A 60,948-nucleotide genomic window follows, 5' to 3' on the forward strand; every position below is an offset into this window, starting at 1 on the left:
CTGCGTTTCCTTTCCTTCATGTATAACATAACGTCTTTTCTTCTCACTTTCTTTCCATTACTGTTGTCGCTCTTTCACGTTTCATTCGCACACTCACGCCCTCCATTTTTCTCTCCTGTTTCAAATTTGTATCCCACAATGCCTTGCGTGAACGGGGAAAGCCCACCATGAGATGTGATGCAGGACGTAGTATCTTGTATTGGGTCATGGTGAAGCAGGAAAAAATAGCAGAGAATTTAGGGCCACGTGGAGATAAATTCATTAACTGTTCTATTTTAAACAAACTAATAAAATTGGAAGTCTGTGATTCAAATTCAGTAGCTTTCAGTCACTAAACAGAAATAATTGGGTGTCGGGAAAATTCTTTTTATGACCCACACTTGAAAAATCTGAAAGGCAGGATAGCTTTAATTTTTCGTGAATTGAAAATAACCTGCAGAACAAATCCACAGTTTCTTCTGCAGTCACCTTCTTCTGTATTCACGCTCACATCACAAGGTGTAAACAAACAAACAAACAAAAAAATCCCCCACAGCACTAGAACAGAAAATACGCTTCTTAGTTGATGATTTTTTGCTGGATATCGACATCAGACGAAGTTTGAGTTTCACAGTCATTAAGTCTTCATTTAGTTTTCGTTGCGTCAGGAGGACAGGTTAAAATAGCAGCACAGCATGCGCGCACGCACACACACACACACACACACACAGAGTAAATGCGTCATCTGGTTCCTCCTGGAGGAGAAATGGCTCATGAGAACCTGAAATTAATGCAGGCCTGATTTAATTACTCTGCTGCACAGGAAGCTCATTTTGTTCTCTCTGCTGTGCTCTGCTCATGTCCTCCTCTGAATCTAATTTCAAAATGTTCTGAACATGAAGCTCTTCATCACTGTTTCCGATGCTGGATTTAAAAAAAAAATCTCCTGGAGTAATCTTCTCAACTCCTCCAAATTTGTCCGAAAGAACAAAACCAGGATGGTTTCCATGCGGAACGAAAGGAACAGGCTTGATGTCAGATGTCTGGAGAGCAAATGCCACCGAAAACGCTGTGTATCTTAGACCCCGTCCACACGTAGCCGGGTATCTGCTAAATCGAAGATATTTTTCTACGTTTTGGCCTGTCATCCACATGAAAACACATCAAAAACGAATATTTAAAAAAACTCCGGGCAAAGTGAAGATTTTTGAAAATGCCGTGTATGCCTTTTCGTGTGGACAGAGATAACCGGAGGTTTGCGTTTTAGAACGTCACAATCTGCGCCAAAAAAAAATGACAACAAATCTGCCCTGACGTCAAACGTGCGACCTTTGTTTACTGCAGAAGCCAGATTAAGCATGGACTTAAGCTAGCCGCACACTACGGCGATCCACGCGGTACCGAACCGACCCATTTCAGAGCCGACTCCCGACTGTTGACGAGTGCAGTCGCGATTGAAGTGACACGTGACAACTTAATAGCTTTATGATTGGCTATTGGATATAGTTACTGTTAAATCCAACACTTGAAGATGCTACAGGCTGAATTACAAATGACACAACATGGAATATGTAGCGCACTATCTAGGCTGCACGAGCTATTATTACCAACCTTAAATAGTGCACTTATATAGGGGAGTTAAAGCGATTTGGAATTCAGCCACACAACTTGAGCAGAGTGGCTTTCCAGCCCACTGTGTCTATGGATAAAGCTTCAGTCTATGGAATTACAGTATATACCTGCATTAGGTGCTACCAACACGTATTTCTCGCGCTAGAAATTGTGTTTAATGATGTCACGTGTTATATGCGAAAGATATGATTGGTTATTGCTAGCGACTCTCGCCGATCAGTCTGGCTCCCGATTTAGTTTTTCGAATCGGCTGTGAGATGAGTCGGTACCATCGAAAACTAGTCTTTACGCCTGACTCGCGACTTCAGTTGGCTCGGTACGCTGAAAATCGGCGTAGTATGCGGCTAGCTAAAGAGTAATGGATCGGAGTAGTGCCTTGAAAGCGTTAATTATTGTGCCGGTGCTATTTACATGTTTAATTTTAGAAGCCCAACTACTGCTCCAAGAGCACAGGCGATGTGATTAGGGGGTAGGATTTGGGGAAATAATGCCATTTACAGGTTTGGAACGCTTATGAATGTGATTGAAAACGCAGATGTTCGGTTATGTGTGGAAGGGATTTTTTTCGAAGACGAGGTGGTGTGGATAAAACATTTTTATAAACGGAGGGGGGGAAAATGTTCGGTTTTAAAAATACCTGGCTACGTGTGTACATGGCATTAGAAAAGAAAGGGTTCCTCAAGGGTTCCCTGATGATTCAGGGCTCTTGGGTTTATGAAGGGTTCTGGGAACCTTTTCCAAATGCGAACCTTCCGTTCTTCCTCGAGAAGGACAAACTAAAGAAGCTGTTGTGTTCCTTCGTTTCCGAAGTGTCGCTTTTATTGTCGAAATGGAAAAAGTGGAATTCGAGTGAAAACATCAGCTCCACATGAATTTGAAGAGTCGTGAGATGAGATGACGGATGTGTTTGTGCTGCTCCTATGTGACTCGGAGATAAAAGAACAACGATCGAGTCTTGTCTTCCGACTCCTCGAAAGGGCTCCTGAAGAGATGTTCTCCCGGGAACCTTTTCTGAACGGGAACCTGATGTTTGTTGAATTGGAAGGACGGATTCCGATTGAACGTGTCTACGTGTTGAGGATCTGAGTGACGTGTGTAGACCCTCGTGAAGGTTCTCCTTCTCTGAAATGGGAACCCATAAGGACCACTGCATGTGAAGGAGCACGAGGCGAGATTCCAGAGTAGGAATTTATGAGGTTGCTCATGAGTGCCTTCCACATCCTGCTTTTCTTTTGGAATGAAAAACCACTGTGTAAGTTTTATTGAGAAAGCAGTGTCACCGATTCTGATTCCACACCCAGCTTCAGCTCCTTCACCAGGAATAAACCTCATGGGAGAATTATCTGGCTGCGCTGGGCGGTTCCCGATTTCATTGCTGTTGGTCGAGTGTCTATAAAATGACTGACAGGAGGCCCATACAAATACAAACGTGCACTCTGGATCAGAACTTTCTGGATTTTCATCACAGCATCATCATACTCATGACTGAAACTATTATTTTTGATCATGTTCTACGTTTTTTAAGGTTATTTGTCCAAGTAAGAAGAAAACAACAACATTGCACTGTTAAAGCAAAAAGCCACTCAAGGATGATTTTCGGAGTAAAACCGTGACCTTAGCCGTGATAAAATCACTGTAATTCACGCCCTCGGGTCTGTTATCACTTTTATGAAACGATATGATAAAATCCATGGTTCATGAAACGATGTATTTATTTGTCAAAATATTCACAGGAAACCGTTACATCACTGCGTAATGAGTCTCTGAACAGTCAGCTCTGGTTGCTAAGCAACAGAACTGGCAAAAATAATGCAACTTTAAGGACAGAACAATGGCTGCTGCTTAAAACCTGGTGCATGAGACCGATTTTAGTGAGAGTGATGTTTTCCTCTTGTGCGTTTTACAAATGATTAGATCTTTAGACTCAAAACTGTCTGTTTTGAGTTTACGATCCACACAGGATGAGCGTGTGTGAGGAACAGAACGTAATCCGAACATCTTTCTGACCTGGATCCCATTTCATCACCTTCTGAAGTGCTGATTCAAATCCGGGGCTGTTTTTAAAGGGAAAAATCCCAAAGTGCTGACTTCGGACCCAAGGTTCTGTTTCCGGACGCGAGAATTATCACTGTAGCGTAAGACAACAACATTTCTTCAAGTGAAGTTTGTGATATGAGGAATTTAGTTCATATCAGAATCCGTAAAGCTGAAATTTCCCAGAAGGCATTGCGATCTTGCGGTGATCTGACGTCTCGTTGTTCTCCGCCGGCTCCTCGGTGAGTTAAAGTGGTGGTGTTGCGGCATTTGTGTTCAGGTTTTTCTTCTTGTTGTGTGCCAGATGTGAAGATGGCGTCGTGCCCGGAGTTGTGCGGCTCAGAGTACGGTGACGGAGGGCCGCAGCGCTATGGCGTTCGCTCCTATCTGCACCAGTTCTACGAGGACTGCACCTCCTCCATCTGGGAGCGCCACCGCGATGAGTTGCAGACACAGAGATTGGCCAGCAGGTGGAGCTCCGTCCTCTGGAAGGTCAGACAAACAGCGTGGTTCAACTTTTCAGCCTTTTGTTGATTTGGTTTGTGTTTGGTTTCGATCTTGAAGTCCGAATCCTGGGCTTAAATTAGTTGATAATTTTAAAAGATTGTGCCTCGAGTCAACTTTTTAATCTTTCAGAGTGTTAGAATATCTTTTCAGTTTTCATTTTAATCCTTGAGCTTGGATAGACCTTTCACATTCAGATGTTTTAGGTTTGAATTTTGGATCCTGGGTTCTGGAGTTCTGTAGCATTTAATACTCGCTCTTTACAAACTGCTTTAGTTCTTTAACTTCAAGATTTCAGTCTCTGGGTTTTAATCTTGAGCAAGTCGGCGCTCATGTGGCTTTTTTTTTATCTTCGAACTTTGGGTATCAAAGTTTCTTCAACATCTTTAGAGCTTCAGGTTTTAATTTTGTGTACTTTGGTTTGAAGATTGTGCCTCTCGGAGCAACTTCAGCCTTCAGATTCTTTATAGATAGATAGATAGATAGATAGATAGATAGATAGATAGATAGATAGATAGATAGATAGATATTGGATGTTTACAAATTTAAAAAAAAATTTAAATACTGACTTCACTCAGTTACTGGCTTCAGTGTCATTGAATGAATCTGTGTTTTTGTAACTTCTTGAGGTCTTGAGTTTGTTTCATTTCCCAGACCTGGGCCCTGTACTACGAAGCGGGTTTTCTGGCTTACCAGGGTAACTTCAAGAGTAACTTGATCACGTGCAGCGTAACTTCCCGATTAACCCATACTATGAAAGTTGGCTATGTTCAAACCGAGGTATGCTGCCATGGCAACTTACGCTGCATCTCAAACCTGCTCGTCTCAGGTTATGTTCTTGGTTAACCCGAGGTTTCCGATTAACCACACCCTTTTTAAACACCACCTCTCCACCGACATTTCCTCTAGAGACAATGCCAGCGTACCTGGATGACCCGTGCGATATCGGAGCGCAGATTAGAGATGGGATTTATGGCTCTTTGATGGGATCCGCATCTTTGTGATCCGTTCTTTGAAAAGAGCCGTTCAAAAGACTGGCTCATTTGGCTCTTTTTAAATATTTATTCAGTTTTAAGAAGACGGCGTCTAAAGAAGCCAGATCCCTCTGCTTAGACAGTGACATCAATATTTCTGGACATACATAAAGCAACCTAGACTTACATTATTGTAACCCCTAAACGCTCATAAATAACCATTAAAAAACAATGAGGGCTTCAATGAATGTCCATGCAGAACGGCTTTTCTGTAAAAAAAAAAAAAAAGAACCCACTCAAAAACATAGTTACCAAGAACGCAAGAATATTTTATAGAAAAACACTTGTTTTACAAAAATATTTAAGTCTGAGATACAAAATAGATACAACTACAATAAATATAAACACAAGAACTAGTTATCACACAAGAACATTTTAATAGAAAAAAAACAAACTTTCTATATTAAAAATATTGAAATTGTAACAAAAATAGATACAACTAAACAGTCAGATAAATAGATAAAGTTATAACAAGAACACAAGATTATTTTAATCGGAAAAACAAACTATTAATGCAAAAAATATATTATTATTAGAAAAATAGATACAACTAGACAAACAGATAAATAAATAAAATACACAAAAATAGAACAAACAAAATGACGATAGAATAAATTAAATGAACGTCCGTGCAAAGTAGTTTTCCCACAATATTATCATTAATATCACACAATAACATTATAAACTATATACAAAACAATTTGAACTATTAGGCAAACAGATAAAACTTGAATAAATAAAAGGCAAATGAATGCTTGCTTGCACGCGCACACACCCCCCATTATGAATCATGTTGTTATATTTCACCTGTTGCCAGGTGCGTTTGGCACTGCTGTTGCCTCTGAAATGTTCACAGGACCGACACCAACTGAGTCAAAGGGACTGAACAGCCAGTCATCCTAATTCATGTGACTCTGTGCACAGATCAGCTTAAGTAGGCGACTCCATGAATTTACCATACCAAATTTTATTCAGGATTTTTCGGACATTAAACAAGCTATATATGACTGGGGCCACGTCGAAGGACCATTTTCTGTGACTTGTGATTGATCATGAAGCTTCTCTCATCCTATACTTCTGTTCTGGAACATGTAGAAGGGAGAATGTACTTGCGCATTTACCCGATCGGCAATTCGTTGCCAACATGCTTGCCGCTCCTTATTGGCAGCCGCTGTGTTAGATTTTGCTCTTAATGTTGTTTTGAACTCCTCGTAGCTTTGCATTATGACAGCGCATTCTTCCTCCGTGAAGTACGGCGACCGTGCCATTGTGAACAGTGGGGATTTGCGCTGATAACCTCCCCTTTAACGTGAACGCGCATTAACCCTGATTAGGTTAAACCAGGTTCAACAAATCAACTTCATAACTGGCGTCGTAGTACCGTTTAACCCCAAACAAGATAACCAGGTTTTGTCAACCCCGGTTTAGCGGGGGAACCCTGGGTTACTTCTGGGTAGGTTAACCTCCGTTCGTAGTCCAGGGCCCTGGAGAAGCTCACTGATGTTTTTACCTTGGTAACGTCTACAGACCTCCAAAGGTGGTGTTTTCCTTTTGTTTGTTTGTTTAATTTTTTTTCGATGTGTGGATTTTATGATTATTATTATAGTTTGAGGTTTTTAGTTTTTACATTTGGACCTTCCGTGGCTGTCGCTCTTCATACTCGGGCTTTACTAATTTCATGAAAACCTCATAAGTCTAATTTTATAAGTTTCTCCGTTTTCATCCTGGGCTTTTAGTTCTTTAACGGAGCTTTTTTTGATTCAAATATTCAATCTTAGGGTTTTATTTTAAGGCTTAATTATCATTCTCAGGTTTTACTGTACAGTTTATTATTATTATTATTATTATTATTATACTACTTGGTGGATTTTAAGCTTGATTTAAATTGTAGGCTTGTACCTTAATGTTTTTTTTTTGGAGACCATTTTTGATTCTTGAGTAGATTTTTTTGACCTCATGTTTTTAAATGTCAGCCTTTTAATAGCTCATAAATATAAATTTTTTAAAACTTTTTTATTTGTTTTATTTGATTATTTTAATACTTTTATTGCACTTTTTTTTTTTTGTTTATTCCTGACTCTTTCTATCTGTGAGCTGCTGGAACGTAAATTTCATGTTCAGAATTTCCGAGGGATGAATAAAGTTTATCTTATCTTGTCTTAATGAAGCTTTTTTTTTTTTTTTAAAGATTTTTGGTTTAAATTCTGCTTTTAGGAGCATCATTAGATCTTTAGTTTTGACTTTTGGAACTTGAGTCGAATCTGTAAATTTTTTGTGTAAATGTTTAATATTTAACTGATGGAAATGTGTCGCTACTCATTAAATCCTGTTGTAATCCTGTGACTGGTCGCTCGGGGAGAAACCTGGGGGAATCTGTTTGATTTGAGTCTCTGTGTTTGGTGTTTCAGGTGTGTGTGGCGGTCGGAGCGGTGATCTTGATCTCGGGTCTGTCGGTGCTGCTCGTCGGTTATGCCACGCCCCCACGCCTGGAGGCATTTGGACAGGATGAGTTGCTGTTCGTGGACGGCCGAGCCATGCGCTTTAACCGCGCCCTGGATGCTTGCAAACTGGGCGGAGCCGTGCTCTTCTGTGTGGGCGGAGCCGGCATGGCAGCCGGCCTCCTCTTGTTAGCAGCCTGCGGGCAGGGCGGAGCCAAAGACGAGCTCCACCTCCAGCGACGCTTCAAAGAGCGACTTGCAGAGATCCAGGCGTCTGTTCCGAACCCCGGGGACGCCAAAGTTCCCGTCACGCTGTCCAAAGTCCAGAACGTCCAGCCTGGCACTGAACCCTGACCTCCACAGCAGTACACCTTCTTCAATACGTTTGATAATTCTAGAAAACATCAATATGTTTAATTTGTCGAGCAGCACACTTTAAGCCCAAGAGTGCTTCACTCACGACTCACAGTTCAGGACACAAATACACACGGTGATGCGTACACTTTTACTTCCTGGTTTTCCTGGGAACGACACGCTGCATTGAATTTCTTGAAATAAAATGTAAATTTGAATTTGAAATTACCTTAAATAATGGAACAAATTGAGTTCATTAAGTATGCGTGTTGAATATTGCACCAGTGAAACCAGTGATCAGCTCAGACCAGCCTTACTGGGATGGAGATTAAAGCTCAGCGCTTTTGCCCAATTCATGAAAAGAACAAATTAATTTAGCATAAGAATTTATTTGGAGCTGCTAATCTTAACTGGAACACACACACACGGGTCATGTTTTTTTTCTAGAAAATGCAAAACTCAAGCCTTTTCATGACAGTAATGTAATATTTCTACTGAGAAAAGCCGACAGGGCTTTCTTTTTTTTTTCAGAATTAAATCTCAATAGTTATTAAAATTTGTTTTGTAGAAAAAAAAGGCTGAAGCCAAATAGTAATTTTAATCTAAAATTTTTAGAGAAAAGTCCATCATCATGTCTCAAAGTAGAATTTTAATTCCAACATGAATTTCATGAGGCCGTAAAGTGAAAGTAGTTTCCATGTGCGATGTTCATGCTCACAAAGCAACATTTTTTTTACGTCCGAAACGAGCATTTAGTTTTCCTGAACAGGAAGCTAGTATGAAGCTGAGCGTGTAACGGAAAAGAAACAAAGAATATACATTTAAAGTGTTAATTTGCTGGACAGGCCACGCCCACAAGAAACAACCTACAAGTGAAATGTCTCCTGCAAGTGTGAACTTTTGGTCTCTGCAGCTAGCAATGATAATCATGTCTACTCCGTTGCTTTTTTTTTTCAGGGATGACTTTTCGTTTTTAAGTCTCATCATTATCATATCTGTGCAACAGTTAACGAAATAACTATTTCTGCTTTCCAAACAACACATCATGAACACGTCGTCAGCCGTCTGATTTGAGCCGATTTCTCCAAACATGCGAATCAGAACCCGCAATGTTTCCATAAAACAATGAAAAAATGAATGTAAGAAGTGTATAAGTTGTATAAATGTAGCCCATTTTAACCCATGTTAGGTTCTGTGGATGCAGGAAGCTGAAAGGAGAGTCGAATATTTCCACGAGTTATGAGACCCAAGGAGTTCGCTTTTGTCCCAATTGGCTTTCCATAACCCACATATTAATAATTTTTTCTGTATTTTCTGCGCGCAAAACAAAGTTTTTCTTTCAGAGCTGCAAAAAACATTCGCAATCCATTCGTTAGCTGTTCTGCTGAATCGGCAGGATTTTATCGTATCGAACCTTTTTTATTGGTCCAACCCAAAATACGGCACATCTGGGTCTGGAGGTCACATTTCTTTTTGTCTGACGATGAAGTCTGTCTGTCTGTCTGCTTTGATATTGAACTTTGTGTTTTACACTTGTGTTTTTGGAAAGATAAATTTTTGTTTTGTGTCGTATTGAGTGCTGAAGCACATGTTGGTGCAGGAGCTACACGGACGACAATAGCGGGGTTTTTGTTTTGTTTTGTTTTTTGTCAGCTATTTTCCAATTTTTTTCCAGTTTACTGAAAATATGGTATCTGCAATTTTTTTTTTTTTATACTTCACTTTTTGGTTCATTGTCGACACACTGCGAAAAATTTGGAACTGATTTGTTGTGACAAACTGCTCCAGAGCCACAAGAAGTCCAGGGCTGTGTCCAAAATCACTCACTCATTCACTACTCCCTACTCACTATCTAGGGAATTCTATATAGATGACTTGCAACCACGTGATCAAAATGTGCTACGTCATGACCGTCTGCCATGATGGTGGACCTACAAAGCAACTCGGACAGCAGCCGCTGAAAGTGTGTCTGTAAATAATGCTGAATTTTCTCAGTATCACCACGATTTGAACGCTCAAACGAAGATTTGATACAAAGAGAAGATAGACTTGTGTAGTTTTGACCCATATTGTTTAAAAAAGTCAGACTTTTCTGAAGATAAGACACTTCTACCGACCATCGAGTACCTAGATATCGCGTTCTATCTGGTTCGGCTGCCGAAGAATCGAGTCCGACCTCGGATGAAACGTAGCCCATGTTCAGTCTGGATTATTTCTATCGTATAAATTTGCTGGCGCTCCTGGAGGTGAAATGGTAATACACGTGTTAAAATTATAACAACGACCGAGTGAACCACAACAAGAGAGAACGCTCATTTTATTGCAAAGTTCTAGCAACACGAAATAAAATTCTTCCATGAGATCATCGAGAAAGCTTTTGAATCTCACCTGAGATAAAACGATCACTGCAAACACGAGCTGTTTTGGTTTGAGTCTGTTAGATCAGCCCTGCCGATGCTGTTCAGCCGTGCTCGTGTCCTCTCCGTACTGAGCCTCAGAGTTTCCTCGCCCTCTTTCCGAATCACGGACGGAATTCTAAAAAATCAGAACGCCACGGTCACGAGTCCTGTTGTGACCACGACCATATACAGCACAAAGATGCAGTATGGCAGAGCTAAAAGAACGCTTAAAGCAGCAGAAAAACAAAAAGTTGTGCACATGTGATTGTTTTGTCTGGAATGTCGCTTGACCCTGCATTTGTATTTATATCCACCAACATGGCCGACATCCGGGTTTCTATTTTGCTTTGACGTCACTTGCAAGTCAAGGATGGAGGACTGTATAGTGAGCTCGTTTGTAAAATGAAAAAAAAAAAACACTTTGGGACACTACTCCGCTGCGCTGTTATTTACGTCATGACTGTCGCACAATTAAAACGTGCCAAATCAGTCGGCTGGTGGGTTTTCAAAATAACAAATACACGCATGTGATTAAAATTTTTGTGATAAATCCATATTATACTGAGCGTATTTCCCACATTAATAAATACAAAGTACTTTGTGTCTGCTGCATCTTTCAGTTCTTTTAAATCGAGGCTGAATCCTTTCTTTCTTCTTTGCCACTGCGTTTTATTCAGTCAAATTTGAGGCTTTTGATTAATTCCTCGCTCTGCACTCAAACTTTTATTCTTGTATTTTATCTCATTCAATTTTAGCTTATTTTCTATTCTCTTACTATTTTTCATTAAATATTCTCTCGTTGCTGCACGGGTGCTCTGCCATTTTTCTTTCACCGCGACGGCAATGCACGATGGGATATATTGCTTGTTTAGTGCCTGTCGGTTGTTCACTACTTTTCACGATGCATTGTGGGATACTTTGAGTGCACTCTATAGGGTGTAATAATTCTCACTATCCATCCGGACAGCACTACAAAATGGCGACCTCACACTATCGTGAGTAGTGAGAGATTTTGGACACAGGGCAGATATTCATACGAACCGGGAAATAAAATGCTTCTTTGTGTGAAATTCACTTTCAGTATTGTTTGTTTTTGCGTTCTCATGTACAACAGCGTCACAGCTTGAAAAGGAAAAGCCGAGTCTGTTGGATGGTTGATGTTCTGAATGTACCATATTGGTAAAAACAATAAAAGCCGCATCTCCAGGTCTGCGTTTGTGTTCCTTTCTTCTTCCACGACTCAGCTCTGCACTTGAAACAGTTCTGTATCATGAGATAGATCTCATGTCATCTTCGTTTTGTGTTATCCGATTACAATTTTTGTGGGAGTTTGCTCTGCTGCTTCCCACCTGGACACCTTACCCAGTAGTTTTTTCAAATCTGTCCTTCATCTCATAACAGCAGATGTGCTTCAGATTATAAATACATCACTACAAACTGGCATTTTTCCTCATCTCATCTCATCTCATTATCTGTAGCCGCTTTATCCTGTTCTACAGGGTCGCAGGCAAGCTGGAGCCTATCCCAGCTGACTACGGGCTAAAGGCGGGGTTCACCCTGGACAAGTCGCCAGGTCATCACAGGGCTGACACATAGACACAGACAACCATTCACACTCACATTCACACCTATGCTCAATTTCAGTGGCGGCTGGTAGTCTTTCAAACAGGGGAGGCTGGTCGGTTACGATATTTCCAGATTTTAAAAGAAAAAACACATCAATTTTGCCCATACTCTTGCCTCTGATCTGGCTGATTGTTGGCAGGGTCACAAACTGTGCAATAACAGGTTCTTTTGGCCCATTAGCCTACTGTCCAATATACATGATGGTGGTGTTGGGGGGGGGATATTTTAACATTTTATATTTTAAAATTGTGGCATGTTGTTTAAAAATTGATCATTATTGAAAGCAGCTCTTTGTCAGGAACCTCAGCAGTAACAGCAGAGTGTTCTGGAATAGGCACAAGCACTGACCTTGGGGAGCCAAACATAGAGCTGGGTGCCACACATTTCATATTTTATATTTTACTTATTTTGACTGAGAAATGTTTTATTGACAATTTTGATAACCCTTCACTTTTAATCCAGGTCTGTAGTGTGAAATGTTCTCGGCTGTGTTTTTGTTTAAAAATGTTTTCCAAATTGTAGCTGTGTTTAATTCATATCCAGAGAAATATATATTCCAATATAATATACTCAGCATAAACATTTTAAATAGATTCTATATTTTTGGTCCATCCATGACATATTACTAAAGTAGCCTATTTACTGTTGTTGATGTGGGTCACTTGCTGTTAGCCAATTCACTTTCTCGTACCAGGAGAGCTGAAAGGAACGAGTATTATTCCCTACCTTTTTCACCAAGTCAATTTGAGGCGTTGGTCTACCCTGCTCTTTAATTTTAATTTTTTCCTCGAAAGGAAGACTGGCAAATGGCTTCGCCAAAATTAAATCAGCAATGCTTGGCATCCATGCGCAGCTTTCTTGCTAGCTGACTAGCCCCCTCAAGTTCAAGTTCAGTCACTCAAATAAACAACATTTCTGGAACTAAGATAGCAAACTTGACAACACTATATTTACACTTTATTTACAATGAAAATATATACAAACTAAAAAAGCTGGTAGAAACCGTATGTAATGAATGAAAACGAAATGTAAGCTGATCTCTTACAATACACCACAGCACTTGCGAATCCGCATGGGACTGAACTGAGATTCACCGCTGCCTGTCTATATTTGAAACGAGCTGTCAATCAAAGAAAATATCCGGACGCTTTCACCAATCACCACTCTCCTCACGGAAACTGCCATGTCCCTCCCACTGTGAGGCTGGGAGTCCGTGGGCAGGTGTTTTTGTAGTATTTGTCCAATAACCGTCTTGCATTTTGAGATTGAAAAGCGCAGAGCTCCCAAATGCCATTGAAGTCCACTGAGGCTGGGAGTCCGTGGGAGTCCGTAGGCGGGCGTTTTCGTAGTATTTGTCCAATAATCGTCTTGCATTTTGATATTGAAAGCGCATAGCTCCCAAATGCCATTGAAGTGCACTGAGGCTGGGCTGCATTGCGCTGTCACGAGGGGGAAAAACTCACGCACACATTAGGCGAACTGGGGAAAGTTATAACGGAATGATTTCGCACTGTAGTTGGGTTGAGCACATATATTTCTATGATTCTGGATCTGAAATAGCAATGTTATAAGGTCGGCTATAACATAAGCCTAGCGCAATTCATCCTACACGATGTTCGTCATTTTTAGAGGAGGCTGAGCCTCCCTCGTTGTCTTAGAGCAATCGCCCGTGGTCAATTTAGAGTCACCAGTTAACCTAACCTGCATGTCTTTGGACTGTGGGGGAAACCGGAGCACCCGGAGGAAACCCACGCGGACACGGGGAGAACATGCAAACTCCGCACAGAAAGGCCCTCACCAGCCACGGGGCTTGAACCCGGACCTTCTTGCTGTGAGGCGACAGCGCTAACCACTACACCACCGTGCCGCCCCTGGCATTTTTCCTAAGTCCCTAAAAACAGCAATTGTAAAACCCATACTCAAAAAGAATAACTTGGATCCTTCGGTACTGAGCAACTATAGACCAATATCTAATCTACCTTTTATTGGAAAGATCATTGAAAAAGCTGTTTTTAACCAATTAACTGTTTTTTTATCGTCACATAACTATTTTGATGATTATCAATCTGGCTTTTGTGCTAATCATAGCACCGAAACAGCCCTTGTTAAGGTGAGAAATGACATTTGTCTAAACACCGATGCTGGCAAAGCATCTGTTGTGGTACTACTGGACCTAAGTGTAGCATTTGATACAGCTGACCACCATATACACTGGGTTGGATTTTCAGGTGTCATAAAGTGGTTACAATCTTACCTGCAAGACAGGAGCTACTTTGTTGCTATAGGAAATTGCACCTCAACACCAGCATCCCTGACCTGTGGTGTTCCTCAGGGATCGATCCTAGGCCCCTTACTGTTTAATCTCTACACTCCCACTCGGCCAGATCATCAGGGAAAACTCAATGTGTTATCATAGCTATGCAGATGACACTCAAATATACCTTGCTCTGTCTCCCAATGATTATGCACCCCTTGACTCTCTCTTTCAGTGTCTCGACCAAGTAAACGCCTGGATGTCACAAAACTTTCTTCAGCTGAACACAGATAAAACTGAGGTCATTATATTTGGAAACAAAGAGTTAGGATTACTGCCCTGCTTCACACAAAAGGACTCAAGGCAAAGGATGCCATGAGAAATCTTGGCATCATCATTGACAGTAATTTGAACTTCAACAACCATGTGAAATCAGTCACTAAATCAGCATTTTTTTTCACCTGAAGTATCTACAAACCATACAAAATGCAGCTGCAAGGGTGTTAACCAGAACAAAAAGGAATGAACACATTACTCCAATCCTAAGGTTTATAAACACTGGCTTCCTGTTAGTTACAGAATTGATTTTAAAGCACTACTTCTTGTTTTGAAAGCACTAAATGGCATTGGACCAAACTACATATATGACCTGTTTAGACAGCACGCCCCTACCAGATCAATGAGATCTCAAAATAAAAATCTTCTGGTTCAACCTGCTGCCAATACTAAGTGTGGTGACTGAGTCAGCCTTTAGTGTTTATAGGGCTAGACTTTGGAATAAACTCCCAGATGAAATTAAAAAAATGCTCCCACAATTGCTATTTTTAAGTCCAAACTGAAGACTAAGCTTTTTAGTGAAGCCTTCAATTAAATGATTAGACATTAATTTTTTGTTCTTATCCCTTACTTAAGGGCGGCACGGTGGTGTAGTGGTTAGCGCTGTCGCCTCACAGCAAGAAGGTCCTGGGTTCGAGCCCCGGGGTCGGCGAGGGCCTTTCTGTGTGGAGTTTGCATGTTCTCCCCGTGTCCGCGTGGGTTTCCTCCGGGTGCTCCGGTTTCCCCCACAGTCCAAAGACATGCAGGTTAGGTTAACTGGTGACTCTAAATTGAGCGTAGGTGTGAATGTGAGTGTGAATGGTTGTCTGTGTCTATGTGTCAGCCCTGTGATGACCTGGCGACTTGTCCAGGGTGTACCCCGCCTTTCACCCGTAGTCAGCTGGGATAGGCTCCAGCTCGCCTGCGACCCTGTAGAACAGGATAAAGCGGCTACAGATAATGAGATGAGAAGCACATTGAAATGCCTCGATGTAAGAAATGCGCTGTACAAATAAAACTGCCTTGCCTTGCCTTGCCCTCTGCAGGAAATAGCTGTGATAGAATTGGGCGTTTAAAATAGCGTTCAATTCTGAAATTTTTTCGAACTGTGCCATTTTTACAGCCATCTTGATTTTATAACGTGATGTCACACAAGGCAGGGCTTTCAGAAATTTCCAGCCGATGATTACATTTTCAACAAAAATGTTGAAAAAACGTAATTACCGTCGTTGCTATACGGGGTGCATGGCAGTGTCGTTGAGTTTCCATGGAAACAGCCATCTATTTTCCAACCTAAAATGGCTTCCTGTTACTACTGTGGATTGATGCTGTAGCTCCATTGTTACTGTTCCACAGAATACAAATAAGAAATTTCACAAATAAAGCACACATTCACCTCCAAATACCCAACTAAATAACTTTATTTATTTATTTTCATTCATTCATGCTTTTTATTATTTTAATTCATACATCGACACACAATAATGAAGCACTTTCCCAAAATATACCTCTGCAAATATTAGATTTTTTTTTATGTGTATAAAATAAAGCAGCGTTTGTTCCATCATTCGCTCACCGTAACGTGACTAAACCCCCCCCCCACACACATGGCGGCTCAGAGTGACGTGATTACACCACACGTTCATACACGGCCCCAGTTCCATCTTCCAATTCTCATTTCCTTAAATGGAGACAGACACGCCCACTATCATCTGCAGTAAGTTTGAGTTAGTTGTATATTCTTTGTTCTAATGTCATATGCTAATATGTTTTCACTTTACCTTATATGGACTTCCCCCATTGTCACCAACTAAAAATAAATAAATATAATGTACTATTCGATCCTTTGCTGTTTCGAAATGGATCTGTATTTTCTTATCGGTTCGCCGTCACGAGTTTCTTCTCTTCGTTTTCTTCTCCTCCTCCTTCCCTTGCTGCCGTGTCCTTTCCCGCCCCCTCTCTGTTTCCTGTTTCTTCTGCAGGTTCCTTGGGTTGCCCTGGATTGTCTTCTCCTGCTGCCTCGTTTTCCACTGCTGCCTCCAATTCTGCTACTGCCTCTGCATCTGCTTCCTCCTTTGCTGCTGCCTCTTCCTTGACTGCTGCCTTTTCCTTTTCTCCTGCTGCCTCATCCTCTGCCTCTTCCTTGACTGCTGCCTCTTCCTTTTCTGCTGCTGCCATGTCTTCTGCTGCTTCCTTTTCCTTTCCTGATGCTGCCTCTTCCTTTTCTGCTGCTGCCTCTTCCTTTTCTGCCGCTGCCTCTTCCTTTTCTCCTACTGTCTCTTCCTTTTCTGCCACTTCCTTTTCTGGTGCTGTCTTTTCCTTTCCTGCCGCTGCCTCTTCCTTTTCTGCTGCTGCCGCTTCCTTTTCTCCTGCTGCCGCTTCCTTTTCTCCTGCTGCCGCTTCCTTTTCTACTGCTGCCTCTTCCTTTTCTGCTGCTGCCGCTTCCTTTTCTCCTGCTGCCTCTTCCTTTTCTGCCGCTGCCTTTTCCTTTCCTGCTACTGCCTCTTCCTTTCCTGGTGCTGCCTCTTCCTTTTCTCCTGCTGCCTCTTCCTTTCCTGGTGCTGCCTCTTCCTCTTGTGCTGATGCCAGCTCCTCTCCAGCTGCTGCCTCTTCCCCTCCCACTGCTTTGTCCTCACTGTTGTCCGCCTGTGAGCAAGTGAATGTCATTGATCACACCTCAAACTTTACGAGGATTCACCAGTTGATCAGTGTGAAAAGTTTTCTCGTCATGTTTCTTGATGAAAGTTTAATGCTGCTGGAGAAGTATGTTCGTGTAGTACTGTATGTTCCAATGTTCTAGTGTCCTAATCAGGTCATTAGTACGGAAGTGCACTAATGTACCGTATTGTGGGACTGCATTAATGTAGCATGGAAGTATACTGGTGTAGTATGGAAGTGTACTGGTGTAGTATGGAAGTGTACTGGTGTAGTATGGAAGTGTGCTGGTGTAGTATGGAAGTGTGCTGGTATAGTATAGAAGTGTACTGGTGTAGTATGGAAGTGTACTTCCAAACAAAACACTTTTGGATCCTTTAATATATAAGTGTGGAAGTGTACTGGTGTAGTATGGAAGTGTGCTGGTATAGTATGGAAGTGTGCTGGTATAGTATAGAAGTGTACTGGTGTAGTATGGAAGTGTACTTCCAAACAAAACACTTTTGGATCCTTTAATATATAAGTGTGGAAGTGTACTGGTGTAGTATGGAAGTGTGCTGGTATAGTATGGAAGTGTACTGGTGTAGTATGGAAGTGTGCTGGTATAGTATAGAAGTGTACTGGTGTAGTATGGAAGTGTACTTCCAAACAAACACTTTTGGATCCTTTAATATATAAGTGTGGAAGTGTACTGGTGTAGTATGGAAGTGTGCTGGTATAGTATGGAAGTGTACTGGTGTAGTATGGAAGTGTACTTCCAAACAAAACACTTTTAGATCCTTTAATATATAAGTGTGGAAGTGTACTGGTGTAGTATGGAAGTGTGCTTCCAAACAAAACACTTTTAGATCCTTTAATGAGTGTGGAAGTGTACTGGTGCAGTATGGAAGTGCACTGGTGCAGTATGGAAGTGTACTGGTGTAGTATGGAAGTGTGCTGGTATAGTATGGAAGTGTACTGGTGTAGTACGGAAGTGTACTGGTATAGTACAGAAGTGTACTGGTGTAGTATGGAAGTGCACTGGTGTAGTATGGAAGTGTACTGGTGTAGTATGGGAGTGTGCTTCCAAACAAAACACTTTTAAACCCTTTAATATATAAGTGTGGAAGTGTACTGGTGTAGTATGGAAGTGTGCTGGTATAGTATGGAAGTGTACTGGTGTAGTATGGAAGTGTACTGGTATAGTACAGAAGTGTACTGGTGTAGTATGGAAGTGTACTGGTGCAGTATGGAAGTGTACTGGTATAGTGTGGAAGTGTACTGGTGTAGTATGGAAGTGTACTGGTGTAGTATGGAAGTGTGCTGGTATAGTATAGAAGTGTACTGGTGAAGTATGGAAGTGTACTGGTGTAGTATGGAAGTGTGCTTGTGTGGTATGGAAGTGTACTGGTGTAGTATGGAAGTGTGCTTCCAAACAAAACACTTTTAGATCCTTTAATATATAAGTGTGGAAGTGTACTGGTGTAGTATGGAAGTGTGCTGTTATAGTATGGAAGTGTACTGGTGTAGTATGGAAGTGTACTGGTATAGTACAGAAGTGTACTGGTGTAGTATGGAAGTGTACTGGTGCAGTATGGAAGTGTACTGGTGCAGTATGGAAGTGTACTGGTGTAGTGTGGAAGTGTACTGGTGTAGTGTGGAAGTGTACTGGTGTAGTATGGAAGTGTACTGGTGTAGTATGGAAGTGTGCTGGTATAGTATAGAAGTGTACTGGTGAAGTATGGAAGTGTATTGGTGTAGCGTGGAAGTGTACTGGTGCAGCATGCAAGTGTAAAGGTGTAGTGTGGAAGTGTACTGGTGTAGCATGGAAGTGTACTGGTGTAGCATGGAAGTGTACTGGTACAGAATAGAAGTGTACTGGTGCAGCATGGAAGTGTATTGGTGTAGCATGGAAGTGTACTGGTGCAGCATGTAAGTGTAAAGGTGTAGTGTGGAAGTGTACTGGTGTAGCATGGAAGTGTACTGGTGTAGCATGGAATTGTACTGGTGCAGTGAGGAAGTGTACTGGTGCAGTATGGAAGTGTACTGGTGCAGTATGGAAGTGTACTGGCATAGTATTGAAGTGTACTGGTGTAATATTGAAGTGTACTGGTGCAGTATGGAAGTGTACTGGCATAGTATTGAAGTGTACTGGTGTAATATTGAAGTGTACTGTTGCTACATGGAAGTGTACTGGTGCAGTACGGAAGTGTACTGGTGTAGCATGGAACTGTATTGGTGAAGTGCAGAAGTGTACTGGTGTAGCATGGAATTGTACTGGTGCAGTGAGGAAGTGTACTGGTGTAGTGTGGAAGTGTACTGGTGTAGTATGGAAGTGTACTGGTGTAGTATGGAAGTGTGCTGGTATAGTATGGAAGTGTGCTTCCAAACAAAACGCTTTTAGATCCTTTAATATATAAGTGTGGAAGTGTACTGGTGTAGTATGGAAATGTACTGGTGTAGTATGGAAGTATGCTTCCAGACAAAACACTTTTAGATCCTTTAATATATAAGTGTGGAAGTGTACTGGTGTAGTATGGAAATGTACTGGTGCAGTATGGAAGTGTACTGGTGCAGTATGGAAGTGTACTGGTGTAGTATGGAAGTGTACTGGTGTGGTATGGAAGTGTACTGGTGTAGTATGGAAGTGTGCTGGTGTAGTATAAAAGTGTACTGGTGTAGTATGGAAGTGTGCATGTATAGTATAGAAGTGTACTGGTGTACTATGGAAGTGTACTGGTGTAGTATGGAAGTGTACTGGTGCAGTATGGAAGTGTACTGGTGTAGTATGGAAGTGTGCTGGTATAGTATAGAAGTGTACTGGTGTAGTATGGAAGTGTACTGGTGTAGTATGGAAGTGTACTGGTGCAGTATGGAAGTGTACTGGTGTAGCATGGAAGTGTGCTGGTATAGTATAGAAGTGTACTGGTGTAGTATGGAAGTGTGCTGGTATAGTATAGAAGTGTACTGGTGTAGTATGGAAGTGTACTGGTGTAGTATGGAAGTGTACTGGTGTAGCATGGAAGTGTGCTGGTATAGTATAGAAGTGTACTGGTGCAGCATGGAAGTGTACTGGTGTAGTGTGGAAGTGTACTGGTGTAGCGTGGAAGTGTACTGGTGTAGTATTGAAGTGTACTGGTGCAGCATGTAAGTGTACTGGTGTACTGTGGAAGTGTACTGGTGTAGCGTGGAAGTGTACTGGTGTAGTATTGAAGTGTACTGGTGCAGCATGTAAGTGTACTGGTGTACTGTGGAAGTGTACTGGTGTAGCGTGGAAGTGTACTGGTACAGAATAGAAGTGTACTGGTGCAGCATGGAAGTGTATTGGTGTAGCGTGGAAGTGTACTGGTGCAGCATGTAAGTGTAAAGGTGTAGTGTGGAAGTGTACTGGTGTAGCATGGAAGTGTACTGGTGTAGCATGGAATTGTACTGGTGCAGTGAGGAAGTGTACTGGTGCAGTATGGAAGTGTACTGGTGCAGTATGGAAGTGTACTGGTGCAGTATGGAAGTGTACTGGCATAGTATTGAAGTGTACTGGTGTAATATTGAAGTGTACTGGTGCAGTATGGAAGTGTACTGGCATAGTATTGAAGTGTACTGGTGTCATATTGAAGTGTACTGTTGCTACATGGAAGTGTACTGGTGCAGTACGGAAGTGTACTGGTGTAGCATGGAACTGTATTGGTGAAGTGCAGAAGTGTACTGGTGTAGCATGGAATTGTACTGGTGCAGTGAGGAAGTGTACTGGTGTAGCATGGAATTGTACTGGTGCAGTGAGGAAGTGTACTGGTGCAGTATGGAAGTGTACTGCTGCTACATGGAAGTGTACTGGTGCAGTATGGAAGTATACTGGTGTAGCATGGAACTGTACTGGTGTAGTGTGGAAGTGTACTGGTGTTGCATGGAAGTGTACTGGTGCAGCATGTAAGTGTACCAGTGTAGTGTGGAAGTGTACTGGTGTAGCATGGAAGTGTACTGGTATAGAGATCTTGCAGTCACGTGACCGGAAAGTACACAACCGTCATCTTGTCGGTTAAAAACACCACTGAATACTGCTGCACTCGTGTACAGAATGGACCAATTTCAACCGACGGACTACACGGCTCATTTTTCTAATGAACAGATAACTAGATATATGTCTAAAATAAACCATCTACAGATTTGTGACCCTTATGGCTTACCGGACGGAGTTTTCACGACCGGATTTTGAACTGTCAGCGGAATACCCGGACGTGGAAATTACCTCATTAACTTTCCCTTGCTGTTCAGTGGTGAAGCACTGCGTGCCTATAAATCTCTGGACAGTTTTCTTTACAGAAATTCAGGATTTGTCAGCGACTCAGATGTGGCATCTTGTAAACAAGAATCCTCATTGGATGGGTATGTCACTTAAGTATTGAGTATAGCACTGACCAGCCGATAATAGAATAGAATAAGGTAATTCCAAATCGTCCGTGTTGTTTACATGGATCTGGCGTTGGAGAGGTAGAGGCTTGGCAGCGGAGATTTGAGTAGCTGTTTTCTGAGCTTAGTCAACAGGCCGGCTCTGCAGCCTCGCTTTTGCTTCCGCTCCCGGCACCGCCTCCTTCGCTTTGCTTCCGATAACAATCCACGGAGACCCCGCTGGTCTCGCTATCTCGTCCGGAATGTTTTTTTTTCTCGTCGGGAATGTTGTGCATGCGATGGAAATCGCTACAAACCGTCATTTTCTGCTGGAAACCAATGTCCAGTAAGTCCATACGGTTGTAGTGGATATTGAAGTCCGGTACAGACGAACAACACACAAAAATACACACAAAAAACATAAAAAACGTGCACAGGTAGGGAGAGCTTGTAGCCGCAGCCGTTGTAGTAGAATTGTATATAGTAGGGTTTTCCAGAAGAAAAGGTAGAAGCAGAAGTAGAAGTAGAAGGCGGAATATGGCGTTTGACCGACAAGATGGCGTCTGTCACAATCTGGATCGGCTGTGACGTCACATGCAAGTGCTCCATAGCATGGAAGTGTACTGTTGTAGTGTGGAACTGTACTGGTGCAGTGTGGAAGTGTACTGGTGTAGCATGGAAGTGTACTGGTGTAGCATGGAAGTGTACTGGTGTAGTGTGGAAGTGTACTGGTGTAGTGTGGAAGTGTACTGGTGTAGCATTGAAGTGTACTGGCATAGTATGGAAGTGTACTGGTGCTACATGGAAGTGTACTAGTGTAGTACTGAAGTGTGCTTCAGTACTAGTGTAGTGTAGTACTAGTGTAGTACTGAAGTGTGCTTCAGTGCTAGTGTAGTGTAGTACTAGTGTAGTACTGAAGTGTGCTTCAGTACTAGTGTAGTGTAGTACTAGTGTAGTGTAGCACTAGTGTAGTACTGAAGTGTGTAGTCTGGAAGAGTAATAGTGTATTGTGGAAAAGCACTCGTGTAGTGTGGAAATATACTGGTGTAGTGTGGAAGGACACTGGTGGACTGTGGAAGGGTGAATGGTGTACTGTGGAAGTATACTGGAGTAGTGTGTAAGGGTGAATGGTGTAGTGTGTAAGGGTGAATGGTGTCATGTGGAAGTGTGCTGGAGTAGTTTGGAAGGGTGATGAAGTAGTATGGAAGGGTGAATGGTGTAGTGTGGAAGTGTGCTGGAAGAGTGTGGAAGGGTGAATGGTGGAGTGTGGAAGAGTGCTAGAGTAGTGTGGAAGGGTGAATGGTGTAGTGTGGAAGGGTGAATGGTGTAGTGTGGAAGAATGGATGTTGTGTAGTGTGGAAGGGTGAATGGTGTAGTGTGGAAGGGTGAATGGTGTGTAGTGTGGAAGGGTGAATGGTGTGTGGTGTGGAAGCGTGAATGGTGTGCAGTGTGGAAGGTTGAATGGTGTGTGGTGTGGAAGGGTGAATGGTGTAGTGTTGAAGGGTGAATGGTGTGTAGTGTGGAAGGGTGAAGGGCGTGTAGTGTGGAAGGGTGAATGGTATGTAGTGTGGAAGGGTGAATGGTGTGTAGTGTGGAAGGGTGAATGGTGTGTAGTGTGGAAGGGTGAATGGTGTGTAGTGTGGAAGGGTGAATGGTGTAGTGTGGAAGGGTGAATGGTGTAGTGTGGAAGGATGAATGGTGTGCAGTGTGGAAGGGTGAATGGTGTAGTGTTGAAGGGTGAATGGTGTGTAGTGTGGAAGGGTGAATGGTGTAGTGTGGAAGGGTGAATGGTGTGTAGTGTGGAAGGGTGAATGGTGTGTAGTGTGGAAGGGTGAATGGTGTAGTGTGGAAGGGTGAATGGTGTGTAGTGTGGAAGGGTGAATGGTGTAGTGTGGAAGGGTGAATGGTGTGTAGTGTGGAAGGGTGAATGGTGTGTAGTGTGGAAGGGTGAATGGTGTAGTGTGGAAGGGTGAATGGTGTGTAGTGTGGAAGGGTGAATGGTGTAGTGTGGAAGGGTGAATGGTGTAGTGTGGAAGGATGAATGGTGTGCAGTGTGGAAGGGTGAATGGTGTAGTGTTGAAGGGTGAATGGTGTGCAGTGTGGAAGGATGAATGGTGTGCAGTGTGGAAGGGTGAATGGTGTGTAGTGTGGAAGGATGAATGGTGTGTGGTGTGGAAGGGTGAATGGTGTAGTGTTGAAGGGTGAATGGTGTGTAGTGTGGAAGGGTGAAGGGCGTGTAGTGTGGAAGGGTGAATGGTGTAGTGTGGAAGGGTGAATGGTGTGTAGTGTGGAAGGGTGAATGGTGTAGTGTTGAAGGGTGAATGGTGTGTAGTGTGGAAGGGTGAAGGGCGTGTAGTGTGGAAGGGTGAATGGTATGTAGTGTGGAAGGGTGAATGGTGTGTAGTGTGGAAGGGTGAATGGTGTGTAGTGTGGAAGGGTGAATGGTGTAGTGTGGAAGGGTGAATGGTGTGTAGTGTGGAAGGGTGAATGGTGTGTAGTGTGGAAGGGTGAATGGTGTGTAGTGTGGAAGGGTGAATGGTGTAGTGTGGAAGGGTGAATGGTGTGTAGTGTGGAAGGGTGAATGGTATGTAGTGTGGAAGGGTGAATGGTGTGTAGTGTGGAAGGGTGAATGGTGTGTAGTGTGGAAGGGTGAATGGTGTGTAGTGTGGAAGGGTGAATGGTGTAGTGTGGAAGGGTGAATGGTGTGTAGTGTGGAAGGGTGAATGGTGTGTAGTGTTGAAGGGTGAATGGTGTGTAGTGTGGAAGGGTGAATGGTGTGTAGTGTGGAAGGGTGAATGGTGTGTAGTGTTGAAGGGTGAATGGTGTGTAGTGTGGAAGGGTGAATGGCGTGTAGTGTGGAAGGGTGAATGGTATGTAGTGTGGAAGGGTGAATGGTGTGTAGTGTGGAAGGGTGAATGGTGTGTAGTGTGGAAGGGTGAATAGTGTGTAGTGTGGAAGGGTGAATGGTGTGTAGTGTGGAAGGGTGAATGGTGTAGTGTGGAAGGGTGAATGTTGTAGTGTGGAAGGGTGAATGGTGTGTAGTGTGGAAGGGTGAATGGTGTGTAGTGTGGAAGGGTGAAGTGTGTAGTGTGGAAGGGTGAATGGTGTAGTGTGGAAGGGTGAATGGTGTAGTGTGGAAGGGTGAATGGTGTGTAGTGTGGAAGGGTGAATGGTGTGTAGTGTGGAAGGGTGAATGGTGTAGTGTGGAAGGGTGAATGGTGTGTAGTGTGGAAGGGTGAATGGTGTGTAGTGTGGAAGGGTGAATGGTGTAGTGTGGAAGTGTGCTGGAAGAGTGTGGAAGGGTGAATGGTGTAGTGTGGAAGGGTGAATGGTGTAGTGTGGAAGGGTGAATGGTGTGTAGTGTGGAAGGGTGAATGGTGTGTAGTGTGGAAGGGTGAAGTGTGTAGTGTGGAAGGGTGAAGTGTGTAGTGTGGAAGGGTGAATGGTGTAGTGTGGAAGGGTGAATGGTGTAGTGTGGAAGGGTGAATGGTGTGTAGTGTGGAAGGGTGAATGGTGTGTAGTGTGGAAGGGTGAATGGTGTAGTGTGGAAGGGTGAATGGTGTGTAGTGTGGAAGCGTAAATGGTATAGTGTGGAAGGGTGAATGGTGTGTAGTGTGGAAGGGTGAATGGTGTAGTGTGGAAGGGTTAAGTGTGTAGTGTGGAAGGGTGAATGGTGTGTAGTGTGGAAGGGTTAAGTGTGTAGTGTGGAAGGGTGAATGGTGTGTAGTGTGGAAGGGTGAATGGTGTAGTGTGGAAAGGTGAATGGTGTGTAGTGTGGAAGGGTGAATGGTGTGTAGTGTGGAAAGGTGAATGGTATAGTGTGGAAGGGTGAATGGTGTAGTGTGGAAGGGTGAATGGTGTGTAGTGTGGAAGGGTGAATGGTGTGTAGTGTGGAAGGGTGAATGGTGTAGTGTGGAAGGGTGAATGGTGTGTAGTGTGGAAGGATGAATGGTGTGTAGTGTGGAAGGGTGAATGGTGTGTAGTGTGGAAGGATGAATGGTGTGTAGTGTGGAAGGGTGAATGGTGTGTAGTGTGGAAGGGTGAAGTGTGTAGTGTGGAAGGGTGAAGTGTGTAGTGTGGAAGGGTGAATGGTGTAGTGTGGAAGGGTGAATGGTGTAGTGTGGAAGGGTGAATGGTGTGTAGTGTGGAAGGGTGAATGGTGTGTAGTGTGGAAGGGTGAATGGTGTAGTGTGGAAGGGTGAATGGTGTGTAGTGTGGAAGCGTAAATGGTATAGTGTGGAAGGGTGAATGGTGTGTAGTGTGGAAGGGTGAATGGTGTAGTGTGGAAGGGTTAAGTGTGTAGTGTGGAAGGGTGAATGGTGTGTAGTGTGGAAGGGTTAAGTGTGTAGTGTGGAAGGGTGAATGGTGTGTAGTGTGGAAGGGTGAATGGTGTAGTGTGGAAAGGTGAATGGTGTGTAGTGTGGAAGGGTGAATGGTGTGTAGTGTGGAAGGGTGAAGTGTGTAGTGTGGAAGGGTGAATGGTGTAGTGTGGAAGGGTGAATGGTGTGTAGTGTGGAAGGGTGAATGGTGTGTAGTGTGGAAGGGTGAATGGTGTAGTGTGGAAGGGTGAATGGTGTGTAGTGTGGAAGGATGAATGGTGTGTAGTGTGGAAGGGTGAATGGTGTGTAGTGTGGAAGGATGAATGGTGTGTAGTGTGGAAGGGTGAATGGTGTGTAGTGTGGAAGGGTGAATGTTGTGTAGTGTGGAAGGGTGAATGGTGTGTAGTGTGGAAGGGTGAATGGTGTGTAGTGTGGAAGGGTGAATGGTGTAGTGTGGAAGGATGAATGGTGTGTAGTGTGGAAGGGTGAATGGTGTGTAGTGTGGAAGGGTGAATGGTGTGTAGTGTGGAAGGGTGAATGGTGTGTAGTGTGGAAGGGTGAAGTGTGTAGTGTGGAAGGGTGAATGGTGTGTAGTGTGGAAGGGTTAAGTGTGTAGTGTGGAAGGGTGAATGGTGTGTAGTGTGGAAGGGTGAATGGTGTGTAGTGTGGAAGGGTGAAGTGTGTAGTGTGGAAGGGTGAATGGTGTGTAGTGTGGAAGGGTGAATGGTGTGTAGTGTGGAAGGGTGAATGGTGTGTAGTGTGGAAGGGTGAATGGTCTGTAGTGTGGAAGGGTGAATGGTGTGTAGTGTGGAAGGGTGAATGGTGTGTGGTATGAAAGTGTGTACTGCTCACAGCCAATCGAAACACACTGGCCTGGACTTTGAGGAAACACACGAGGTTTATTTTGTGTTGTCAGTTGTGTCGTGAGCTCGGACCTGCTCTGCTGATGAAGTCTTGTCTTCTGCAGGCTTTTCTTCACCCTCCATGTCCTCGCCGTTGGGTTTGGGATCTGCGTTGTCTGTGAAGGAACAGAATAAAAAAAGAGAAAAAGGAACGGATGGAGTGTAAAACACCACGAGGAGAAGAGACTCTGTGTGTCATATCAGTGTCGAAAAATCTACACCACAGTACTGCTGAATTCTGGACTCTGATTGGTCAGAAGGTGTTGAGTGATTTGAAGTGGATTAAAAACGTCACGGTCGATCTGGTGAGGTTTTCCAGAAGGGGTCTCTAGTGCTAGGAATGTTAAGTCTGAAAGGATAGAAGTGTTTTGTTTGTAGATTTATAAAGAGTTAATGCTTTCCTGTCACAAACTGTTCTGTGCAGAGTTTCCCAAAAGCATCGTAGCGCAAACATCATCGTTAACTGGTCAAGCGAGCAGCACAATGAACTCTCTCCGAGTTAAGATGCTCTTAGTGTTCAGAGGCTTTTGGGAAACCCACCACTGATCTGCAGGAACTCCAACTCCCAGAATTCCTTGCTTTAAGCCACACCCCTTCACCTGCTTGCTAATAAATCTTACCTGGGAGGCTGTTAGCTCTGTTTGGTGGTTAGTTTTTCCATCGAGGTTGTTAGTTGTTTTCAGTTTTTCGTCCTTTACTCTATTGAGTTGATTTAGTTTATTATCTGGTTTGTTTATTTTTAATGATTTTTTTTCAGTTTGTTTATATCCACTTTGTTTTTGATCTAGTTTTCTTTCTCCCTTATTTTTTTTAGTCCCTTCTTACTGGAATAACGCACGGCGAAAAGAGCTGAAGTGAAATCATGGCGGTACGTGAACACTGGATCATTTGGACGTATGAAATTATTGTGTTGGTGAGATCCATCTGTTTTATTCCTGCTTTTCATCTTTATGGAATTTCAGGGATGGTTGGAAAAGTGTGCTTGTGTCGTATGAAGATGTATAACTTGTCTGAAAGTGTGTTGCTGTAGTATAGAAGTGTTTATGATATATGAGTGTTAATCTCGGGTTAGAATAATGAAGCATGGAAGTGGATTGTGGCAGTATTGATGTGTGTTGTTGGAGTGTGTGTATTATGTATTATGTTAATGTACTCTGTATCCACTCTGTAACTTGGGTTTGTTGGAATTTTTCAAGTATTATATTTTGACCAGAGATAAACATCAGATTGAGCTAAAAAATATCTTTGTTGTAAAGTGACAACAAAAATGAGCTTCCTTTAATAGCACAGACTTTGATTATGATATTTGTGTAGAAATGAATAAAAATTTGTGACCACAAATCTGTCTTTGGTTCAAGGTACGAAAAGTATCATGACTTTTCTTCAAAACTGAGAAACTTTAAAATGTTTAGATGTTGTCCAAAGTTTCAAGTGCTTTCAAATTATGTCAACATGAAAAGTATTGTGCCTAATTGGCATACTAATTAATAATGAGAGTGCTCTGAGAGGACAATATATTGCAAATGAAATTGCAATATGCGTATTAGTGTCCAATAATAAAGCCTTTTGCCAAGTTTTGTGAAATTCCTCCAAAAATTGTGAGAGGAGTTGATTTCAGAAGGAAAACGCACTCATGAAATTGCCCAAGTATAATGTTGTTAATCAAGGGCTGCAAATCTGGTAAAATGTGACCGAATTGAACACAATTGCAATATGCGTAGTACATACATAACAATGCCTCTTGTCAAATTGGGTGAAATTCCTCCAAAAATTGTGAGAGGAGCTGATTTCAGAAGGTGAGCACCCTTTCCTGGGATGGATGGACATCTCCACGACATAATCCCCCTTTGGGCCTTTCGGTCAGTGGGGGATAAAAACTACAAAATAGAGATTTGTTCAACAAAGCTAATTTAATAAAAAAAAAAAAAAAGTTAAATGATGTTCCAAAACCAGGTTTATTCTCAAGGTCCATCTTGCTTGTGGTGGTTTGCGACGACAAAAATTCAGATTCTCAGTGTTAATATCTTGGAGTAAATTATTAACCATTAGTCTGATGGGTTCGCCCGTTTTGAGCTGCTCAAGAACAACTTCCTGATCAAATCTTATTAAAATTTCACCCAATCACAGCTAAGCAATAGTATTAATCGTTGTCTTGCGTAAAATTGTGGTCATTAGTCTGCGAGGTGGTTTATTCGCGATTAAATCCAAGTAAAAATTTTACCAGCGAGAAAAAAAAAAAACACCTTGTTGCAACCGAACTGAAAAAATTCGCAAGATAACCTGTTCTCCTTGTATAATGAGCGGAAAAGCTGCGAAAACCTTCAGGTAGAAACAGCCAATCGGAAGTGCATTTTCTGGGACAGCCGAGGCAGCTGTCCGAAGATCTCGGCATCCGGTACACAAGTCCGTAGTATCCGACTTGTCCGGGAACGTCACGTATCAAATCTCAGGCTAACATTTTGCATAGCTAAACATGGACTCAGGATTACTGCACAGACTGTAGCGCCCTCTGGTGGTCCCGTCCCTGCAAAAGCACATCCCATTTCATCTCACTGAGGGTCTTGGTGTGAACTCGCTCATCACACCAAGTAAGCATTTGAAACGTTGTTCTTGCAGCCATGTCAGTCTTGATATTAATATTAATGAGATGTGTGCGTCTGAGGAGGTGTTCTGATGGTGGTAATTTTCCTGTTATTTACGCTGTGTGCTCTGGTGAAGGAGAGAATCATCCACGTCTGTTGGGTTTGTTATAAAGCCAGGTTCTGTCCCAGAAATCAATATCCACTTCATAATTAAGCAGCAGAATGAGAAAAAAATAATGAAATACTCTCGGACTGATGTTTAATTCATTTCAAACGCAGGAGTTGATTCAAGTGAAGCAGCGATGATGGATAATTTATGGAAAAACGCACTTGTTTTTTGCTTGGCCTTGGCAGAAACGTTTTCATGTGAGGAAAAAGGCTCAGAAAAAAATCCCAAGTCAAATTAAACACCATTTTAATGCCTTTTTTTTAATTAAAGGAAATTACAGGGATTTTTAAAATTATAAAACTCTAAAGCAATTAACATTATAAATTTAGATGTTTACGAAGCAATTTTTGTCAACAGTGTCATAAGAAAAGTACCACCCGGAGGCTTTCTGTTGCAAAGTAGAGCGATTGTTAACAACCACAAGTTGATTGTTTTTCTGTACCAGCATGTCCTCGTGTGATTTATTCCTCTTACTGTGCAGAAATTTACTCACGATTCAAGTTTTTTCGTGGTGTGTGGTTTTTTTTATCCGTTTATGGTTGCATTTACCGTCAGAGAAGTTGGTCCCTGTTTTATTTTAATTTGCAGTAGAACGGCGGTAAACATTCATTCCCACACTTGAAATAAAAGACCAAAAAAAACCCACTTCTCTTTTGAAGAAAGTTCCACCGTATCAACGACTGCACATTCTTGAAATCCGTTTATTGTGGCGTGGCCGCCGTAAGTTCCTGCGAATCGTTACTATCGAAACCATAGAGATTACACTTGATTTAATTTTGTCAAGCATGATGTGATGGCTTTGCTAATATACGCCATTCGCGAGTTAGCAGAATAATTATCTCACTAGCAGCACGTGAAGGGAGGTCAGATTTGCATCAGCGTTTGAGGTGAGAACAGGGATGAGAATTTTCCGCCGATCGGAGGATTTCCGACTTTTTCAGACCAAAATGATCGTTTTTGAGCGTGTGCGCGCACCATTAAGGTCTGCATCACGGATCTTAGAATGTGCGCGCGCGAGGGAGACTGTGTGCTTGTTCATGTAGCGCATGCCAGACAAACAGCATCCTGATTGGGTTACTCAGCAAAATAAGCCAATCAGCTTTCAGTGTGGGCGGGCTTTTATCTCTTTTCTCGAGGACCGGAGTTTTCAGCTGAGTCAGTGCAGCCTACAGGATCGGCATGGCAGAGAGAGCACGCGCGCCCCAAAAAACCAAAGTACAAAACCCACTTCAGCTCAGATTACACAAAAGAATCTCCCTGTCTAATAATAATATCCCTGTCTAATAATAAAGAAAATAAATAAATAAAAAATAGCCAAAAATCATTAGCCCCTGGGCCCTGCCCCCCTGGGCCATGGGCCCCGCCCTGGTTTTTTCAGACTTTTTAAATATTTTTCATTCTCATCCCTGTGAGAAGCATTAATTTGTTTGCATTCAGCCAAACCTTTTCCGAGGTGTTTACACAACACTCAATGTGATGTTTATGGGTTGTTTTAATAAACTGGAAGCTTCCTGGTGATCCGTGCCATTTCCCAGCAAATAAACCCCTGTTGGAAACGGCACCTTTTTCTTTTGGTAAACGTGAGCCTGAAGAGACGTCCACTGGGAAACCGTATCACACTTGAACCGTGCGCCGTTTATTTACGAGATCTTCCATGTGTACGTGTCTTTGATCATCACTGCAGCAACAAAGCCACTGAGAACCCGATTACAGGTTCTGCGTATGACCCGAGTGCGATCGCTTGGAGACACACACTTGTGGTGATAAAGCCATACGATGGCAGAGGTGTGATCAGGACTCGAAATTAACTTTTTTTCTTTGTGTCCCCCAGTGGTCCCGAATTCTGTGTTGTATTGTCCCGAATGGAAGCAATAGTGTCCCCATTTTTTTCCTCTCTGAAATAACCAGTGGTTAATATTATCATATGAAGTGACTATTATATTTGTAACTATGCGATTTTGAACCCTTTATATCATTTTTACAATAAGTCACAAGACACAAGCGACACATGTCCTATACATCATCTACTTCAAAATTACAGTTATTGCATTTTCAGTTTATTTAACTTTGGCAATCTCACTGTATGAATAGATACCCGTTTATTTAAAGGGGCCAACTAGCTCATTCAGAAAATGTTTCAACTCCCTACATCTGCAGTACACTTTAGTTGAAAATAAGACCCCTTTTATGTTCATTTCATCTACTTATACCTTGAATATCTGTTGGCACTTATAAGGCCAACTTATCATTTTCACCATTACCGTTATCCATAGCCCTGTGATGACCTGGCGACTTGTCCAGGGTGTACCCCGCCTTTCGCCCGTAGTCAGCTGGGATAGGCTCCAGCTTGCCTGCGACCCTGTAGAACAGGATAAAGCGGCTAGAGATGAGATGAGACCGTTATCCATTTTTATGAACTTTCCGTTATCCATTTTATGAACTTTCGCTGCCGAAACGTGGGTGCAAATGTTTGCAACATCAACATAGTGGCAGGTCCGAGCGTAGTTGTGCTGCTGACTGACTAAACTTTCTGAACTAGAAAGACACCAAGAAAACTCACTTATTCTGTTGAACGGTATCTTCCGTCAATATCATCCACATCATTCCTGTTGTATTTTATAACGTGTCTAACAGTGTTCATTAAGTTCATTCAGTTGCTAGCGTTGCCTGCAGACCAGGCGATGACACTTTGGATCCTGAAGGTCCCGGAGACGTTATGTCTGGGCTTTCAGTTTCTTCCCCGCGGTCGGTCCGCTTCAACCACTTCAGCATTTTTGTTCTGGCAAGAGTCGGCGCAGCGTGTGCGGTAGCAATTCCATTCCAAGTCCATATAATGCGGACTCCGGCCGAAGATTCTAGAACAGAATGCGCTGCTCTGTAGCCTACGGATGCAGGTGCATCGAAAGTGTAGCTACTATGTATTTTTCGCTGTTAACGTTTTAAAATTAAAATTGACAAATTAGGTGAATGTCTACGTATGTGTTACGGCTTTGTAAATAATATTAATGTAGAACTTTTTTTCTAGATCTATTTTTTTCCATTGTCCCGGGATTGTCCCAGATATGATAATTTTGTGTCCCGGTGACATTTTTTATGGTCCCCGGGACGTCGGGACACCGTTAGTTTCGAGCGCTGGGTGTGATGTGTGTCGAGTTAAAATGTCACTGACGTAAAAATCCTGGATCAGGCAAGGTGTTGATTTGATGTTCTTTCACAGCATGATGTTCTGTGTTTATGGAAGGAGTCTCCAGTGTCAGCACTTGCTAACACTTGGAGCTTTTAGTTTTTTGGCATCTTCAGGACAGGCGAGTTTACTCAGGGACATGACGCAAGGCCCTGGTAAGACTCCAGATCGCAATGGGTTTAATTTGCGAGGACTTGGCGATGAAAAATTAGTCTCGTGAGTGGCGGAAAATTTCAGTGCACATGTTGAAATTTGGTGGTGATGTTTTCTTTGGCAACCTAAGCAGCAAATACTTGCAGATGGGTTTGGGGATACTTCCCAAAGCTCGGGGAACCTTTGCCACCAAACGCCTCATTTTTATCAACAATTCATCGCGAACTATCATGTGACGATAGCCTCAGCTAGCATGAGAGAAAGGACTGCTTATAGCTGCTCTGACTGTCTGTGGCCAGTAACTGTAAATGGACAGAGAGGATGTCAGTCTTTAAATAGGTGTATCAGACGCTCGCTGGCTGTGCTGTGAAAATTGTTCGTGCAGACGCTTATCAAAGTTTCCAAATCTGTCACTGATTAACTCTTGAATATTTTCTGTCATTAAAAAGCTTATTTCTGCTTTCCAGAGAAATGGATCTGGTTAAGCTCTGTTCAGTGCTTTGGGAGGAACGGCAGGTTGAAGTCGGTACAAGAGAGTAAAAACTGCTCGCGGGACGTCGGGAAACTGCCGGTGCTTTTCTTTTTGAGTCACAGGAAAGTGCTCAGGCTCTCTCTCTCTCTCCTGATCGGTTTCCCACTGGATTACTTGTCAATATCAATCAGATCACGTTTATAGGGATATTCTCTCACTCTCACTGTTTCTGATGGATTCAGCAGTCGGCTAGTTTTGATGTTATGATTCACGGGAGACTTTGAAGCGAGTTTTCATAGCTTTACCTACTTATTTTTTTCAAATCAAACTGATTAATGTAAATAAACAGCTATTTTAGAATATAACTGGAATTGTTTTTGATGAAAAATACTGAGATCTTGGTGGTCAGAGTGAGATTTAAAAATAAACAAGTCAGAAACGCGAGTGTCGATTTCAGTTGAGTTCATGTGAATTGTTTATTGGATGTGGATCAGAGAGTTTTTTTGAGGTTCGCCTTGAAAGCTGTGAATATTAATCGAAATAATCATTTATATTCTTTCCTGGGCGGCACGGTGGTGTAGTGGTTAACGCTGTCGCCTCACAGCAAGAAGGTCCGGGTTCGAGCCCCGTGTCCGGCGAGGGCCTTTCTGTGTGGAGTTTGCATGTTCTCCCCGTGTCCGCGTGGGTTTCCTCCGGGTGCTCCGGTTTCCCCCACAGTCCAAAGACATGCAGGTTAGGTTAACTGGTGACTCTAAATTGAGCGTAGGTGTGAATGTGAGTGTGAATGGTTGTCTGTGTCTATGTGTCAGCCCTGTGATGACCTGGCGACTTGTCCAGGGTGAACCCCGCCTTTCGCCCGTAGTCAGCTGGGATAGGCTCCAGCTTGCCTGCAACCCTGTAGAACAGGATAAAGCGGCTAGAGATAATGAGATGAGAGATTCTTTCATATAAACACTACTCGGCTCTACTTAGAAATACAAAGGCCTACAGAGCACAAAGAGGGATTAAAAATCATCTTTTATTACTTTTTTGAGTTTACCAATTTAACGTTTTTACCAAATTGGCATAAGTAATACTAATTAAATACTAATTTGCATTATTTTTTTTTATTTGTATTCCGTATACAACCATCTATGTTCCTGCCAACTTTCATGGAAATATCTTGAAAAATGGAAGAAAAAACATTAATGAGGCCCGTTTTGGTCCATGTGATCCTCATGCAGAATATTACGGCAGTTTTCGAAAAATTACGCCGTTTCTTCAGTCTTTTTTGTAATATCTCAAGAACGGATAAAAATACTTGAATTTTGTCAAAAGCCTGTTGTTCTGCTGTCAGTTCTGAATTCAGTGGGAGCAGTTTCAAGCAATTTGGATTGAATTTGAATTTTCGCCTGATGTGCCTAATTTAAATAATTTAAAAAATGGTAATACTTGACACATTGCTGGATTGGAAGAGGAATAAAACCAAAGAGACGTGCTGTTGGAGAAAAATAATCAACTTCAGAGTGGGAACATGAACTCTGCTTGCTTGATTATTTTCTGATGATTCAAGACACCCTGGAGTAACGTGATGGTTGCTGTTCCTTAAAAATCAGCAGAAAGATCCAGATTTAGTGTAAAAACTGGACAGCATTTCAACCAATCAGATTGCTCTCCAACATTTCGCCCAACTGGATTGCTTCCTCAGAATGGAATTGTCTCATTCCTTCCAGTCCTCCAGAACTGCTGAGAAATGGTCTTTGTGATGAGGCGTAATAAGATTTTGGATTTGGATTGACGAGGCCTTTTGGGCGAAACGGATCCCTAATCCTTGTTCATGGTCACCATATTACGCTCTTTTCTCATGTGGATTTAAAGAAACCAATATCGAATGTGTCTCTGTGGCATACTGCTGCTTCCAGGGCACTGATCAAGGGCACAGCGGTGCTTTGTCCAATTTCTCTTGATGTTCTTTCACAAATTTCCACTCAATAGTGTGCAGTCACTTTTAAGGTATTTTTTTTTTAGCTCTGAATTCTGATGAGCAAAATAAATGTGTGGGTTTTTTAAAAAACGTTTTTAAAGCATGACCTGAAAGAAGAGAAACAACAATTCTGAGCAAGGTCAACATCAGCGACTTCGTCTGTACACACAATAAAACAATTTGTTTTGATGAATAGGGAAGGTACTTGGCACAGGCAAAGAATCCAGACGCTGACATCATGGCCATGATGGAAACAGAGCCTCGACTCGTGTCGCCTCCCACCAACTCGATCTGCAAACTGATTACATGAGAGAGACGGACGATTTTAAAAAGCTTTCTATTCACGTTTTGTCCTCTCGGTGTATTCTGTACAAGGTGCTTATCCACTGGCCTTGGATGAAGAAACAAAGATGCAGTGGTTAAAAAGCTTTTGTGAAATTTGACAAAAAAAGAAAACCAGTGACTGATGCAGTGTTGAAAGGGGGCGTCTGGGTCTTTTCAAGTCTTTTTCTTATTCATCTGAGGTTCCAGTAAATTCACATTTGTGGTGAATTCCCAACAAAGCCATTGTTTATCATGAAAACTTGACCCAACAGTGAACTAAAGGAATTGACATTGCCTCAAGTTGGGTCAACACCAGCAGAATCGCTTCTTGTTGTGGATTGTTTTTATCCGCGTTATGTTGAGTGTAAGGTACCACCAGTGGCAGCAGGTGGGGCAGAGAGCTACCAATCTGCTGTTTAAAGCTAAGAGGGCGGCAAGTTGGCCTCATGGTTTGCCTGTCTGCCTCTCGACTGGGAGATCATGAGTCTTCGTTGCGGTCAGGTCTTACCAACGTCAATCATAAAAACGGTACCTACTGCCATCTGTCCGAAGTGCTGCAATACAGATGTGAGTATGGAGTCAAACTCTGACGATTACCAGAGGACCAGCCCCCTCCACTGTAACCCCAGCGATGTGAGAGTCTGAAGGGCAACTGAAACGGAGATTGGCGCCGCCCAGTGCGCCTTGTGGCATGGGAAGGACTTTTCAAAAGCTGTGGAGAATGTTCCAGGCTCGCCTGTGACTGCCTGCCTGTCTGTGTTCTATAGGGCGGAGCTAATGCACAGGTGCTGCTCATCATCTGATGGCGGTACTGGCGCTTTAAAAAGGGCAACCTGGCAAGGGCTTGGTGTTCCCCCTCTCTGTTCTGGCAAACGTCGCTTTTTGGCTTTTTGTATTCTAGCATATGACAGATTTACCATGTTTTTTATTCTCCCACTGCTTCGAAGGAGGGGGGAATACTGGTTTTCCTCTGTCCATCCATCTGTATCCCTGTATTTCCGTCCGTCCGAAACACCCTTTTTCTCAGCAACCACAAATCTTAGCCACTTGGTACCAAACTTCAGCTTGGGGTTCTATACCGTGTTTTCAGGTCTGTCACACATCGACTTGCTGTTTACCGACTGAATGTATTTGAGAGAAACAGCACGGGTTTACAACATTTTCAGGACACTTTTCTCAGCAACTACAAATCACACCTGTTTGATATTTGGTACCGAGCTTCAGCTTAGGGTTCTATACCGTGTATACTGTTTTCAGGTCTGTCACACGTCAACTTCCTCTTTACCGACTGAATGCATTTCCGAAACGCACAGGGTGGATTTTGATGCCATTTCAAAATGACAGTTTACCAGGATGCTGTTTGAAACCCCTGGGGAGAGACACTGCTCTTTCCTGACTTGTTTCAGGATTCACCATTTGTTGAAGTCAACGTTCATAATAAGTGTCCGATTCCTTCGATTGTTTGCTTTCTGATAGAAGTGAAAGTGGTGGTGGTGGTGGTGGGGGGGTACGCAAGTGAGCAGGAGCTCACGGTTGATCTTATTTCTTGCCATCACATTTATCCTGACTGCATTTTAATTTTTTGGTATACTTATTTATTTTAATAAATAATTATATTGTCAAACTTTATCCTTTATGGTTTCCCTTGATGTTGCTGAACCATACGAGCCTGGTTCGGTAACATTTAGGGGCTCGTCTGGGATTTACACTGGGGCCTTTTGTTCTTGCACAGTATAGTGCAACGCACTTGTTTTGGTAAGTGATTGCATCACTGAAATTGTGAATGGGGCAGGCGGTCTGAAGATGCAACCTGTTGCTGTGGTAACTAGCGTAATTGATGGCTAGCAAGAATGGCTGAAGGGATGGCTTGAGCAAGGCACTGAACCCCCAACTGTTCCCTGGGCTGCTCTGGGTATCTTGGGTATATTGGATGTCCCTCTGGATAAGTGCCTGTAATGTAACGTGACGTTGCTGTCAATTTGAAAAATATTCTATAAACGCAGACAACTGATGTATTATTGCCTTTATTGGAAGTTTTGTGATGTAATGTCTCAGGTTTGTGGTTAGCGCTGTCGCCTCACAGCAAGAAGGTCCGGGTTCGAGCCCCGTGGCCGGCGAGGGCCTTTCTGTGTGGAGTTTGCATGTTCTCCCCGTGTCCGCGTGGGTTTCCTCCGGGTGCTCCGGTTTCCCCCACAGTCCAAAGACATGCAGGTTAGGCTAACTGGTGACTCTAAATTGAGCGTAGGTGTGAATGTGAGTGTGAATGGTTGTCTGTGTGTATGTGTCAGCCCTGTGATGACCTGGTGACTTGTCCAGGGTGTACCCCACCTTTCGCCCATAGTCAGCTGGGATAGGATCCAGCTTGCCTGCGACCCTGTAGAACAGGATAAAGCGGCTACAGATAATGAGATGAGATATCTCAGGTTGGCGTCCCTTGTTGCGACGAGCTTCAGGTAACACGGTCAACACCAGTCCAGCACCAAGCAGCTCAACCCAGTGTGGACTGTTTGAGCAGGGTTACTAATCCCCAAATGTCCTAGCACTCATGGAAACCACCAACCGTCGACGAAGACTTCATTCCGAGTCTTTACATCACAGCTGGGAAGTAAAACACTGCATCACTATAAGGCTCTTTGGAGGGAAAATTTTTTTTACGTATATCGAGAACATACAGAACTGGGGAGCTTGATCATGTTTGCATGGTCAGCGAGTCAGAAGAAATGTTCATGATCAATTCCAGAATACTGATAGGAAGCTCAAACTAGTCTTGTCGTTTGGTTTGTTTTTTACATCACGCAAACCAGCTTCACGCAATGAAAGGAAGCATGTCAGAATTAGTTAGCTTGATGAGATAATGCTGAAGGGTATTGTACAAACGAAAGCTCGCCATAACTGCGTAATGCAAACTGTCCTGTAAGCTGCGGTGTTATAAATGTTCTCTTTCTCTGCTACAAGAAAACATTCGGGGTCTCTGTGGGAAGATGAGACGACAAAGCAGCACAGCCATGCTGAGTCTCTCATGAACTTATTCGGATAATACGTTGCCTCAAATTTGTTCCGCAGTCAGAAGAGTTTCGCGAAATGGAGGGAGGTGGGGTTCTGTTGGCAATGCTGATACAGAACGTTTTATCCCAAGTGCTCTGAACTCCAACAGCAGGATGAAGTTCAGGATCAGTGGTATGACCCGACTCTTACACTCGCAAGTCAAATTCAGGGATTAATGTGAGCGGGGAATTGAAGAAACAGACCATACGCACCATAGCATCGAACCATCAGGGATTTGTCAGAGTTGGTTGTTTAGATTTGTTGCTTTTAAGAATCGTACATAATTTGTACAGTATTGAGATCTTAATTGAAATGTCAGTTTTGGGGTTTTTTACAATATGGCTCCATGTCATTGCACACGCTGAGAAAATGAACAATCAGCTGTTGCTTTCCCCCTCGTTTGTCTGAATGAGTGTTGATCTTCAGGTGTTCCTCAAGGAACTTGTCTTGCATGCTGGAGAAATCTGTGTAGTAAGCTACTCTTGCCACTCTTCAGGTTTATAAAAAAAAAAGCACAGTTGTCTGAGCTCATGGTATTTCCTGTAGCTGCGTTGTGTAATCGGGTTTCAGATGGAGATAACAGGGCAGCGGAGCTTTCTGCAGCATTCACCAAAGAGACTTGAAAAAACAGAAAAAATATAATATAAACTATTATAGTGAACTCAGGCACCAGAAGTACAAAAGCTCTTATCAATTTGTCCAACCATCAGTTCCGCTTTCATATTCGTCCTTTCTTTACCAGCCGTCATCTGATTAGAAAGTCTTTCCAGCATCCCAGGGTCTGGTCTCTTCAAAGAACAAACCTCATCAGACAAAAGGGTGATGTTCACTGAGGATCTGGCGGCCCATTGGAACATTTTCACACCATTACTGAAAGGCTGTCCAAGGAATATAACGAGTGTGCGAAAGCCATCATTGGCCGACACACACACACACTTCAACCCTCTCATCTTTCCTGCCATTATCAGAGCGAGGCTGCTGCACCATACCGGCTTTCCTCCTCATATCTTTCCTCGCTGCCTCCTTCCATCTTTCTCGCTCATCAAGTGCTCCATCCCTTCGGCTTCATTACCTGATGTAATTTGCCCTGCAGTCATTTAACATTTGCAGTTTGTTGCACACTGTGCCAATTCCCCTGTAAAAGGTTTATCTGAAACTGCAAGCACATGGTGTTACATCCCACTGCTGGATGATTTAATCACAGATGAATTATAAAATAAAATTCAGGAATTAATTCATAGGTGAGGAATATTTTTGTGCAGAAATCATCTTTGAGAATCTGAAGAGCTAACATGCAATAAACATCCCAAATTAGGTACGATCTATAAACATCACAAAAAGGGCGATGAAAAAAGCCTGAATATTTAAGGTTACGGTGTTGGATTGACGTGTCAGAGGTTAAAATGTGTGTGAATCTTCTCAGTGATCATTCCAATAACCAACTGATCTCCATTCCCAACCTCAGGAACCAGTCAGTCTCCATTCCCAACCTCAACAACCAACCAATGTCCAGTACCAATCCCAATAATCAAAATCTCCATACCAGCCGATCTCCATTCCCAACCCCAACAACCAACTAATGTCCAGTACCAACATCAATAATCAAATGAATTGAATTAATCTCCATTCCCAACCTCCAATAACTATCCAACATTCATGACCAACCCCAAGGCAAGTTTATTTCTATAGCGCATTTCATACACAGTGGCAGTTCAATGTTCTTTACAGAGGTAAAAGCAAAACAGTAAACAATAGAAAATAAAATTACATAAAATAAATGGGGAAGAAGAGAGAAAAAAATAAGAATTAAACAATAGTAGAAATAAAATAATAAAATGTAACAGCAGAATAAAATAGAATAAAAGTTAAGTAAAGTTTAAAACATGTAAAGATGATATTTATCAGTTAGCAGAAAGCATCTGAGAACAGCTTGGTCTTTAGTCTAGATTTGAAGCTGCCAACAGCAGGAGCATTTTTGATGTCCTCTGGGAGTTGGTTCCATAGCTGTACTGCATAGTAGCTAAAAGCTGCTTCACCACACTTTGTTTTAACAACTGGTTTTAATAGTAAATTTTGCTGCTACGATCTGGTAGATCTGATTGGGTTAGGCCGCTGCAACATATCAGAGAGGTAATTGGGCCCTGCACCATTTAGAGATTTGTACACCAGCAGCAATACTTTAAAGTCAATTCTGTAGCTTACTGGAAGCCAGTGAAGGGACCTTAGAATTGGAGTAATGTGCTCTGTTCTTTTTGTTCGTGTGAGAACCCTCGCCGCTGCATTTTGAACCAGCTGAAGTCGTTTGATGGTCTTTTTTGGCAGGCCTGTGAAAAGGCCATTGCAGTAATCAACCCTACTAGAGATGAAGGCATGTATTAGTTTTTCCAGATCATTTTTTGACATAAGTCCTCTTAGTTTGGAAATGTTTTTTAGGTGATAAAATGACGATTTAGTGATTGCTTTCATGTGACTGTCAAAGTTTAGCTCGCTGTCAATGAAAACACCAAGATTTGTAACCATATCTTTTGTTTTAATCCCCTTTGTGTCAAGAATAGTGGTAATCCTGAGTCTTTCATCTTTTTTCCCCAAATAGAATTACTTCTGTTTTATCTGTGTTCAGCTGAAGAAAATTTTGTGACATCCAGTTGTTGATTTTGGTCGATACACTGGTAGAGACATTCAAGGGGGGCATAATCATTAGGTGATAGAGCAAAATAAATTTGAAAAATAAATCAATAATCTGTTTAATCTCCATTTCCAACCCCAATAACCAACCAATGTCCAGACCCATCCTCAATAATCAAATTAATCTCCATTCCCAGCCCCAATAACCAACCAATGTCCAGTACCAATCCCAATCATCAAAATCTCCATACCAGCTGATCTCCATTTCCAACCCCAACAACCAACCAATGTCCAATCCCAATAATCAAATTCATCTAATTAATCTCCATTACCAACCTCCAATAATTATCCAACATTCATGACCAACCTCAATCTGATTAATCTCCATTTCCAGCCTCAATAACCAAGAAATTCTCAAACTGCATGTGGATGAACGAAGCATCATTATTACTCGTTGCCCATAATGGAGCTTGAAGCCTCCACCAAAGCCCTCCAACATGCTTGACCTGGAGCCCATCTTACCAGGTGGCCCCAGACCCATCCTTGTTTCCTTTTCAACTCTCCTCCAAGTTTCCTTGGGCCTGCCTGTTTCTCCAGCCATCAGGAGTCCATCTGAGGGCTACTCTCTGTATTGACGTGGGTGGCATGCACGGCACGCGTCTAATCCATCTCCAGCAGCACTTCTTCTGTGATGGGTTGGGTAGATGATGTTCTGTGTAACTCGAAGTTGGAGATGGCATTCGGCCAAAAGATGCTCAGGATTCTTCTGAGGCATCTGTTCTTAAAGACTTTCAGCTTGTGGCTTATGGTTTTCAGCATCTTCCAAGACTCTGCACCAGAGAAGAGAGTACTCAGGACATTGGTGTTGGTGCTGATGTTCTTTGCTCTACATGGGTTTCTCAGTGCTGCGAAGGCCTGGTTGGCTTTTGAGATTCTTGCCCTCATCTCCTCTTCTGCATCCCTGCTCTTGCTCATTTTGGAGCCCAGAAAAGTGAAGTGTTCCACATGAATCTCTTCTGGACTTCACGGACAACGTGGCACGACTCGGTCACCGACGTCAAAATGTACAGACGCAGACGAGCATCAGGGCAAATGCAGCAGAACACGTTGGATTAAAGATCAGTGTCAAGAAGACCAAGCATCCCGAGATCAAGAACAGGTCAGATGTAGCTGTGACCATCAAGGGAGATGAATACAGGAAGTATGATCGAAACGAAGGCAAGGCACGATGCAACAGAACAGATTCTGATATGTCAAGAAAGCTGAAAATAAATCACTCGATCAGAAATAAACCGGAACTTTGAGTGATAATTGCTTTTTCAGTGGTTAATCCATATCCTGTGAACAGTCTATACCCTCAGAACATCAGCCTTTAGGGAAGCGCATGAGCTCCCTGGAGATTGAGATGTTTATTTCATCACCATGGAGATTTAATAGAGTGCCATCAGCCACCCAGGGTGTTAATGAACAACTGGATAACTGGCGTGTGTGTCTCTTCACTTTATGATGATGATGGGAGAGGTAGAGTGATGATGTAATGCTCTTCACACCACTCTGAACTCGATGACTCTGCCAAATCAACAGCGCTCGTGAAGCGACAGTGCCATCTTGGGGTCGTAACACATCACAACACCAAACTCCAACTGCATTACGTCATCATTTGGGAAAAGAAAGAAGGTGAAATGACCGGGATGGTGAGAAAGAGGAAGGAAGGATGCCAAACATGATGGCATCCATACAGTGAGGTCAGTTCTGGCACGCTCTCGCTGTTTTAAGTGTTGAAAAATAAATACTCGACCAATCAGAGTGTCAGAAAGGCACTTTGGACATACCGTACAAGGAATGAACGTGATGAGGATGACATCATCGCTTCTTTTTCTCTCACACAATTCCGAAGTGCCTTCAGTCACAGCCTGAGGTCCAAATCAAGTGTGCAGTGATGATTGAATACCAGAATTCTACATTCGGATCTCAGAAGTAACCACAGACCTGAGCACAATCAAGCTGGAGAAAACTATCAGGCTCATGTTAAATCCACAAACATGACTATCACGGAAAATTGAACAATTTGGATGTGCTGGATCAAGTGCTATTTTATAAGCTGCTAAATAAGAGTGTAGAAATCATTTCATTCAATTAAACTACATTTTTTATTGACTAAAGCTGTACTGCCTTTCGGATTTTTCAAGTGTAGGTCATAAAAAGAATTTTCCCGACACCCTATTCGTTTAGTGACCGAAAGCTAGAACAATTAATGAATTTATCTCCACAAATTCTCCGCTATTTTTTCCTGCTTCACCATGACCCAATTCAAGATACGACGTCCTGCATCCCGTGATGGGCTTTCCCCGTTCACGCAAGGCATTGTGGGATACAAATTTGAAACAGGAGAGAAAAATGGAGGGCGTGAGTGTGCGAATGAAACGTGAAAGAGCGACTACAGTAACGGAAAGAAAGTGAGAAGAAAAGATGTTATGTTCTATACGAAGGAAAGGAAACGCAGGACCAAACTAATAAATATGGGCGCTCAGCGAGCACCTCAGTGTGATCAGCTGTTCGTTTAGCGACAGAATGATGGAACTGTCAGTGCACGCTCAAAGGGAAACCTGTAGATGGCAGTAATGCAACACTGTGGATGCCAGCTGCCATAAAACCCAAAAGAAGGTAAACCTGTGCATGCGCACACGGACTTCCTCTGTCTGCTCGACTGCGCCAAGCGAGCGATTTCATGCACATTATTTGCTTTAATCCCCTCAAATTAAATAACTTCCCAGCCACAGAATGGCCTGATATTTTGTGAGATATTACAGAAATAAACATATATCACAATCACCACATTTCAGACGGAACTAAATTTCACTGATTTTATGAAATCGACAGCCCATCTAGCTTTAATATGACCATCAAAGCAAAAATAATTTTTCTTGAGTTTGCTTTTTTTTTTTTTTTTATTTAAATGCAAGTTGTTTTTTAAAGGTGTTGGTCTGAACCTGATGAGACACTGAATCTAAACTCCAGCTCAAGATGAAATAGAAAGTAACTTGTAATATATATATATTTTTTGAATATTGCACAATTCTCAAACATGATCGGCTCATGATCCTTGATCTAAAGCAGAACAAATCAGCATTCAGCAATACTGCGGGAAGAAAACTGCCAAGCAAACGGATACTTTTCGCAATGTTCGTGTGTGTCGTGAGTGTGTATTACCATTATCCTGGGTGCTGGATGAGTTGGTCAGGCTCCGTTTCTTGCGTTTGGCCATGAGCCTCACCTGGGAAATCTGGCGCACCAGAGTCGCCGTCAGGTCGTCGATCTTCGCGTCGTCATGGTCATTTGATTTGCTCACATCGTTATCTGCCTGCTGGAGAGTGAAAGCAGTGTGAGATTTCTTTGTGGCAAACATAATGAGCGCTAACCTTAACCAAGCAGGGGTCACAACTTTATTTAAAGTAATGAAACAGTTTGAAATATCTTGGAGCAGGAAGTCAAGCTAACAAGACAAATATGCTCGCAAATGTTTTTCCTTGTATAATGAAACGATGTTTGCGTACATGCTAGCTATTTAACTCAGCTAGGTTTAAAATTTGACACACTTGAATGTTGTATGTTTGCACAAACGCCATTTAATTCACTGTACAGGATATGGAACTGTACCTGAAGCTAATATTCAGCTGTGATGGAAATGCTGAGGTTTCAGTTCCTGCTAAACCAGCAGCAGTAGATCAGAAAGGTAATGAAATAAAGTACTTAAAAAAAAAAAAGAATAAAGCTTATTTGTTGCTTTTACTAGCCGAGTGAAATCTCAGCTGAATTTTAGCTCAGTATTCGATATTTAGTGTGCTAGCGATGCTAATAGTTAAGATGTGAAGATGGATTAGCATCAGAACGAAAGCCAGTATTCAGTTTTTGAATCATTGTAAAACAAAAAAAATGGATAAAGTTCTCACTGAAGCTGATTTGAAGTGAAATTTCAAAATCTGAATGCTAAACTTTGCATCTAAATATGTCGAAGCTTCATGGTGAAGAGTACTGTACACGCGAGGGGGAAAAAGTTGTCGAATAGTTGATTGTGGATACTTACATCTCTGTTTTGTTTTGTGTATTTGTAAATCGGTGGAAGAGAAGCTGCTTTCGATCTGCAAGCGACAAAATTACACATGGGTTAAACGGAAGGAGCAGGAAAATTCTAAGAAGTCTGGTTCGTGATGTGATTAGCGGTGAAACATTAGCAATGATTAGCAGTACAGCATAATGTCAACATTCTCACAGCTTCACTTGCGTGTATGTCGTGTACATCGCCACTTGTTTTGAATAGGAATTGAAATATGCAAATGAGGCAATACATATTTAAATATTAGTACGTTATCAAAAAATTTGATCATAATTTACTTTCTTGTTGCAGCACATGGTGTAACACCTCTTCCAGAACCATTTGCCAGAAAAGTTACGTACTTTTTATCTGTTTATAGTTACATTTAAGTCATTTGTTCCTTTTATCATTATTTTTCTGTCTGAGCTAATCAGGCAAAAAAGTGCTGCTGTGATGTGAGCGGTTAACGATACAGCTTCAACTCTGGCCGTGACAAACTGCTGAAACTGGACACTCCTTCTATAAATGTTCAATAAACGTGTTGAAACGATTACATTTCTGAATTATTTTCATGAGGCCATCTGACGCACTCGGTTGTCTCACCTGACGTTCCTCCTCACGCCTCCAGGTTTGATGAACAGGGACTTGGTGTAAGGCAGGCGTTTGAATTTGTCTCTGCCCACTGCAACATAAAACTGCCCATTTTCGAGATCCTTCCCGTCAGTGACAGGAACTCCGTCGAGCGAACACAGACTGCGAGACGTGAACAAAAACACAAGTCAGCAGTTTATGTGAAAGTCGCAGCCATTTTATCGCATCTGCTGCATGTAAACTCGCTTGCAAGCTCCAGTAATGGTGTGCTACATGACGAGCTGCGTAAGTAAAAACCAGCAAAACACTTGGACATGTCTTGTTAGTTTAGATCACAGTCTTGGAACTTTTTTTTGTTCGGAGTTATAACCTTGATCTTGTTCAAAGGGCCATTTTCAGAAAATCTGATATTCAGTGTGGCAGCGGGGGCGTGGTCTAGCATCGGTCTGTGACAGGAGGGCGGAGTCGGGGAAGTTAAGTGGCAGAATCACTACACCTGTTGTTAATTGATGTGTTTGTGTGTCTTCCCAGTGACCGCGCCCTTCTTAAGGAGAGAGAGTGAGAGCAGAGGGAGTCTCTCCACAACCAGACGGCTGATGTGTGTGCGTGTGTCTGAGTGTGTGTTTGCAACTGAAAAGTGCAAATAAAAGAGAGTTTTGTTAAAACAGTTCTGTCCTGCCGTCCTTCTGTGCTCCACCCACCTACATGGACTGCTACAGTGGTGCTGAAACCCGGGACTCGAGCACAGAAGACAACAGCCCCATGGAGTCCTCCACCTTCGCCGACCTTATCCACACCCTCGCCACGGCCCAACAGAGCCAGCACCAGGCGCTGCTCGCCCTCCGAAAGGAGCAAGAACAACGGTTCGAGGCCCTGGTGCTGGCGCAACAGGAAGATCGTCGGGCGTTCCGGCACCTCCTCGCGTCGTCAGGATCCACCATCACCGCCGCGGGCCCTTCCCCCCTCACCCTCACGAAGATGGGCCCGCAGGACGACCCCGAGGCATTCTTCACGCTCTTTGAGCAGGTAGCAGAGACCTCGGGGTGGCCGGTGGAACAGCGCGCGGCGCGCCTCTTCCCCCTGCTAACGGGAGAGGTGCAGCTGGCCGCGCTACAGCTTCCTGCCGACCACCGGCTGGCCTATGCGGACCTTCGCCGGACCGTCCTCCAGCGGGTGGGACGCACCCCGGAGCAACATCATCAGCGTTTCTGCGCTTGGAGGAAGTCGGCCGGCCGTTCGCGTTTGGCCAGCAACTCCGGGACGCCTGCTGGCAGTGGTTGAGGGCCTACAGCTGCGATGCTGAGGGACTCATCGACCAGGTGGTACTGGAACAGTTTGTCGCGCGTCTACCAGCGGGAACCGCAGAGTGGGTCCAGTGCCACCGCCTGGCGTCGCTGGATCAGGCAATTGAGCTGGCGGAGGATCATCTGGCGGCTGTCCCGACGGCAGGACAGCAGACGACCTCTTCTCCTCTCTCTCTCTCTCTCTCCCCTCCTCCTGTGTCTTCTCCTCGCCCCATTCCCCCACCTCAGCCGGCCCGCCGCACCCGCGGTGCCCTTCCGTGTCTCCCTTCTGTGTCTGTCTCCCCCCCCCCCCCCCCCTCAGGTGAGTGAGCCCCAGAACACTAGTGCAGAGAGGAAGCCCGGGCCGGTTTGCTGGCGCTGCGGGGAACCGGGCCACCTCCAACAGCAGTGCTCGATAATGGAGGTGGGCGCGGTGGTTCGGATCCCCAACGCGCCAGGAGCCGCCCTCGATCGGGCCGGAGCGTATCGCATACCGGTGAGTATCCAAGGGGATACATATCAGGCGTTGGTGGATTCTGGCTGTAATCAGACCTCAATCCACCAAAACCTGGTGCAAGACGAGGCATTGGGGAGAGCACAATTGGTGAAGGTGTTGTGTGCGCACGGGGATGTTCACCGCTACCCTTTAGTGTCGGTCCACATTATTTTCAGAGGGGAAAAATTTATAGTGAAGGCAGCGGTTGATCCTCGCCTTACCCACTCTTTAATTTTGGGGACTGATTGGCCGGGATTTCGGGGTTTAATGACACACTTAGGACCCACTCTTGACTGCCATTTGACAGGGGGAGGTCCCGGTGTCGCTTTGGCAGGAGCAGCTGTCACAGAGCCGTCTACGTCATCTCCGCGCCAGTGAGGAGCCGCCGGCTCCTCCCCTCTCTATTGGGGAATCCCTCGCGGATTTCCCATTAGAGCAATCGCGAGACAAGACTCTGCGGCATGCTTTTGACCAAGTGAGAGTAATCGATGGTCAAACGCTCCAGCCGAACGCCACCCCGTCCTTTCCCTACTTCGCGATTATGAAGGATAGATTATACCGAGTGACGCAGAACACTCAAACTAAAGAGCGAGTCACGCAGCTTTTAATTCCGAAGAGCCGCTGGGAATTGGTATTCCAGGCGGCTCACTTTAATCCCATGGCTGGACACTTAGGGCACGATAAAACACTAGCCCGAATAATGGCCAGATTCTATTGGCCGGGGATTCGCGGCGATGTCCGTAGGTGGTGTACGGCATGCCGCGAATGCCAGTTAGTAAATCCAGCGGCCATTCCAAAAGCGCCTTTGCGCCCTCTACCGTTAATTGAGACCCCATTCGAAAGAATTTGGATGGATCTCGTCGGGCCATTAGATCGGTCAACACGAGGGTACCGCTTTATATTAGTTCTGGTGGACTATGCAACGCGATACCCGGAAGCAGTGCCTCTTCGCAATATCTCAGCACGCAGTATTGCGGAGGCGCTCTTCCGCGTCATCTCCCGAGTTGGAATCCTGAAAGAGATTCTGACTGATCAAGGCACCTCGTTTATGTCACGAACACTGAATGAACTGTATGGGTTATTAGGTATTAAGCCGATCCGCACCAGCATGTATCACCCACAAATGGACGGCTTAGTGGAACGGTTTAATCGCACCCTTAAAAACATAAGAAATTTGTAAGTGAGGACGCGCGTAACTGGGATAAATGGCTCGAACCCTTGCTCTTTGCAGTGCGAGAGGTCCCCCAAGCCTCCACGGGGTTCTCCCCGTTTGAATTATTATATGGGCGTAAGCCGCGCGGCATTTTAGACGTGCTGCGAAAAAATTGGGAGGAGGGACCTTCACCAAGCAAAAATGAAATTCAATACGTTATTGACCTGCGCGCAAAACTCCACACACTCACACAACTAACCCAGGAGAATTTGCGGCAGGCCCAAGAACGGCAAACCCGCCTGTACGACAAGGGTACGCGCCTTAGAGAGTTTGCACCGGGAGAGAAAGTACTCGTACTGTTGCCCACATCGAGCTCTAAATTAGTCGCCAAGTGGCAAGGACCCTTTGAGGTCACACGGCGAGTCGGGGACGTCGACTATGAGGTGAAGCGAACGGACAGGGGTGGGGCGCTACAGATTTACCACCTCAACCTACTCAAACTCTGGAACAAGGAGGTCCCCATGGCGTTGGTGTTGGTGGTTCCGGAGAAGGCGGAGCTGGGGCCGGAGGTTCAAAAAGGAACATTAGCATCACGTCCCTCTCCGGTCCCCTGTGGAGACCACCTCTCCCCGACCCAACTCGCAGAGGTTGCCCAGTTGCAGACCGAGTTTTCGGACTTGTTCTCACCCCTGCCCGGCTGCACTAACCTCATAGAGCACCACATTGAGACGGCCCCGGGGGTGGTAGTGCGTAGCCGCCCTTACAGGTTACCCGAACACAAGAAAAAGGTGGTTCGGGAAGAACTCGAGGCCATGCTCAAAATGGGCATCGTCGAGGGGTCCCACAGTGACTGGAGCAGCCCGGTGGTCTTGGTACCCAAGGCCGACGGGTCGGTCCGGTTCTGTGTGGACTATAGAAAAGTCAACGCGGTGTCTAAATTCGATGCGTACCCAATGCCTCGTATTGATGAGTTGCTCGATCGGCTAGGCACGGCTCGTTTTTACTCGACACTGGATTTAACAAAGGGTTATTGGCAGATCCCCTTGACTCCATTATCCCGTGAAAAAACGGCCTTTTCCACACCGTTCGGTTTACACCAATTCGTCACACTTCCTTTTGGGCTGTTTGGGGCGCCTGCTACGTTTCAGCAGCTGATGGACAGGGTCCTCCGCCCCCATGCCACCTATGCGGCCGCGTACTTAGACGATATCATTATTTATAGTAATGACTGGCCGCGGCACCTACAACACCTGAGGGCCGTCTTTAGGTCGCTGAGGCGGGCGGGTCTCACGGCCAACCCGAAGAAGTGTGCGATTGGGCGGGTGGAAGTATGGTATCTGGGCTTCCACTTGGGCAACGGGCAGGTGCGTCCCCAAATTAACAAGACTGCAGCGATTGCGGCCTGCCCGAGGCCCAAGACCAAAAAGGGGGTGAGACAGTTCCTGGGGCTGGCTGGCTATTATCGTAGGTTTATACCTAATTATTCGGACATCACCAGCCCGCTGACTGATCTGACTAAAAAGGGGGCACCAGATCCGGTCCAGTGGACGGAGCAATGCCAGCAGGCTTTTTCTAAGGTTAAGGCTGCACTGTGTGGGGGGCCATTGTGACACTCCCCTGACTTTTCTCTCCCCTTTATGTTGCAGACGGATGCGTTGGACAGAGGGCTGGGGGCTGTTTTGTCCCAGCAGGTGGAGGGGGAGGATCGCCCCGTCTTGTACATTAGTCGCAAGCTGTCGGTGCGTGAGGGGCGCTACAGTACCATCGAGAAGGAGTGCCTGACGATCAAGTGGGCGGTCCTCGCCCTCCAGTACTACCTGCTGGGACGCCCTTTCACCCTCTGTTCAGACCACGCGCCCCTCCAGTGGCTCCACCGCATGAAGGATGCCAATGCGCGGATCACCCGTTGGTATCTGGCACTCCAACCCTTTAACTTCAAGGTGATCCACAGGCCGGGGGCGCAGATAGTCGTGGCGGACTTCCTCTCCCGTCAAGGGGGGGGGAGTCGGCTGCGGGCCGGACGGCTGCCCGGCCTGAGTCGGGCGGTGGGGGTATGTGGCAGCGGGGGCGTGGTCTAGCATCGGTCTGTGACAGGAGGGCGGAGTCGGGGAAGTTAAGTGGCAGAATCACTACACCTGTTGTTAATTGATGTGTTTGTGTGTCTTCCCAGTGACCGCGCCCTTCTTAAGGAGAGAGAGTGAGAGCAGAGGGAGTCTCTCCACAACCAGACGGCTGATGTGTGTGCGTGTGTCTGAGTGTGTGTTTGCAACTGAAAAGTGCAAATAAAAGAGAGTTTTGTTAAAACAGTTCTGTCCTGCCGTCCTTCTGTGCTCCACCCACCTACATGGACTGCTACATTCAGTTTTCAACATAGTTTGTTTTTTCTCTAAAGCCATTAATCCTGGTTATCCATTATATGTTTATTTTAAGAAATAATTTAAGAGCAGTAAAAAAAATTACAGAGAACTTGTCTGCATTTGCAAAAATTTTATTTCACCTAAACATACCAAATTGTCTTCACTGCCATGTCTCAATGAGGATGAGTGAAATTTGAATAAAAATAATTCCTTTATTTTTTCACTTTTCTTTCTGAAATATTGCCTCTGTACCTTCACTTTTTATTGTGGAAAATATCTTTGCTTCAACGGTTTTTGGTGTACATGCTCAAGAATGTGTACTTTTGTGATGTCTTTACCGTTACCCAAATGGTAAAATCTTGCTGTAACTCAGGGCTTTGTCAGAAGAGGGCAGTGCAGCTACAGGAGGAAGGAGCAGGATGTTGAGCAGCCATTTTGGAAAAAAATCACTGGTGCATGAATGCGAAATCCAGGATAGTGATGAGGTAGATATGAAATTTCAAGATGTCAGGGAAATTAACGGTCTTTGCCGTTACCCCGAAATGATAACGCTAATGATGCTGCATGTTGAAAAAGTTTCGTTAGCGAAGTAGCAAGCTCGAATGGGATAATAAATACATAATTTGTTTTTTTTTCCCTGCACTCGGTGATCCAAAAATGCCATGAGACGTCTTTACCGTTAGTCAATAGGGTAACGGTAAAGACAACAACTGGGCATTAGTTTTTCATAATAATCTTTCTTGCTTTGTGAATTCATGAAATATGATTCTTTTTTGTCAATTCAATACATTTACAGGGATTAACTAAAATGTGTACACAAAAAAAAATTTACATGTCTCTACTGTTACTCGACACATTTTCAGAGAGCGGCCCAGAAATGACATCACAATATCACTCGTTCAGTGCGTTTACATGCACATAGAGAAAATCGAATTTCTGCCGTAGCTCGACTGAAATCGAAGTTCTAAATGCCATGGAAACACCTTAGCTCGGCTGAAATCGAACCGAACTGGATTTCTCGTAATCGAGCTACGCGACCTAGATTATGCGATTGTAGCCGAGCTACTTAGTGCATGTAAACCCTATCGAGCTACGTAGTCGAGCTACTTACTTCAGCACTGCCCCTTCCGGGAGTGACAAGTGATGAGACCACAAGCGGGAAACACAACAGCCTCGGTCGGCATGACAACAGTAGTAGTAGCGAGCAGCAGAAGAGGTCAGGAGGAACAAGGAGAACGAACGTCGTCGTTCTTCTTGTGAACACAGAACTGATAACTTTGTTTATACTCTTGAATAGCTCTTCTTCATGACGACAACTGGAAGTGTACCAACATGATGGGGCGTGTCGCACCACCTGTGGCTCGGGTGCACAATGTACCTCACAAAATAGCTCGATTTCCTTGTGTGCATGTAGGATTGGATTTCTCTGGCACCCCTGCTGGGACCCTTAGCTCGATTACCGACAGTAGCTCGATTTGGATGTGCATGTAAACGCACTGAGAGTCAGAACTTGTAGAAACACTGACTGGTGATATTTTTACTTGGACACAAGTCACTGATTGGAGGTGAAGAGAGATTTTTGTGCTGTTTAATGGACCCATGTCAGCTGGAGCTAAAGGGTAAAATCCTGTTCGTTAGCTGCTGAATGAACGTGGATGATCAGATGTCGAGGGGTGTGGCTGTCCAGGTGTGCCGATACCTGTGCACTCCTCCCAGAATCCTCAGCCCCATTTTCTCTGTGATCATCTCCAGGATTTGCTCAAACTGGGTGAGCAGGCGGTTTGGAATCAGCAACCTCACAGCTGGATTCAACACGTCTCCGTTCGCGATGACGCTACACACACACGTTGTTGAAACAGTTAATTGACTGATGAGTGGTATGGAGACAGACAGACAGATGGATGAAAGAATGGAGAGATGCATTTTCAGACAGATGTGGTTTTGTAAATGTTTATGTACCATATGGAAGGTCACACAGATGGACCAGATGTGTTATTTTGTTTTGCTAAAAAAAAAAAACAGCTGAAATGTTGAGTTGTGAAATGATTTGAATATTAGACTCAGACGTTCCTGCAACGTCCGTCATGTGGTAAAGAGTGATAACAGTACAACTACTCACAATATTGCACACGGCTCTTTGATGGGCTTCAGGAATCGGGCTGAGACGATAATCCGGTTCTGAGGTGCAGCTTTCACCTGCACACACATCAAAGTTTGAGCACAAGTGCATTTTCTGACTATTATCAAAAGCTGCTGTTCCTCTGTGGATCAATCTGTTCTGAAAATCAGGGACTCGATCGTTCTGGATCTGAAATTTTATTTCACGCGCACTGACTTTTAATTAGGACAGATTTTTGGACTTTGGTGTCACGTCCTCACTGTGGGTGCGCTGTTAAAGCCCTCTCTCCTGTTTAGCTTCAGCTCATGGCAACATGGTGGTGGTGTCTCTCTCGAGGGAACAGCCAGCCGCACTTCACTTGGAAAGCCGAGGACAGCATTTTAATTGGAATCGTTAAGACCCATCGAGGTGCTGATTTACCCGTGATACAGCTCAAGTTCTGCTGAAAATAATTTTCTCTCGATATACAGGGTATCTCAAAAAAATGTACTCACACTTTAACTGTCCCTAACATGCTGCCTTTTTTGTGTTGCAGGTGTAATTAATTAATCACAGCATGGCAGGAAATTATTGCACCAAACCAAGAACAATTGACGCATTGAAATTGGAAATTGAAAGACAATGTCGCGATATTCCTAATGACCTGTTTCGTGACGTTTGCGAATCCCTTGGTGCGCGTTATCAGCGTTGTCTGGACAATAATGGTCATCAATTTGAACATTTGCGAACATGATTCTTCAATTACATTTGTCTTCTGTATTCAAAGCTATTTCATTTCACTCCATGTTCATAAATAAAGATTTTCTCGTCATTCAAAGTGTGAGTACATTTTTTGAGACACCCTGTATTTTCTCCGAGCTGACTTGTGAACAGGATCTAAAACAAACAAAAAAATCTGTTCTGGATGTCTGTCCAAATCATAAAATGAGAGTGATCCTCAAATCCTGAAAGTCGAGCGCGCGTGCGTTAATTAATCCGATACACCTGAAGGGCAGGGATTCAATTTGTGGAAACTGGTTTGCGTTTGCTGTTTGAGGAGGGTGAGTGGTCCCACCTGGAAGTTGATGAATTCTCTAAAACAGCACCACCCCCAAGTGTTTTTTTTTTTTCTCTTGCGCCACAGGATTTTGCTCAAGGTTCCAGCTGACTTGCAAAAGAACGTCAAGTCAGACTTTTTATCCGTGTGTAATTGGATTTAATGCTCTGGAAGGTTCGCAAAAATCTCACTCGCATTATAGCAGCTATAAACAGTTATTCCTGAACCAGCATCTTTTTTTTTTCTTTTCCTCTCTCTCTTGGAATTCATAAGCTGGGGGGGAACGCAGCTTGTTATGTGACTGAGAAACTGCACCGCGTTAAACTCCTCTGGACTTGTGACTGTTCCAAAATGCTGACACTGGAGACTCCTTCTGAAACTGAAATTTATCAAATCCCTGTCAATGAGCTGTTACCATGGAAACAATCATGAAGCGTGAATATTAAACCCATTGTTCATGTGAGACATCAGGGTCCGTTGTTCAAAACACGGTTATTTTAACGTCAGGTTAGCCTGGAACCATCCGTTAAAAATTTTAACCTGCTGTTAGTTCACCAGCTGATAATCATTTCTTGAAGCTAAGTTAACCATAGCGTCAGCAAACCAGTTGGTTATGATGTCACATGGTGTCAAAATCAATCCCACGTTCCCACGCCCACCTTTGAGACAAGGTGGCTGATTTTATGTCTGCTTCACTTGAATGTTCTTCCAGAAAGAAGAGAAACAAGAACTTTTCTCCAGATGAAGAAAATTTGATACAAGCAACGGTGGAGGAGAATCATCAAATCCTCACTTCTAAATACAGCAGCGACGTGAACAATAAGAAGAGGGCAGCTTTGTGGCAGGAGATCACCTGAAAGGGGTGGCATTGAGGACACTGGATGAGATAAGAGAAGTGGTCCAGAAAGGCCAAGAAGGAATATACAGGTAGACTAATTCATCAGGGCGGCACGGTGGTGTAGTGGTTAGCGCTGTCGCCTCACAGCAAGAAGGTCCTGGGTTCGAGCCCCGTGGCCGGCGGGGGCCTTTCTGTGTGGAGTTTGCATGTTCTCCCCGTGTCCGCGTGGGTTTCCTCCGGGTGCTCCGGTTTCCCCCACAGTCCAAAGACATGCAGGTTAGGTTAACTGGTGACTCTAAATTGAGCGTAGGTGTGAATGTGAGTGTGAATGGTTGTCTGTGTCTATGTGTCGGCCCTGTGATGACCTGGCGACTTGTCCAGGGTGAACCCCGCCTTTCGCCCGTAGTCAGCTGGGATAGGCTCCAGCTTGCCTGCGACCCTGTAGAAGGATAAAGCGGCTACAGATAATGAGATGAGATGAGACTAATTCATCAAAGGAAGATGGGTGGCGGTCCTCCACCACCAGAACTAAACCAGAACTAAACCGCTTCCTGCATAATTGATCTGCTGAAGGACGCTGCCGGTTTCAGAGCGGCATCATGGGAGGTGTCGAGAAGGAAACTTCATCAGGTATTAGATCTCGGTACCGATGTGGAAGTTCTGGTCATTGCGTCAAAGTAACTCGTCTGAATTGTTTTGGACGGCATGCATTAACCATCGGAAACGTGCCAGCAGCATTCTCTTGTGAAATGAACGCCATTTTGAAGTTGACATAACCACTTGGTTAAAAGATGAGCAGCTGGGAGGTGTGTTAACTTTGACAACTTGGTTTAACCATGCAAATATGGTTAACCATGTTTTGAACAACTGGACCCTGAGCTAGTCAGTGCAATAGAACTGAACATTACTTCAAATTATAATCAGTGGCATGCTTATTTCTGTGCTAATTTGCCTCCTGAATAGATCTGTGACTTTTTTAATGATATAGTATTTTTTCCCAACGTACAGGAATTATAGCTTAGCGAATTCATGAGCTTGTGATTTACCTGAGTGAGTGGTACTGGATTGGACCCCAGAGAGACATGTGGAACTTGGGGTTAATTAAATTATGTTAATTATGTTATCTTGGATTTTTGTCCTCACCAGTCCGTTGTTCTGGAGAATCTGTTTCTTCCTGCTGCTGATCTGCAAATAGCTGGGAAACAAAATGACTCATATTTATAGCTCATGAAATAAAAAAAGGCACAGTTTATGGAGGAGTGAAAGTCAGATTCAGGTGTTATAACGAAGAAGGTGTGGATAGTTTACTGCATGGTTACTAGGGGTGGAGTTAGTGGTGGAGTTAGTGCTCAAACCTTTTGTGAAGAAAAATTAAAGTTAGAAAAATAAATAAATAAATATCTAACCCTGTGACACTGAACCATTCACATGTGCAGATTTTCCAGAAAATCAGGCATTTAAATTTCAGGTGTGTGTGAGAGAGACGGGGAGAGAGAGAGAGAGAGACTTTAATACAGGAAGTGCTGATTATTTATCTGTATTTAATGGTTGATCTTTATATTTAAATATTTGGGCTGTTTAATGAGTTCAGCAATTAACATCAATATCTTTATACAGCACTAACTTTATATAACTCTCTCTTTCTCACACACACACACTCTCTCTCACTCTCCCTCACTCTATCTCTCACACACCCTCCCTCACACACACACTTACTCTCTCTCTCTCACACACACACACACACACTCTCTCTCTCTCTCACACACACACACACTCACGCGCGCACACTCTCTCACGTGCACACACTCGCGCGCGCACTCTCACACACACTCTCACACACACTCTCACTCTCTCCCTCACCATCTCTCACACACTCTCTCACTCTCTCTCCCTCACACACACACTTACACTCTCCCTCACACACTCTTACACACTCTCACACACACACACTCTCTCTCACACACACACACACACACACACTCTCTCTCTCTCACACACACACACCCTCTCACACTCTTTCTCTCTCTCACACACTCTCTCACGCCCACACCCTCTCTCTCACACACCCTCTCACACTCTTTCTCTCTCTCACACCCCCTCTCACACTTTCTCTCACGCGCGCGCACACTCTCTCTCTCACGCACACACACTCACGCGCACACACTCTCTCTCACACACCCTCTCACCCTCTCTCTCTCTCTCTCTCACACACACTCACGCGCACACTCTCTCTTTCTCACACACACACACACACACTCTCTCTCTCTCTCTCACACACACACACACAAGTCCGTGTCTATATTAGCCATTAAATGTAAGTGTTTGTGGGTTTTCTTTATTTCTAAGCTCGTTAATGAGTTTTCCGGAAGTCTGTGTGTACTTCCGGTATCACTCACTCCAGTTTCTTGAACTTCTCTTTGCCCGCCGCGACGTACCGCTCTCCGTGGCGCACGTGCTCGAGCGCGTCCACGCGGTGTCCGGCTGTGGGAGTGTAGATGCAGCGCGCGGCCCCGAACGGAGCGCGCACGCGCCCGGTCACCTCGCGGAGAAGCGTCTCGAAGTCGCGCACGCGCTTCTCGTGGATGAGCACGCGGCGCGCCTCCGTGTGCGCGTCCCCGTTCCGGTACACGAAGATGCTCTTGACTGCCGGCTGCGCGCGGAAACTCCGCTTCTCCCCGGACATCACTCTCTCCTCACTCAGATCAGTACACACACCCCGAAGCGGAATGTCGCGGGGAATAACGCGCTCCGCTCCAAACCGGCGCCCGAAACTTAGCGGAAATGACCGAAGGCAGTCGCGCGCACGCCATTTGTGGAAATAAACTCACCATCACTCCATAAATGTTCCTGATGCAGCGGTTGATGAGCCATAAATAAAGCTATAAGCATGTAATAAGCATGTAATAAACCCTCAGCAGAGGGAAATGAGCCGGAGAGGCGGCGGTGAGCCGAACTGACGCTGAGCATCTCGGGAACGCCGGGGTTATTTTCGATCGGTTGCCATGGAGACGTCCTTAACCACCCCGAGAAACGGATGAGAAACAAACACGGGAGGAGTCCCAGCCGGTGGGTGCTGAGTGAGAACGGGCCGTTTCTGAGCCTGGGTCAGAAGGGGGTTGATCAGTTTCCGTTTCCATGGTAACGGCTCCCTCACAGGGTCCTGCCTCGGGTTTTATTCCTCTGATACCGCAGCAGTTTATCTTCATCTTGTGGTGTGTTTGCAGCTTTCCCTCTGACTGACAGAGCTCTGGAACTGGAGACTCCTTCCAGACTTGCTCCACTTCATCTCTCACACACAATATTTTGGTTCATCAGGAGTGACCTGCATCCCTGTCAATCAGCTGTTGCTATAGAAACGGGAGCATATTCGATGATGGAAATCATTGTTCAAAATGCAAACCTCCTCCGCGGGCGCTTGATTATCAATCGTATGGTGGTGATATTGTGTTAATGTCAGCGTGATGGTGGTGTTAATCATCCAGCTCCTGTGTACAAATGTCTGTGTTCCAGGGGTTGTGTGTTGCCTCACAGGAGGGAGTTAATTGGACTCACAGGGAGCGTGTTCTGAACTTACAACCCACATCAGGATGGTGTTTGTTTATTGCGTTGCATGACAACAGCAGGATAAAACAACCCCGTCCTGGTGTTGAGACACGCGATGCATAATCACGTTAGAGACGGCACTTCGGAGCAGGAACTGGGGCCGTGTTCCAGACAGACCCTGACATACTGGACCTGAACACAGTGATCCAGATTCTTTGCTCTTTTGGTTCCAGCTGTGCGTAAAACCCTCAGTGAGGTATCTCGGGATGTGAGCTGGAGGTCAGTCCCAGACCTGCACCTCTCACGCACACTGAGGGAGCTTTAATTACATCAGCCGAACAAAGCATGTTCTGGAAATTACTGGGATTTATTCATGAATGAGAATACAGTAGAAAGTAACAAGGTCCATGATCTGCTCGCTGAGGAGTCAAAGCTTGAGGCGTAATACTTGTCCATATTAACAACAGCAGAACGTGACGAGGCAAAAGAAAAAAATAATTAGAACAAAACAAGAAAAAAATATCATTAAAAACAAAACATGAAAGCATCATCTATAACATGAGAAGCAGCCTAACGATAAACATGAACTCAAACAACATAATTTAACAAGAATAGGCTACTGGTTAATGATTATTGGCCGAAGGTGAAGTGACGATCGGTGTATAACATCAGAGATGAGGTCGAGGTTGTTATTCACCGAGCCTGAAGTGGATAATTATTTTAATATAAATCCACAGATAATTGAGAGGAAAAAAGTAATTTTTCAATCTTCAAAAGCGATATGTAAATGTAATAACAGCACGGCGCAGACTTGTCACTTATCGATGCCGAGTCACACAAAATACTTGGTTTTGAAATCGATAAAATAAATCACAATTCCACCTTCCCTTTGAATAGTTTTAGAGCAAACTTCGGAGCAGTGCTTTAGGAACAGCAAAAGAAGTCATCATTTGTAATTCTTCCTCACTCACAGTATGAAGAATGATGAAGCGATTGGCCGCCGTTTTGCCGAGTCGCTCGAGGTGATTATCAAGAAATGGTCCGAATCTCTCAACCAATCAGAGTGTGCAATTTTCTATAATCACCTCCATATTTATACGAAAAGAATAATACAAAAGCGCAAATAATAAACATGGTATAGCAACTTGATACTAGACAGCAACAATAAAACAAGAAACTGCTTTAACTATAAAATAACTACAAAAATGTATCCATAAACAATTTAACAAGAATATAAGAGCAACAGTAGAACATTAGAAAACAAAAAAAATCTACTTAACAATACAGCAGGACGAGAAACAACACAAACGATACAATTAACCAGCAGAAACAGAACAGGAAGTGATGTAATAACACCATAAAGACAAGCAACAACTTCAGAAATATCTCAAATTTATTTAAAGAAAAACAATACAATCATGCTCCGGTATAACGACGGAAGACAAACATAATCTAACAAAATACGTCTTCCAGCAATTTAGCAATAATATAGCCTGGCAAGCCAGACTAAATGTGAATATTTAGTCTGGTCTCGGTCGTAGACATTTCCGAAGGGTGTGGGTAGGAACAACCTGTTGTCTTTCAAACTGTCTCTGTGCGTATAGGCCAACGCTCTGACCAATCAGCGCAACTGTGACGTAGTCAGAGCGACAGAAAGCACATAGAAAGTGCCTGAAGGAACACTCCCTGAAGGCCTTCTCCCCTTTACCACATTTTCCCCTATTGAAAAACAGTACATTGTAATGTTATTGTTCAATCACAAAGCAATTACGTCCATCTAAACTAGCTTCTAAGTGCTATTTCCAAATCACCCGGACAATACATTCAATATCACAAAGCAATTGCGTTAATGTAAACTTGCATCTTTCGCCCATAGGCTTCAGATAGTTAACATTAAAAGGCCGTAAACTGAGGGGGATAAATAAGGGAGCAGTCCCAACATTCGGCCTGTTGTACTGGCAATAGCTAAGGGCCAAGCGTAACTGTTACCAAGCATCGCCGTCATCTTTTAGGAATATACTTGACACACACTTTACTATTGCGTAGTTAAGAGTATGCCTCTTAACATTTGTAAATGAGGTGAACCTCATCCACCACGACTCCAAGGATGTTGTC

The 60,948-nt window shown here is 43.8% G+C and overlaps 2 protein-coding genes across 2 annotated transcripts; one reads left to right on the forward strand and one right to left on the reverse strand.

Annotated features, from left to right (window-relative positions):
- The first annotated feature begins 3,957 nt into the window (after positions 1-3,957).
- Positions 3,958-7,975, forward strand: nrsn1 (neurensin 1). The gene is made up of 2 exons (XM_060920358.1): positions 3,958-4,137; positions 7,592-7,975. Exons 1-2 carry the CDS (start codon positions 3,958-3,960, stop codon positions 7,973-7,975), a joined length of 564 nt encoding a protein of 187 aa, XP_060776341.1.
- Positions 7,976-15,972: 7,997 nt separating this feature from the next.
- Positions 15,973-57,973, reverse strand: LOC132885843 (doublecortin domain-containing protein 2-like). The gene is made up of 9 exons (XM_060920360.1): positions 57,687-57,973; positions 56,434-56,485; positions 53,417-53,493; positions 52,997-53,131; positions 46,021-46,170; positions 45,409-45,463; positions 44,535-44,688; positions 26,841-26,923; positions 15,973-17,215 (listed from the first exon to the last, which is right to left on the reverse strand). Exons 1-9 carry the CDS (start codon positions 57,971-57,973, stop codon positions 16,445-16,447), a joined length of 1,764 nt encoding a protein of 587 aa, XP_060776343.1. The 3' UTR covers positions 15,973-16,444.
- Positions 57,974-60,948: the final 2,975 nt, after the last annotated feature.

The sequence above is a fragment of the Neoarius graeffei genome, chromosome 5 (assembly GCF_027579695.1).
Source record: "Neoarius graeffei isolate fNeoGra1 chromosome 5, fNeoGra1.pri, whole genome shotgun sequence".
Classification (NCBI taxonomy): Eukaryota; Metazoa; Chordata; class Actinopteri; order Siluriformes; family Ariidae; genus Neoarius; species Neoarius graeffei.

Bases quoted from the DNA above. Each gene is read 5' to 3' on its own strand.
- nrsn1 (XM_060920358.1), top strand. From the start codon at position 3,958: ATGGCGTCGTGCCCGGAGTTGTGCGGCTCAGAGTACGGTGACGGAGGG. The intron at 4,138-7,591 runs GTCAGACAAACA...TTGGTGTTTCAG, and splicing joins GGAGCTCCGTCCTCTGGAAG to GTGTGTGTGGCGGTCGGAGC.
- LOC132885843 (XM_060920360.1), bottom strand. From the start codon at position 57,973: ATGTCCGGGGAGAAGCGGAGTTTCCGCGCGCAGCCGGCAGTCAAGAGC. The intron at 53,494-56,433 runs GTGAGGACAAAA...ATGTGTGTGCAG, and splicing joins TTCTCCAGAACAACGGACTG to GTGAAAGCTGCACCTCAGAA. The intron at 45,464-46,020 runs GTGAGACAACCG...TGTCGCTTGCAG, and splicing joins GGCGTGAGGAGGAACGTCAG to ATCGAAAGCAGCTTCTCTTC.